At 36.0% G+C, this 72,089-nt stretch overlaps 3 protein-coding genes, 1 long non-coding RNA gene, 1 other non-coding gene and 2 pseudogenes across 10 annotated transcripts in view; 3 read left to right on the top strand and 4 right to left on the bottom strand.

The window, feature by feature from the left end:
- The first annotated feature begins 3,075 nt into the window (after window positions 1-3,075).
- Window positions 3,076-3,712, top strand: LOC120138336 (cell division cycle protein 27 homolog B-like). Of its 2 annotated transcripts, none has more exons than XM_039153894.1 (2): window positions 3,076-3,339; window positions 3,403-3,468. In XM_039153894.1, the coding sequence occupies exons 1-2, from the start codon at window positions 3,148-3,150 to the stop codon at window positions 3,451-3,453; spliced, it is 243 nt and encodes an 80-aa protein (XP_039009825.1). In that variant the 5' UTR covers window positions 3,076-3,147; the 3' UTR covers window positions 3,454-3,468. The 2 variants fall into 2 exon arrangements, with proteins under 2 accessions (XP_039009825.1, XP_039009781.1); XM_039153850.1 differs by lacking the exon at window positions 3,403-3,468 and adding an exon at window positions 3,497-3,712 and having other exon boundaries at window positions 3,083-3,339.
- Window positions 3,713-4,014: 302 nt separating this feature from the next.
- Window positions 4,015-6,027, bottom strand: LOC120137939 (annotated as a pseudogene).
- A 259-nt stretch (window positions 6,028-6,286) lies between these two features.
- LOC120141000 lies at window positions 6,287-12,284 on the bottom strand. Of its 4 annotated transcripts, none has more exons than XM_039155982.1 (14): window positions 11,784-12,284; window positions 10,837-10,892; window positions 10,549-10,723; window positions 10,200-10,301; window positions 9,937-10,008; window positions 9,647-9,763; window positions 9,427-9,504; window positions 8,003-8,065; window positions 7,824-7,920; window positions 7,635-7,713; window positions 7,354-7,565; window positions 6,907-7,070; window positions 6,700-6,822; window positions 6,287-6,619 (listed from the first exon to the last, which is right to left on the bottom strand). In XM_039155982.1, exons 1-14 carry the CDS (start codon window positions 11,868-11,870, stop codon window positions 6,467-6,469), a joined length of 1,578 nt encoding a protein of 525 aa, XP_039011913.1. In that variant the 5' UTR covers window positions 11,871-12,284; the 3' UTR covers window positions 6,287-6,466. The 4 variants fall into 4 exon arrangements, with proteins under 4 accessions (XP_039011913.1, XP_039011968.1, XP_039012085.1 ...); XM_039156037.1 differs by having other exon boundaries at window positions 6,907-7,052; window positions 11,784-12,283; XM_039156154.1 differs by lacking the exon at window positions 10,837-10,892 and having other exon boundaries at window positions 10,549-10,836.
- A 12,275-nt stretch (window positions 12,285-24,559) lies between these two features.
- On the bottom strand, window positions 24,560-32,027 carry LOC120138040 (annotated as a pseudogene).
- An 18,681-nt stretch (window positions 32,028-50,708) lies between these two features.
- On the bottom strand, window positions 50,709-51,393 carry LOC120141285. Its single transcript, XR_005517762.1, has 4 exons — window positions 51,359-51,393; window positions 51,023-51,145; window positions 50,886-50,931; window positions 50,709-50,786 (listed from the first exon to the last, which is right to left on the bottom strand). It is a non-coding gene; the product is annotated as an uncharacterized LOC120141285 (long non-coding RNA).
- A 16,539-nt stretch (window positions 51,394-67,932) lies between these two features.
- TRNAR-CCU lies at window positions 67,933-68,005 on the top strand. Its single transcript has one exon. It is a non-coding gene; the product is annotated as a tRNA-Arg (tRNA).
- Window positions 68,006-70,173: 2,168 nt separating this feature from the next.
- The window catches only part of LOC120141354 (arginine--tRNA ligase, chloroplastic/mitochondrial-like), a 15,138-nt gene continuing 13,222 nt past the window's right edge, over window positions 70,174-72,089 (top strand). The window contains exons 1-7 of one of the 2 annotated variants that reach the window (XM_039156279.1): window positions 70,174-70,362; window positions 70,646-70,716; window positions 70,803-70,942; window positions 71,106-71,181; window positions 71,284-71,385; window positions 71,538-71,753; window positions 72,048-72,089. The exon at window positions 72,048-72,089 is cut by the window's right edge and continues 39 nt beyond it. In XM_039156279.1, the coding sequence (XP_039012210.1) occupies window positions 70,245-70,362; window positions 70,646-70,716; window positions 70,803-70,942; window positions 71,106-71,181; window positions 71,284-71,385; window positions 71,538-71,753; window positions 72,048-72,089 (765 nt within the window). In that variant the 5' untranslated portion in view covers window positions 70,174-70,244. Of the gene's footprint in view, window positions 70,363-70,641; window positions 70,717-70,802; window positions 70,943-71,105; window positions 71,182-71,283; window positions 71,386-71,537; window positions 71,754-72,047 lie in introns of both variants that reach the window. The other variant, XM_039156317.1, reaches the window with a different exon arrangement.

Raw genomic sequence — 72,089 nt, forward strand, 5'->3', positions numbered from 1 at the left:
ACTTTACCATTAAAAATTTTGAAATTTCATCCTAAACCTTCTTAGGCTTTTCGAATTCAACCTCTAATCTCTACAAACTTGCAATTTGATCCAAACTTAAATAATTAAACTCAAAAATCAGCATACTAAATAAAATTTCCAGCATTACAATTTCTTGTTCAAAATAATACCAACATTTTCCCAAACTCACAAACAAGTCCCTAAATTTTGAGACTTTTCAAATTCCACCTTGAAATTTACCAAATTTGCAATATGGTTCCTAACAACTTTCCAACTTAAAATTCCAGCCTTGCATAAATAAAATTTGAAATTAAAAACCCAATTATCACATTCTTGCTATAATGTCCCTAAATTCTCAAAACTTGCAAATTAGGCTTTTTTCCAATTCAAGCTTTAAATTGTTCCAAATTGATCTCCAAATCACATAGAACACTTTCAATATCAATTCTCGATTATAGGAAAATTTTCAATATTTTCCCCTTAATTAATCCCCTATGGTCGAGTACTTCATGTTACCTAGGGTGAACTTTTAGATCACTTTCAAGCATGAATTCATCTTTCTTACATATAATTCATACTATTCTAATCATAATAACAACATATTAAATCCAACTCCATCAATCCTAAGTTTGCTCACCCTAATATAAGCATGTATAAATAATTTCAATCATCATGCATGCCTTACAATTAATCTTCAACCTAAAAAACATAATAATCTTTCATCAAATCTTCAAAATCCATAAACCCATCATAAACCCTAATCATCAAATCTCAACATCCAATCATGTTTAACATGAATTTCTTATACCAAATGATAGAGAATTTGATGTAAATCAATTCTCTATTTCACAACTTAGTCCAAAAATCAATTATAAAGCTTCAAAAATAAAAATGAAATTCTCACCTTGAAGAAAAATGGAGTTTCGGCCTAGGAGATGAGCTGAAAAATTGTGATTTTTCTCTTGATTTTTCTAGTAATAATCATCCTTAACACATGGCATAATACTAATTTAAATGAATTTAAAATTCATTTAATGAGAAATTCCCAAAATACCATTAATGAAACTTAATAATTACCAAAAGTCATTGCATTATTTTCCATTAAAATATTCTTTAGTCAAAGATGAATCAATTTGGTTTTGACTTTTTATTTTGGCCATGCAATTTTCGAAAATTGCATAAATCTTCCACTATTCAACCAAATCTGAAAAATTATATTGATCTGTTCTAAATTTCTCTGATCTAAAATATGAAAATAATATTTCCAACTCTTATCTAACATCCTTCAAATTCTCGTAAAATTTTGGTTCGATCCGACTATCCAATTTCTATACTGAACTTTATCGTTTTATACCTTTTAACACAAATATCGTACCGAAAATCTGATTACCACGAAATTTTTTGTTTTAGTCCAAACTGTTCATTTACGGGCTATAATATATAACTGTTTAAAATTATATTTGTGGTCCTTAAATTTTTCAAAGTTTATACTTTAGTTGCCAAACTTTCAAAATTTATATTTTCATCACTAACCAAATTTTGGGTATTACATCCTTACACTTGCAAAGGGACATTCATGACCCTCCTTATTTTAAAATCTAGTGCTTGTTTTGGCTTCTAGCCTTTTTATTATTAAAAAAAAGTATTATGACACGATTTTGGTGGTGAAATTGGAGGCTAAACTGGGTATCCATTGGTGTCCTTGGTCAAACCTTTGTCATTTGAAGAAAGCCAACGACCTTGATTTTAGAGATATAGCCAAGTTTAATATCGTGCTATTAGCAAAACAATGATGTCGCTTATTTGTCAACACAACATCATTAGTGAGTAGTGTCCTATATCGTGAGCTGAGGGGGAAGGTTGGCCTTGGTACTTCCATTTCTGTATGGAATGACTATTGGCTTCCTACCATACTCCTATCTTGCGTTACAACTATTAGAAATATCCAGGTGGAGCGTGTTGATGAATTGATTGATTCGGATTCTAGGACTTGGAAGGTGTCTTTGATCCGAGAGTTGTTTCGCGAGACTAATGTAGATTCGATTTTGGGGATAAAGTTACCTAATTTCGATCAAGTTGGTTGCTAAGTGTGGAGTGGCAAAAAATAAGGATTGTATAGCACTCGGAGTGGTTATAGGTTGTTAATTGCGGGGCCTGAAATATCCCCTTTGGAGAAGGCGGTGTTTGATCATATTTGCGTTTGTACTTGTTAGCGAAAAATTAAGTTACATGTTTGAAAATTTGCTCGTAATTTCATCCCCTCTCGACAAAATCTCTATAATAGACGTATTATACACAATCCTTTTTGCTTACTCTGCGACAGTGTAGTTAAAAATGGATTACATATCACAACAATAGTCTTGCACGTTCTATTTCTGCAGTAGTATTTTTTTCACATTTTATGTATGTTGATTTGAAATACTTTACCAGCTGTAGGACTTAGGTGCTTGAAAGTTGCATGCATGTGTGTGGGCAGGTATGGGAGAATCAGTACCAACTCATTCCGTAGTCTTCGCAAATTCTAAAAAAAAAAAAAATCTAATGCAGATTGGAAAAGCACATTTCGAATTGGTGGATTACTTAGAAGCTGCTCAAGCATTTAGTCTTGCCGGCCGGGTGTCTCCTTACAGTTTAGAAGGAATGGATGTTTACTCCACTGTTCTATACGTGAGTTCCCTTGATCCTTGAAAATTTGTATTGTTTGAAATGTTGTTGCCTTACCACTCAGGATGTCTTCTATCTGGTTCCACTTGTGAAGGTTCTAAATGTTGTTGCTTTAGAGGATTTTGAGAATGGAATCAAGAGCTACCAGAATGCACTTCGTATTGATAATAGGCATTACAATGCCTGATATGGTCTGGGAATGATCTATCTTCGTCAGGAGAAGTTTGAGTTTTCAGAGCATCACTTTGGAATGGCTTTCCAAATAAATCCGCGTTCTTCTGTCATAATGTCTTTTCTTGGAACTGCTTTTCACGCGTTAAAGGTCAGGGTACTTTATGTACTTTTTATTACATCTCAAGAATTTCTTTGAACTTTTATTGCAATCATTTTACAGAAAAGTGAGGATGCTATCAAGATAATGGACAGGGCAATTCTGGCAGACAGAAAAGCCCTTTTCCCATTTATCAAAAGGCTAATATACTGATGAGCTTGGAGAAATTTGATGATGCTTTAGAAGTTCTGGAAGAACTTAAAGAGTATGCCCCTCGTGAAAGCAGTGTGTATGCTTTGATGGGTAAAATCTATAAGCGGCGTAACATGCATGAAAAGGCCATGCTCCATTTTGGTATTGCTTTGGATTTGAAACCATCTGCAACCGATGTTGCTACAATTAAGGTATTCTGATCTTTTCTTTCCTTTACTTTCTAAGAAGAAAAAAAGAACATCCTCTATTCCCAGCTTCAAGTTGAGACAATATATGGACCCATTGTCACAAACGAGGTATCATAGTGAAGATATTTGCGGTGATGACCTCCTGTGCTCTTGTAAACAGGCTGCTATTGAGAAGTTACATGTACCGCATGAATTAGATGATAACCTTCAAATCCATTGATGTTTGAATAGGCAAATGTGGAAGGGGATCTGTAAAATTCCTGGCTGAGAACATGTTTGCCCAGACTGATTGGCCTTGCTTGCGCTTTCGATTGGCGCCGAACAAAATGGTAACAATTTTCAAAAGGCAAATTAGTTTGTGCAGTCAGAGCTGATAGGCAGAAATCGTGAAAGTGACTCCAGTTTTATGCGTGTCCACGTACTGACAGAAACAGTACAAGTTAACTGAAAGCTGCCACACTTGAATCCGATAGTTGTATCATCATGCTGAGAACAACGGCTTGTCCCATTACCTTTATATTCCTACTTGCATTTAATTGTAATTTGCTTTACCAATACACCGAGACAACATGAAGTTCAAGTGTTAAATAAATCTAAAGATTGTATTGTTTAATGATTACAATTCTGCCGGTCAGCAACATTCACTTTAAAACGTGAGGAGATCGAATGTCTCCAAACTTAGGTTACTTTTCCACTGTTAAGGAAACTGAACTTCTTTGAGGTTTCCCCTGGATTGCAGAATTAGATAGAAGCATGGTCATGTGAAGCTAAGTTCGTCTTAAGATTGCATACCTTCATCGTCAAACAATGATATCAAAATTGCCATACAAACGCGTACACTGATATCTTCCCCTGATAACGAACGCATATCCAGTGCCATTAAAAACCCAAAGATTGTTGAGAACAAAAATGGTAGTTCCTTTAGGAAAATGGCACATGGGGCTTACCGTTATGGCAACATACAAGAAGTGTTCTTCCTTTGGCAATATCTGATTTTGCAAAGGTAATCGCAGAAGGAAAGTTTTTAAACAAGGAAAATGGCACATGGGTTTACCATCTTTGAGTTCTGGTCAGCAAAAAAAGTAAGCATGAAATTTACAAAATTGATCATTAGAAAATTCATGTTTCAGCTTACTTGCATACATACCACAATAGGAAGAAGCAGATACACTTCAGCATCTTGATGATGGACAGAGATTGGCAATTGATCACAATTCAACACGCAATCGTTCAGCAGCACCACAAAATCAAAACAATGGATAAGGCACGTGAAAATCACGCAAATAGCTACTGCTTGATTGTCAAAAATACAAGGGATCGAAAGAGAAAGAAACAAGTAACAAAGATATGATTCTAAAACGTTCACTACGACAGAGAAGCCCCTAGCCCAAGTTTATTCATCATCTCCACCTCCCTCTTGGTAGGGCTGTAAATGAGCCGAGTCGAGCTCGGATATTATTAAACTCGACTCGATTCAAAAAATTCTAAAATGAAACTCGTCTCGACTCAAAAACTAGTGAGCCTGAAATTTTCAAACTCGAGTCGAACTCAAAAAAAAATCTTAAACTTAACTCTATTGAAGTCTCAAACTCAAACTCTAATATAAACCTTAAATACATAAAAAAATTATACTATATTTTTAACAAAAATCAGCACATAAATATTAATATTACTAATAATTTTTTTAAAATAAAATTTTAATATATTATATTTTCGAATTGCTCACGAGTTTTTCGATACGAGTATCAAGTAGCTCGTTTCGTCTCATTCAATTCGAGAGTCAAGCTCAAATTAAGTATTTATGGAACTTTGATCAATTCAATCTCGAGTAGCTCGCTATAGTCTCCGAGGTGGTGCTATGTTGAGTTACTCCGCTTGAGGAAGAGGCAGAAACAAGAATTATCGGTCGTGAAATCCAAAGAATCATAATCCGGCACTTCATTTATTCAGATGACAGTTTTCTGAGAAATCCATAGAGGACGCAAAGGCTTCTTCAAGCACGATGCAATATCAGCTCCACTTGCTTCCAAGTCTTTGGTCCATCCTTGAGATCGCTCCTCTATTGCTGCCTTCGGAAACCAAAAGGGGATGTTACAATGAACAATCCCAATCAACACAACTATGCTCTGCATCTGAGTCCTGCAGACAAAAACCGACAAGTTGAGGCAGGGGGGAGAAACTAGCAATTAATTTTGGGTAATTATGAAAATTTAAGAAACTTAAACAGAGAATATTAGCAGTAGTCACCTGCTTCACCGGTAAGGCATCATGATTAGACAATTTGTTCAAATAATTAAAGATGGAGCGATTCAAAACACACGTCCAAATGGGTATGGTTTTGGACAAAAAAAAGGAAAGAATAGAGGATTTTACCAGCGAGAAGGGCGATGTGGAAGTTGAGACGGAAGGTACCGGAAGACCAATTATTGGTATGTCCATCAGTGGATTTAAAGTAACAAGAAGAGTGGAGAATACCAGGGAGCTAGTTGAGGCCATAGCTGGGAGATTTTGCCGACCAAGATTGGATCGTCGTAAATTGATCTAAGCGCGTTGTAGGGAGTGTTGTATTTGCGCTTTATCGTCTTGCTCCTCTGTGCTTGGCTGTGTTCCATTTTCCATTTACATTTGCTATGGGGTTCGTGGGTGGCTTTCTAGGGTTTAGGGTTCTTTTTCCGGACAGGACAGGATTTCGTTTCTAGATTTACATGTATTTTGGAGAGACCTTGCTGATGCGGTAACTGAAAACTGAAAATTAGGAAACAATTGTCGTCTGGTTTGAGTTCGTTACAGATATTGCGGAGCCAAGCCTAAAACTAGTGTTGTTTTCCACTTCATAAACTGAAACATTTGCATCAGAAATTCACAGCTAAATATGGATCCAATACTGCGGTTAACATTGTAAATTCATAAAGTGTTGTTAGAGTTAGCTGTGGATATTAACCTTGTTAACTGCGTATAAGGAATTTATAAAATTACAGGGAGAAATCAATTCAAATTACAAGACCAACCCCAACGAAGGGTTGATAAATTAAGAATAAATCGATTGAATTTTGAGACAAATAATAATGATGATGAACCCTAAATTACAGGGAGAAGTCAGAGAATCGCCAAATAATCGAATCTCTAGAGTCTAGACATCATATTTTTTGGGTTGATGCCAGTGAGCAAAACTTCTCCCCAAAGAGCCGAGGAGGGAGGATTTGGGGGTGGCTACTTTCTTCCCATATAAATGCTTACCCCCAAGGTCTGTGAACTTTGGACCCTTATCTTTTTTCCTTTCAATCTGCAGAGTAGCCAAATACTTCTTCTAAGCTTTAAACAAATGGATAGAAGCTCATTACGAATGGCAACGCCTCAACATACCTTGTCTATCTTTCCATTCTTCAAGCGATACCGAATACCAGACCAATTGATAGATTGACAGAGATGCGACCGTAAAGCAGAGATCGGGTATAAAAAGTTATCAACTAGCATTGCGACAAATATCTGGCTCAATCCCAAAATAATTTTATTTTTGCCACAACATATCCAAGCTCTAACCCCTGTTAAAGAGATAATAAAAGTGCTTACCATGCTCCAGTTGTAATAATCAAGTGAGAGCTTAGGAGCCTCTGGAGATAACGTGTTGCATAGTTGAACTTCAATCCTTGTTAAGTTCCACATAGATAATAGCTCCGCAAAGGTACAAATAGCTAGCCAACTCGCCAATAACAAACCTGTGCAAACACAGTTCGCTTAATTGAAGGAGCAAAATCCAAAATTTACCAAAGTCTACTCTAACTTCCATTTTACCAAACTGAATAATCTGCCGGTTGAAATGAAACAAATTCCTATCACGTTATAAGGTTTCTGCAAATTTCTAGTTGTAGAACTTGTAAATTATCTGCATAACAAACTCCTGTTACTCGAAGCTACCAACTAGACTAGTTGATCTATCCAGATAAGGACCTGAGACATTGAATTCATCTGAACTACTAATGTTCTGACCTACCTAAAAAGGAAAAATAGTGTACTCACCACCAGTAGTACAGGTTGTTTCCCCGTATGAATAACCCTTCATATAGATTTGTAATGCTGCTGCAACATGAACCGTAGCCATGAAGTATGGAGCAACAAATCCCCATGACAAATAGCAGTGGGTAGAAAACAGTGCTCTATTCATTAACCAATTAACTGTGCTTATATATGATTCCAAAACAAATGTCTGCTTTCTCAAGTAATTCCAGTACCTACTCGAGAATAGAAAGTCAACATGGATATAAATATAATAGAAAAGCTGAATGGTAACAATCACAAACCTTGAGAAAGTAAGATCGCTTGCAAGAGGATGAGGGAAAACGGCAACTGGAGGAGATGTAATAAGCCTCTTGTGGGCTCCTGAGAAGAGACAATACATGAGCAGTAAAAAGGTTGGCACAAAGCTGTAATTTAACATCAACAGAAGTATCTAATTTCTTATCAGTGAGAGATTTAGTAGACTATATTACCAGCTATAGCAGCTAGAGTCATATCATCAGAGTATCCACCATCTCGAAGTCCTGAGGCCACACCATAGTTGTCATGTCTAAAATCATCAGCATGCATCTAAAAAACAATCTAGAAGACTCAGAAATAATCTTTCAACTTTGCAGAGGGAGCACTGGGAAGAATAAGAAGAGATACATACCATCATGCACCCTCCCCAAAGAAAAAATGTTTTCCCACCAGTAGCAAATCCCATTGAACAAGGCTGTAGAAGAGGCATATTCAACGAGACATGCAATATCAACCGCTAGAGCATAATATGCTAAGAACAAAGGTTTTTCAATTCATAATTATTTTTTTGGTTCGGGGGAGGGGGGAATGGTTGGCTGCATAATCGGAAGAGATGAGCCAATCCTGCCCCTAGGCCCTAAGCACCAAACTTACCATCAATATGTATAGTGCACAATTCCACTTGATGTGTATCTGTTTAATCTTTTAAGAGGGCCACAGGGTCGTTTACCTAGCATAATGCTTGACTAGTAATAATCAAAGCTTTCACCTTACAATCGGTATGATGTCAGATTGGTTAGTAGGACATGAATAAAACAGTAAGCCATAAACAAATGAGATATTAGAGAGCATGACTCCAGCATAAACCATATCTTATGTAACAATTTAACCATTAATATAGGGCATACAGCATAGTCACTAATATCTTTAATTCTGGTCACATTGTTGTTCTGATAACAGATTTTTCCCTGCTCTCTTGGATAAAAACAATGCTACCGCCCAAATAATAATAATAATAATAAATATATGCTCAGGTATATGCAAATAATAATAAAAACAACTTCTGGTATGTTGCTGTTAAACCAGCCATGAGCTGGAGCTTAAAACAGCTTCTAAAATTGAGGACTGAAGCGTCCTCTATTTTGTCCTCTCATACTCCGAATGTTAATACTCTCTGGAACGAGATTAGAGTTAAAAATCATAAAGTTAAATGGCACTCTTTACTTTGGTTCCCTCATCTCATTCCTAAGCATAGCCTCATTGTCTGGATGGCGTTTCTTGACCGTCTTCCTACGAAAGAAAGGCTTCATAAAATGGGGATTGTTAATGACATGAACTGTATTTTTTGTGCTGCTGCTGTGGAAACTAGAGACCATATTTTCTTTGAGTGCACTGTTGCTTCCTCCCTGTGGTCTGCTTTATTTTCTCTTAATGGTTTACAGTTTAAACATCATTCTTGGGATGCTTTTTTCGATTGGGCTGCTGCGTGTTGGGAAAGTTGCATCTAATGCCTTGATTTATACTATATGGAAGGAAAGAAACAAGAGGTTGTTTCAAAGCCAATCTTCTACTGTTGCAGAAATGTTCATAGCTATTAAGGAACTGGTCGGTCTTCATCTAAGGGGAAGAAATATTAGAAGACTAGGCTATGTTAATATTAATCTTTGTAATCAATGGGGCATTGTTTGATGGCTTAATTGCCTTTCTGTTTGTTGGATGCTTCTTGTAATTCTACCTCTATTGTTTTGTGCAGTTTACTGCCTTTGGGTAATAAAAATTTGAATTATCCAAAAAAAAATATCTCAGGAATTACAGTAATTGCAGATGGCACCATACCATATGGTATTCATAGATGCAGTAACTCCCTAAAGTTCCAGACGGTAAATCGAGAGGATATCCAGTTTGAATAAATATCTGCACATATTGCCAATAAAATGAGAACCTCAAAACATATCAATAGTTTACACTCTAGGCACCATGACCATAATAAGCACACATGTAACGGTTAAAAACCTAATCAATTTGATTGAAGGGTTATGGATGTGCACAAACATACCTCGGGATTCTTTTCCATCTCAGTAGTGAGGACCCCAATTGATCCTGGGTGGAGCCTAACATCATCATCCAAAAATAATACATACTTGGAATCTTTATGCATTTTCTCCACCCCAACCTTTCACAAAATATACCAAAAAAGCATATTGTAAGTATTTTACTGAATTCACATCTAGCAGAGGGATTTTATATCAACATTTAAGGACTAATTTCAAATAATATTAAAAAAATGATAATAAAGGCCAAGTCATTTGCAAAATCTGTTTAGCAATTGGTAAAGTTCTTATATACCAGCTGGTTATGTATCTTCTGACTACACGTTGTTGATAAACCAGCTACAATGACTTTTGCATCAACGACATCCTGCTCAAGTGACAGTGAAGAAGCTCAAATGAAGGCCTCAAATACTTGCATAAAACAAAGTGCAAGCATGTAACTTTTGTGAAGTTTTAGAATAAAGCATTACAAGGTAATTAACGTTCCTATTGGATTCTTTTGTCAGTTTATTTTCTTACTATTATCGGAATGCACAATAAAGTAAATAGGTGGAATACCTTAAAGTCTGCTAATAACTTAATTACAGCATGGTAAGCGGGATCTTCAGTACTTTCCACCACAAAAAGGAACTCCGTAGGACCACCATAAAGAGATGTGATCTGCCTCCATCAGTATTAAATAGATACTTCAGAAAATTATTTATTGTAAACATGAACCTTTTGAAATAACCAACTCCTGGTAGGGCAATTTTAAAAAAAGGGGGGTGTTTGGCCTACAACTTATTAAAGGAAATAACAATTTTCTAATAACAAAACGTGGGAAAGGAAAAGATAAATGCACAGTTCTTGCACAAACCAAAGGAGACACCACAAGAACTGGATAGAATGCCTACCATAAAATACTCACCTGACTCTTCCAATTGTGTAGATTATGTTCTCCAAAACCCTTTAAAGGCATCACAATCGAAACTCTTGGTAGATTGACTTGATTAGAGTGCTCAAGTTCATTAATATCATGGCATAGAAAAGAAAAGCTGTTGCCACCCTTCATGCCATCTTTTATTCTATTGTTCTCTCTTCTCCTGTGAAGGAAAAAATGTAGGTACATATAAATATAGCTGAGTTTTCATGGTAATTGACGACTGGAATAGGCATGGCATCCTGCTGCTTAAAATATGTCTTTAAAGCCATGTACCTGACATAGGCAGCAAAAGCCCACCCAATAGCAAGAGTCAAGCAGATTACACATCCCTACATTATATACAAAATATTCAGATTGGTAACTTTCTTTTAGTTGTAACCGACAGAGGCAGAGAGAGAGAGAGAGAGAGAGAGGTGATTGGTTTTAGATAATGAAACATTACATTCATAAATAAATAACCGAAGTGACAGCAGATTAGTAAAAGAAGGAATCCATTATTCAAAAGCAGAAGAATATCAGGTAGCCAAGCAGATGACTTCATCTGCTTTTCAATGAGACAAGGTTTGTTCAAATTAAGTGGCATACCAAGCCTTCCCTTCAACAATTGAATAAACTAAAATAAAGTTCTCATTACAGAAAAATGTTATTCAGAGAAAGAGTCTTCTATTCCATTTGATTTCAACAAAGCTCATCTCAAAGCTCAATATTAAAACCTTATAACCTCAATACCTACAAATGGAACCGAAGAAAAATTAAGGAATTTACATCTATAAACATCATAACCATTCCAATGACACTGAATATACATTACTGACTATTTTAATAACAATCATCTTTGCGACCAAATATTGAACACCTCATCTCCACTACGTCACACCACTATTCTTTCTTCATTATAAATTAAGAAAAAGACATATTTCGGTTCTGATCTTAGCTATCTAAATCCATGGCAATGAAATACATGCATTTGTTCTTTCTTTAAAAATAATCTTTAAGGTTACATGGAGCATTCAAAAGGAAAAAATAGCATGATAACTATAAAGATGGTTAAAAGTAAGACATAATCCAATATCCAGTTAATTTCTGGGAAAAGACACGGAACAAGGTTTAGGAAATTTGAAAAATGGTTCAATAAAGCAATTTAGCCTATTTCCAAACGTTAAAACCTATCCAACCAAAGAGAACCGGATCTATTTGCGGATGTGAACTACAAAACACACCTGGATCTGAATAAAAACAGCAAGAGGACTACAAAATGCTCTGCTGAGAGATAAGAGAAAAGAATCGGAAGGGTCCAATGCCGACATTCTACCGTGTATTTCTTGTCTTTTTCCCTCTTCCCTCTCTGCAATCCTCGTCGACGGAAACGAATATCCAAGTAGCCGAACAGGAGATTGATCGATGAAACAAAACACACACACACAAGAAAAGAACACCTAGAATTTAGCAATGGAAGTTTCTTCTCTTCCTCTTCTGTCTATTTGGATGAAGGGAGCCCGCTGGGTTTCTGAGAGAAAGAAACAGACAATGAAGAAGAAGGGAATGCGTAATTTTTTATTTTTTTGGTTTAGGATTTGAATTTTGGGTGAGGAAGAAAGGTGATTGACCAAACACGTACACCTGTTCTTCCCTTCCCGTTCTTAAGGAAAAATTACGAAACAGACTGACAGATTGAAAAATAAAACACAAACCAACAAAATCATAAATAAAATCCAAACAGCAGAAAGAGGGAGAGACCGTTAGATGTTTTGTTATTTAGAAGTATAATTAATATTATTATTATTATTATTATGTTGGTGAGGTCCACATGCGAGACTGAAAATATCTGATGCATACAAAACGGCAATTTTACCCGGCAAATTCTAAGCAACCGGATTACTATAAAACTAAAAAAACGATGCATTCGAAAATATGAAAAAATCCTTAACAAAATAGGTTTAGCTACACCTAAAATGTTAACTTATTTATAATATATTAAGTTGTAACTATTTTAAAATAAATTTAAATGATGTAATCGAAAAATTTATCTTACAAGTTAAAAGTAAAACTAAAAAAGTTATTAATATAGTAACATAATATGTTACACCCAGTAACAGATTTAGAAATTAAAAAATGGAGTCCAAAATTTTAATATCATATTCTAAAAAAATTTGGGTATGCAAATTTTCTTACTTTTTCTTATTCCTATTAACAAATTAAACTAAATTTAACACTTTTCTCAAAATAATGAGTGTGCAATGGCTCCCCTAGAGAGCCATGTACATCCGCCCCTGGTTATACCTAAAATGTTATAACAGTAAATAATAAGTTATAACAATAAATATTATGAATATTATTTTCTCACAATAAGAAAATAAGTTAAAAATTAAAAATGTTATGAGTATGTATAAGAAATACGGATGCGTATAAAAATATCATGGTTCACTAGAAAATAGGTTGCGATATGGAATATTAATATTTTTATTAATAAAATGGGTTGCGCCCAAAAATGTCATGGTTCACTAAGAAATATATTGCGATCTGAAATGCTAATATTTTTTGTTAATAAAATGGGTTGCACACAAGAATGTTATGGTTAATTTTTTTTACTATAAAAATTCGAAAGTATGAATATTTTTTTCAAAAGTATCGATACTTTCGAATTTAAAAGAAAAACATGGAAACTGAGAAGGCTACAAAGTATCGTTATTTCTATACTTTTGAATTTAAAGAAGAATGGAAAATGAAAAGGTTGTAAACTATCGATACTTTTAACTTTGAAAATTAAAACAATGTTTTTTTAATTCGAAAGTATCAATATTTTTCTAAAAGTATCAATACTTTTAAATTCAAAGTTAAAAATTATTTTTCATTTTTTTAATTCAAAAGTATGAATATTTTTAAAGTGTTTTTTACGTGAACCAACATAATTTAATGAATATAAAAATTAAAAAAAAAACACACACACACACAGAGGACCGTCACAACCCACATTTTTCTAAAATAATCAAAATTATAATTATAATTTAATGAATATCATCTTTTCAAGATGATCACATGAACCAACTTAACTATAAGAGCATTCATCGTCATATTCGTTGAAACTGCATTCTCACTGTAAGCTTCAATTTCATTCAGATCGTTGAAATCCTTAAACTGCAATGACGAACTTTTTTATAACACGGCCTCTGTAAATGGGAGAGAGAAAAAAACAGATTCCAGGAAATTCTGAAATGTTTAAATTGCAAAACAGATAATCCAAGTGAGAATTCAACATCTGTATACTATTGTCAAAGATACCATGACATATAATTTACAACCCTTAAAAATATCAAATCTTGTAAATAATTGTGATTCCCAACAGATCGAAGCATTTAAATTCGAAACTATCTATACTTTTTAAAACTATTAATACTTTTAAATTCCAAAATTAAAATATCATTTTTTTAATTCGAAAGTATAGATATTTTTTAAAGCTTTTACGTCAAGATTTGCTCCTCTCCCAAAATATTATTCCAACATTTTTTTTTATAATTTAATATAGATTTCTGATTACAAATATTAATATTTAAATCATTAAAAAGTATTGATCGATGAAAATAAATATTTATATTTCTTTTTTAATATTGATATTCATGAGCATTATTAATATTCAAATCAAGTCCGTCAACATTCCTTTTATGTAAAACAAAGAGCATATACTCATCATTTACAGTGTTGTGTGATATTCTAGTATTTCATCACCGACATTTCTTGTAATTAGACTTATTAAATGGGGTATGTCCGGTCTAGTTAGGTCATATTTATCCGAATTTTAAAAGTTTTAAGTTATTTGCTTGATTTATTTTAGGTTTGATTTATTATAATTTTAAACTACTTTTATATTTGGATTGTTTCAAGTTACTTTTAGATCACTTTTTAGTTTAAACCATTTTTAGGTTTATTTAGGTTAAGCCGATCTTGATTTTATTTTGTTTTTGTTATTTTAGGTGAATTATTTTGAATTTATATAATTTGAATTTAAACAATTTTAATATCAAATCATATAAAGTTGGAGTCATTATGTCTTCAATTAAATAAATAATTTCAAGTCACTTTGAGTTTTGTTATTCGTGTTTAACACTCGGTTGAAATCATTTTATGGTTACTTATTCAAATTGTTTCAGGTTTTAGAGATGAGTTTAATGTTAAGGATAACAAATTATAACAGTTGACCTCATATAATGTTAAGGTTAACAAATTATAATAGTCGATCTAGAATGTTAAAGGTTAACATTCTTCTGTGCAACTCATTTTATTAATAAAAATATTAACATTCTATATCGTAACATATTTCTTAGTGAACCATGACATTCCTGGACATAACCCATTTTATTAATAAAAATATTAACATTCCATATCACAACCTGTTTCTTAGTGAACCATGACAATTTTAGGTACAACCGTATTTCTTATATATATTTATAACATTTTTAACTTATTTTCTTATTATTGGAAAATCTAATGCTCCATAAGCTTAAATTGCACTAACATTTTAGGCGCAACCCTTTTTATTATTAAAAATATTAAGATTTTAGATTGCAACATATTTTTAATAAATTATGACATTCTTGAGCGTAACCTATTTTATTAATAAGAAATATTAACATTACAGATCATAACTTATTTCTTACTTGACCATAAAATTATTAGGCGTAATCTTATTTATTATATATGTTAATAACATTTTTTAATTTTTAATTTATTTTTTATCGTGGTTTGCGCCCAAGAGACTCCTGCAGGAAAGAAAGTCAATTTATCATGTAGTATTCATTTTTCATGGTTATACTATTTTCTATCATTTATATAAATTTGCAATTAAAATATATTCACATTACATCCGATCAACTATATCAACATAATTACATTCAACCAATTAATCTTGGATTATAAAAGAAAAGTTAAAAACTTGAGGAAGCTGGAGAATTGATATTGATGAATTTAGTTCTTCTCTCGAGAAGTTTTGGATAATCTCTATCGTCTCAAGATCATTAACAACAATTTTTTTTCGGAGAAATTTCCAATGAAGTAAAGCTATGGAGAAATCTTCTTGTTTTATGCCAGTAACAGTTTCTTCTATGGTACAATAATTGGGTTTCCTTTCTCCGTCAACTCTTTTGTTTGATCGAAACCAACTCCATGGTTCCATTCCATCAGATATTATCTTTGATTGGCCTAAGAGATTTGGAATTGCACTAGGACTCTGCTATATACACAACGACCTCTCTCCACACATTATCATCGAGATGTGCAATGTCTTCAAACTTGCTTTGTATCGTACTAGAACATTGCCTCTAGGTGGGGGTCATGATCACGATTTCCACTAGTACGACAATTAATGAGATAAATTTTTTTGAATATATCATACAGGCCCAACTTTTTGGGTCGAAAAGAACCATACATAATTAAAGGAGTTCACCCTTTAGGATATGGGCTTCATGCCTTGTTTTTCTTTGATAGATAAAGCTAAATTGGGTTTTTTTAGTTCAATGGGACAGACAGTTTAATTAATTAACCTAATACAGTATATAAAAGTTTATTTAGATATGTATGACATTTGTTATAGTGACTTAAAACTCATCACATCGAGGTGGAGTTTCAATAAAAAATATTTTTTATTTAAACTTTTTTACTTCGATGTGATAAAACTTAATAAAAAATTATATTTTATTAGAACTTTTCATCTTGACATGACGATTTTAAATAAAAAAATATTTTTATTGAAACTCATCACATCGAAGTGACGAGTTCTATGAATACTATAAAAAATATTGCAAATTACAAAATAAACTTTTACTTATTATATTTTCCTAAATAATCTACTCGTTTGCCCTTTTGGTAAAAAAAAACCCCACTAAATTGTGACATAACCGAGCCCAATGGTCAGTAGACCGATTAGATACTTTGGGTTCCCCCCCCCCCCTTTATTCTCATTTCCTTCTCATAGCTGCTAAATTTTTCATGAAAGAAGCTGCTTATTGAAGAAGTAGATTTGTATAAATATAATCAACAAATGAAACTATTATAAATTTTTATTCTAAAAATAATTTAGAGGAGTAGTGAAATTTTATATAATCAATCTCATTTTCGAATCCTTAAAAAAATCATCCAAAAAAAAAAAGAAATATGAGATTAATCACAACAATATTTTTCACTCCATTAAATCATTTGTTGAATAAGTTGTTGCATAAATTTCAAATATCACGGAAATTTAAGGATTAAGTTCTATTACTAAATTTTAATTGGTTCGATTAAACGATTCAATTATAGCATTGAGTTGCTAGCTCAAAAATGACACGTTGACACAGGCACTTTTTTCCTCACTGTGATATGGCCTTCTATGGCAAGAAACGTTAAACAAAGGAGCGCACAAGGACGGCACAGCGCAGTGCAGAAAGCCGCTAGTTCCCGTAATAGAAACAGCAAAGCCAAGGGCAGGAGGGTCCAGTGGCTTGTGTCGTACTCAGAGGGGTTGCATTGCATTGCATGTGGGTCATATTCACTACAATCTTGGCTGACTCACAAAATGACAACAGTCTATTCAACCCAACTCAACACAAAGAAGGGAAAAAATGTCACCATCTGTACTTTTCTTAGCTTGTTTTGAAATGAAAACCCGGTGATAGACATTAATTAACAGCGCCGTAAAATCCCAGATTAGTTAAGGGATGTTTTTATGTTTTAGGCGAGGGGTCCTTGAACTGCCTTCGGTGCATGCATGCATGCGCGCGGGGTCCAAAATTTTGGCAGAAAGATTTCAGTAGTCCAATCAGAAAAAAAAAATGGAAAAAAAAAAATTTCAATTCTGAGTGACTGGGAGCCTTTTACCCAACCTCATATGAGTATATGTGGAAAGCTATGCTTTATTATTTATTTTTTTCACTGTGAAGTTTAGATGCTAAGAATAAGATTTTTTTACTGAAACAGTGACGTATCCTTTTGTTAAAAGTTTCAAAGTTTGGCAACCAACTTTGGAAAATGTTTTTTTCAAAGTTTGGTAAATGTTTCTTTGAAAAATGTTTTTCAAAGTTTGGTAAAATTTTGGTAGATGTTTGTTGAAAATAGGAATGGGTAAATTCACTTTAGTCATTGCACTTTAGGGTATTTTCAAAGATTAGTCCCTAAGTTTCTACTATAAATACCCTTACCCATTTAGCTTCAAAATCATCCCAAAACATTTCTTTCTTCCTATACTAGAGAGCTTTCTTGTGAGTAGTTAGTGTTTTGTAAACACTTGTAAATTTTCTCTCTTAGTAAAAGATCTGCAGCAGTCCGGAGACGTAAGCACAATTGGCTGAACTCCGTTATCAATTTTCGGGTATTATTTTTCCGCTTTTATTTCGCATTCTCACTAATCTGGTTATAGGGAAATTACTTGTACTCGGTTTATTTTCCTAACAACTGGTAATCAGAGCTTTTGGTTGTGAATTTTGTCAATTTTTCTGCGAGGTTACTATTCATTACTATTCACGTGAATAGTGAATTTCGTGAATAGTGAAATTTCGGTCGGCGATACGAGTTTGTCGACGGTGGTGTTCTAATACACTGTGGTTCGCAAGAATTGTCAGAAACGATCCAAAAGAAGCCATATTCGAGTGGAAGCGATGGCTGCAGACGAAGGGAAGGTGAAAATTGAAAAGTTCGATGGTGCGGACTTTGGCTTTTGGAAGATGCAGATTGAAGATTTTCTGTACCAGAAAAATCTTTATCAACCTCTCTCAGGAAAGCAACCAGAGGGCATGAAGAATGAAGACTGGGCTCTTCTCGACCGACAAGCCCTCGGAGTCATCCGACTGACGTTGTCCCGAAATGTTGCTTTCAACATAGCAAAGGAAAAGACCACGGCGGGTCTTATGGCGGCTCTCTCCAGTATGTATGAGAAGCCATCGGCCTCAAACAAAGTTCATTTGATGAGGCGATTATTCAATTTACGGATGACGGAAGGGGCATCGGTGGCACAACACCTAAATGAACTCAACACAATCACAACCCAGTTGAGTTCAGTGGAAATTGAGTTCGATGATGAAGTTCGAGCTTTAATTCTCTTATCATCTCTACCAGACAGTTGGAATGCTACTGTTACAGCAGTCAGCAGTTCGTCGGGAAACAGCAAATTAAAATTCGACGATGTTCGGGATCTGGTACTGAGTGAAGAAATTCGACGGAGAGAATCGGGTGAAGCATCAACCTCCTCAGCCTTGCACACGGAGTCTAGAGGAAGAACTTCAGAAAGATATTCAAATCGTGGCAGATCAAAATCCAGACGGGAAAAATCTAGAACGGGAAAGAAAGATTTTACCTGTTATAATTGTGGCAAGAAAGGTCACTTTAAAAGAGATTGCCGAGCACTGAAGAAAGATACCGGTGCACAGGAATCTGCCAACGTGACAGAGGAGACAGGTGATGCCATGATTCTAAGCGTCAACAGTCCGATTGAATCATGGATCTTGGATTCAGGGGCATCTTTCCACTCCACCCCATGCCAAGAAATCATGGAGAACTATGTCAGTGGTGATTTTGGGAAGGTTCATCTTGCTGATGATGAAACCTTAAAGATCGTCGGAAAAGGAGACATCCGACTAAAGTTGCCAAACCAGACCACCTGGAAGCTGACAGGAGTGAGACATATTCCTGGCCTCAAAAGAAATCTGATTTCTGTTGGACAGCTTGATGGAGAAGGATATAGCACAACCTTTTCAGGCTGTGAATGGAAGATTACCAAAGGAGCACTCGTCATTGCTCGTGGTAAGAAGACTGGTACTCTCTATGTAACCTCAAATTTAGAGAATATCATTGCAGTAGCAGATGCTGATGGAAAATCAAACCTATGGCACCAAAGGCTTGGCCATATGAGCGAGAAAGGGATGAAGACACTTTTGTCAAAAGGGAAGCTGTCGGATCTAAAGAATGTAGATGTCGGACTATGCGAGGATTGCATCTTTGGCAAACAAAAGAAAGTCAGTTTTGCAAAGATTGGCAAGACACCCAAGGCAGAAAGGTTAGAATTGGTTCATACTGATGTATGGGGACCATCCCCAGTTCCATCTCTTGCAGGCTCACTATATTATGTCACCTTCATCGATGATTCAACAAGGAAGGTGTGGGTTTATTTTCTGAAGAAGAAATCAGAAGTCTTCGATATCTTCAGAAAATGGAAGGCCATGGTGGAAAATGAGACTGGTTTGAAAGTCAAGCGGTTGAGGTCTGACAATGGAGGAGAGTACAGAGACAGTAGATTCAGAGATTTCTGCGCAAACAATGGGATCAAGATGGAGACAACAGTTCCCAAGACACCGCAACATAATGGTGTAGCAGAGCGCATGAACAGAACTCTGAATGAACGTGCCAGAAGTATGAGGATACATGCCGGCTTGCCCAAATTTCTATGGGCTGAAGCAATCAACACTGCAGCTTACTTGATCAACCGTGGGCCCTCAGTTCCTTTGGATGGCAGAATACCAGAGGAAGTTTGGAGCAAGAAAGAAATAAACCTTTCACACTTAAGAGTGTTTGGTTGTATTTCTTATGTACACATAGACTCTGCTGAAAGAAGTAAGCTTGATGCTAAGTCCAACAAATGTGCTTTTGTTGGTTATGGCGGTGATGAGTTCGGTTACCGGTTTTGGGACTATGAAAATCGGAAGATCATCAGAAGCAGAGACGTCATTTTCAATGAAAATGTGATGTACAAAGATAGGTCAACCGCAGAATCAAGTAATACCGAAGCTGAAACAAAGGAATTTGCTGAGTTCGAGGAGATTTCTGGAAATGATGTTCAGATCAATCCTGAAGCAGTTCAAGAAGAACCAGGCACACCAGAACTGAGACGCTCCTCCAGAATTCCTAAACCAACCCAACGATATTCTCCTTCTTTACACTACTTGTTGCTGACTGACAATGGTGAACCAGAGTGCTATGATGAAGCAATGCAAGTGGAGGATTCAGTCAAGTGGGAGTTTTCCATGAAAGATGAGATGGACTCGCTTATGTCAAATCAGACATGGGAATTAGCTGAATTACCACCAGGCAAGAAAGCACTCCACAACAAGTGGATTTACAGGATCAAAGAAGAGCACGATGGGAGCAAACGCTACAAAGCAAGATTGGTTGTCAAAGGCTTTCAGCAAAAAGAAGGTATTGACTACAATGAAATTTTCTCTCCAGTCGTAAAATTGTCTACAATCAGACTGGTGTTGAAAATTGTAGCTGTAGAGAATTTACATCTTGAGCAGTTAGATGTAAAGACAGCTTTCCTTCATGGTGATTTGGAGGAAGAAATCTATATGAGGCAGCCAGAAGGCTTCATAGAGGCAGACAAGAAAAACCTGGTATGCAGGTTGAAGAAGAGCTTGTATGGTTTAAAACAAGCTCCTAGACAGTGGTACAAGAAGTTCGATAGCTTCATGAGTAGCAGTGGTTTTATCAGATGCCAAGCAGATCATTGTTGCTACATCAAGAGGTTCGACAACAGCTTCATTATTTTATTATTGTACGTTGATGACATGCTCGTTGCAGGCTCAGACATGCAAGAGATTATACACTTGAAGCAAAAATTGTCGAAGCAGTTTGCTATGAAGGATCTGGGCGCTGCAAAGCAGATTCTTGGGATGAGGATCAAGAGAGACACAAAGTCGGGGACTTTGATGTTATCACAGGCTGAGTACATCAACAAAGTACTCTCCAGGTTCAACATGCAAGATGCTAAACCAGTAAGTACACCTTTAGGTGTTCATTTCAGACTCTCCAAAGACCAATCACCAAAGACGGAGGAAGAACGTGCACACATGGTGAAGGTGCCGTATGCCTCAGCAATTGGAAGTCTGATGTATGCCATGGTTTGTACCAGACCAGATATTGCTCATGCAGTGGGAGCTGTTAGCAGGTACATGAATAATCCGGGCAAGGTACACTGGGAAGCAGTCAAATGGATCCTCAGATATCTTCGGGGTACCACAAACAAAGCACTTTGTTTCAAAGGTGGAGATATGATACTGACAGGCTATGTAGATGCTGACTTAGCCGGAAATGTCGACATCAGAAGGAGCACTACAGGGTATGTCTATACTCTAGGAGGAACTGCAGTGAGTTGGGTTTCTCAACTACAGAAGATAGTTGCTCTCTCCACAACTGAAGCAGAATATGTCGCTGTTACGGAAGCCAGCAAGGAGATGGTTTGGCTCCAAAGTTTCTTGGAAGAGTTAGGCAAGAAACAAGAAAACAATATCTTGTATTGCGACAGTCAAAGTGCTATCCATCTAGCAAAGAATCCGTCTTTTCATTCCAGGACAAAGCACATACAATTGAGATATCATTTTATCCGGTCTCTTCTGGAAGATGGGATTTTGAAACTTGAAAAGATTAGTGGAGCTCAAAATCCGGCAGACATGTTGACAAAGACGGTGACTACGGATAAACTGAAGTTGTGTTCAACTTCAGTTGGCATGCTAGAATAACAAGACCAGACATGCTGCTGCATTGATCAAGGTGTGAAGACATATTAAAATCAGTCTTCAAGTGGGAGATTGTTAAAAGTTTCAAAGTTTGGCAACCAACTTTGGAAAATGTTTTTTTCAAAGTTTGGTAAATGTTTCTTTGAAAAATGTTTTTCAAAGTTTGGTAAAATTTTGGTAGATGTTTGTTGAAAATAGGAATGGGTAAATTCACTTTAGTCATTGCACTTTAGGGTATTTTCAAAGATTAGTCCCTAAGTTTCTACTATAAATACCCTTACCCATTTAGCTTCAAAATCATCCCAAAACATTTCTTTCTTCCTATACTAGAGAGCTTTCTTGTGAGTAGTTAGTGTTTTGTAAACACTTGTAAATTTTCTCTCTTAGTAAAAGATCTGCAGCAGTCCGGAGACGTAAGCACAATTGGCTGAACTCCGTTATCAATTTTCGGGTATTATTTTTCCGCTTTTATTTCGCATTCTCACTAATCTGGTTATAGGGAAATTACTTGTACTCGGTTTATTTTCCTAACACCTTTGTGTTGTGAAGTTTTTACTTTTTTTAGAAAAGAGGGTCTTCTGGGTTTGAAGACAGCTCCACTAACATTTTAAGGTGGGAAATTCTTTCCCACTTAAATTTCGGGTCAGATCTAATTGTGGATATATAAATTTTGGGGTAGGTCAGGTTTGGACGTAGAATGCATATTTTTCAAGTCGTATCAAGTTGACTAAAGATTATCCTACACATAACCTGTGAAGATAAAAAATAAATAGCACAATGTTTCCAATATGTTAACCAACGCATACTTTAAATGCATTAATTTAGATTAATGTAAGCAGATATGAAGATGTCACTACTACTTAATAAATATCAAACCTTGCAAACCAAGTAGGCATCTCCATTCACTGCACAGAAAGAAATTATTCATTCTATTCGTAACAGGTTGATAAAAGACAAAATACCAAAAGATGATAGAACAAGTACTCCCATAAAGAAAGTAGAACCAGAAACCATTGCCAATAATTTTTAAGTTTAACCATCAAGAATGTCTCAAAATCCATGTAAACAAAAGCATGCTGTTCATTAGACATTAATCCAATTTAGAGGCCAAGGCATTCATACATTCACATAATATTAGATTTGTTATTTGCCTCAGAATAGAAGTAAAACACAACTTTAACCACTTCTCCTTAAGATCTGAAAGCATTTCAAATTCCAAACTTCCATGTGAATGTGTGTGTGTCTGTGTATATGCGTACCTTTCAAACTAGTCCAGGTGCCCTTGCCCTTCTCTCTGCAAGGTACTTCATCTTCAAGTCTTTTCTGATGCCGGAGGCACTTTCCATGATTCCATTCAAATGCATAAAAAAATCATTCTAAATTGGAATGATAAGAGGAAATAAAATGAGAGAGATTAAAGGGTCTGTTTCACTGAAATTTCCCTCTACTATAACTTAAAAATGATTATGGATTTAAATCCAACTAAATTAGGCAGGGGTAGGTGATGCAATTGAAAATGTAAAGAATCTGAAAACTTTCGAGTCGGGGTATGCAATGCAAGTTGAAGTTAGCACTTTTCAGAGTTTCTACAGCTGCTAGGCATTCCTCCCTTATCATCAATGGAGAACCAACATGAAATGCTCTAGATTCTAGAAAATTCAGAATTTGTCATCAAAATAAAATCAATCTCAGTATCGAGCCTTGTCTTGAGGAGCGAAAAAAACAAATTAATGAGAGACTCCCATCACAGTATTCACAAAGGGAACAGAGAATATGAGAACAGCATTTGCAATGATAAAGGTAAGTATACCAACTAATAAAAAAAATCAATGAACTCATCATCTAATCCAGCAATTAGCATGAAATAATCATAAACGCATTGCTTATCTCTTTCTGCTTGTTACATCAAGTTCTGCAAATCTAACACATTTATAAGACCGTGAACATGACTAAACCAACTCAAATAAAATTGCATTTTCTTCAATCAGTGCTACCCTCCATTCTCATTCATACTTTTCTGATCTCGTTTTTCTGGTCATCCCAAAATCTCAATATCCTCATTTCAGTCTAAGATCCTTTATAGATAGCAACTGGTAAGTGAATGACAAAAGAATGCAACGCTTGATTATGGAAGAAGTCTCATTTTTTGCTACCATACAGTCTAATTGGCATATCAAGCAAACATTAATTATTTAACTACTAACAAATTGAACTAATGCAAAAGAAATGGAGATTGGAAATCAAAAGGGTTCAGATTTAATATCAATGAACTTTGCACATAAAAGCAAGAATCATGTACGGAGGTACAAGTTTTGTTAAACAAGAATAAGAGCATGGTATTTTCCCTTTTTCATTGATAAATAAGGCATTGCGTTAATAATAATAAAGTAAAATCCCATGTAAACCTACACGCTTACAAACTGTACAAAACTACAAACCAAAGGAGGTAAGTGGTTAGGCTGTAGAATTTAAGATATGAATTTGAATGTACAATTTTACTACTGTAACTAAATATGTATATTAAAGCACTAAAACTTTTTCCAAACCTTAATAGCCCCATCTCTACTGCTTGATATCAAGAGTCTCTGGTTCAATTTCACTGAAGCCAAAGAGAGGACGGAATCATGGTGGCATCCAGCAGAATCAGTAGCAGCAGCAGCAAGAACTGCTTTTGCTGTCAACTTTGTTGTTAGAGGTCATCTTTTAGTCTCCTGTTTGCAAAAAAAACATAGATATTAAAAGCAGGAGACACCAACGCACCAGTTACAGAAGGCACATTTGCTTTCCAGAAAAGGTTAGGAGAATATGTACAAAAAAACATGGTAGAAGATGGGTGATTCAGAAATGACATGGCTGACAACTTTAGATTAGTAATTCAACTAGCAAAATGGGGAGAGAAACAAGTTTGTATCTAATGTCTAAGTTTTGACATGTCTATAACATATAATTCACACTTGAATGAACTCTATAATTGAAGAACAAAAAGACTTCAATCAGTAAGATAAAACTATATACTCGTTACTACTGGCTGTTACTAATTTGATCAAAGATAGATATTTTGAAAACCATTATACATAGTAATCCAATAAAATTTTGGCAGAGAAAACACAAGAAGGAAGTTTTAAGTAAATCTATCCTTAGAAGATACCTGTACAACTTGTGCACCAAAACTCGATCTTGCATCATAGAAATCATCATTTCCAACTCCCTTAAAATTTGGGCCACAGATACAGTAACTTCTATCAAGGCTGGAATGAAAACAATGTAAATAATGCATAAAATTTCCATAAGATCACTGAACAGGGATGAAAAAGAAATTCGACAAAAACCTGCAATGGCCCCAGCAGCGTATCCTTAAGTCGGTGCCCCCAGTCAACAGATCACCCCAAGGTAAAGGATGTAATGCACGGATACCTGGAAGACAAGGTGGTGGTTCATTAAGTTCATTCACTCGATACATTGGATTTGCATTCCTCCTTGGATCAGATTTAGAGCTTGTTTTAGTAGATGGCTTTGCCAAGGCCCATGGTAAATCAGACAGTTCTGCAGCGCTGTCATAATTTGCAGCCCTAAATACCTGGAGATAAAAGTTGGAAGGCAAAATTTTGATCACGATGAACGATAATAACAAAGACCAGTTATGGAGAGCCAAATCCAGGCTTTTTTAATATCAATTCAAATCAGTTTCCTTGTACAGAATCTCTGAATTTTTTTTTTCAAAATATATAACTAGAGCATCTCTTCCATTTCTCTTCTAATGCAATTTCAAAGGACCCTCACTTTTCTATCCTACCAAGCATGGTAAAATTATTTTGTTTCCTTTTTTTACCAACCGCCCCTTTACCTGGTGGCAGCTCCCATACTCCGCATTCCAAAGCGAGACTTCATTGCAGCCAGCAGCAACATAAATAAGCGGCCTCACAGTTGTAGAAACTGACACTCAAAGGGGGAACAAAGAGACACATTTTCTACAGGGCATACAAGAGAATACTGCCATGAGTTCACAGGAATACGGAACCTCAAATCCCAAAGGGTAAGCACACCCCTAGAAGACCCTGAAACAAACCAATTCCCGCAAGGGCCTGCTACCAGAAATGATATAAAGCCTTCCTCTGGAACTGCTTTCAAAGTCCATGCATTCGAACAGGACCTTGTATCCCAGAGATGAATACCACAAGTTTGGGTACTGTACATAAATGGCTGAATGCCACAGTTATCCACAGGGTAGTTCAAAAGGGTAAGTATTGCACCTTCCTTTACGTCCTTCTTTTTTATATCAGCGATACCTGAATACTTTTCAACATTTCCAAGACCTCTAGAGATGTGATCAACAGAAAACATATGTTATTGTTCCATTACATGCTCCAACAACAACTTGAGCAGAATTCTGTAACATTGCCGTGCACAGTGCTTGGCTTCCTTCCAAGTGATAAGTCAGCCTTGACCTAAATGATATATCCTTCTCCAACTTTCTTGAATCCCACACTTTGACAGTTGAATCATCAGACGCACTCACAAAGAAACTGTTATCATTTTTTTTAATAAGAATTTCAGGCCTCGTTAAAAACCCCTTCTTGATTGTTGGAGCTAGTAGTGTAGCTCCTTAATCAGCGGAAGGAGGAAAAGAGTGTAAGGATTTTATTGCACATAAGAGATTACAAAAGATACAACCTTACAAACACCTATAACAGAACCGATGAACAAAAACAACCTAAAACCACCCATAAATAACACCAGTCAATTCCTTCATTAGGTAAGACATCAATCTCTAAATTAGCTGTCCTATTAACCAAAGCTAACAAAACCTAATGCAAAACAAACCAACATTACAACAAAAAACTTGAAAAAAAATGCCTCTGAAAACAGATGCCGAACAATTAAGTATCAATTGGAGGATCAAGTTCTAATGAGATATCGCAATCTTCAGGGACCCAAGAGTTAGGTTTGAAGGATGGATCAACTTCATGCACCATAATCTTAAAAAAATTATCACCGACCTTCAATTCCGACAACTCATCAATTCTCACTTGATCTTTTGTGAGTATTTGGATTTTAGCCTGATCAAAAGATGATGGAAACTCACAACTGTTGTCGATTGATAATAATTTGCCCCACTTTGTTGCAATGCTTTTGAAAGTATCCCAATTCCAAGCGTGAAAAATAATACATTCGCAAACTAACCACACGCGACGACAATTCACCACTAGGCTCTCGACCAAGTTTCCACTCTGGAAAACCATTCTGCAAGAGTCTCTAGATAGTCATCCTTCACGATTCTCAACGAATCAGAGTCTTCAAAAACTATTAGAACTACATTTGCAGCAGCCCTCATTAGCGTGAAGCCAGCAAGTCCTTTGGCTTGAATTTGGTTAGCAAGATTACCAATTTTAGTGAAGTTCTTGCATCACCCCACAAGACAGTTACTCAGCACGTGTAGCTTATCCTCGTCCACAACGCCCTCAACTTCAGAGAATTTAATCCCCGAAATATCTTCCAGCCCAGACTTACGACAAACAACAGTCGAGGACTTTCTCCAGTAAGATTGTCGAGGTCTGTACTTAGCCAAAGAGACTCTAACTTTGCTGCCATAAATATGATTACCATTCATCTTTGAAATCGCTATATTGGCTTCTTTAATTGTTGCAAAGCGAATAAATCCAAAACGAACCCCTTGCGAGTTTCTTTTTTTGGAATGAAGGCATCAATAACTTTACCGTATGTGCAAAAAATAGACCGAAGTCTCTTCCAATGTATCGTCTCTGGAAGGTTTTCGATAAAAATCGTGTAACAACCATTTTTGAACTCATTCCCGAAACTTGGTTGATCTTTCTTCGACCAATTATGAAAACCACTTCTACTCCTCTCTACTTCGGGAAAATCTTCATTAGAGAACCCTTTCATAGTGCTCTCCTTGGTTCCCGAAACTGTTATCATTTGAAACTGAAATATCACAGACAGCAGATCGGTGCTCCTGCAGGTTTGCAACCAACACCCCACAAGGCCTCCAACCTGAATCTGAAACTGATGAAGACCGAGAAAATTAGGGTAGTCTTGTAAAACCAGCTGAAGCAGAAGCATCTTCCATCGGAACAGAAGTTCCTTTTACTGTACCAGATAATCTCATGTCTTGAAATTTACTATTAACATAGGCTATTTGATCATTTTCACGACTTTCTGGTTCATGCACAACTCTGTAGAACCGTTTAGAACCACCAGTGATACCAAAGCCTGAAACAAGCTTATGTTCTGGAACTGAACTAGCCATGCTAAATGATTTACTAACTGGATCCATCCAAGGCAAAGGAGTATCAGAAGTTGCTGGAGGATAAAAGAGTACAAAGGTATGTCTTGGAAGGCTTATCACACGTGAAACTGTTTGAACCATTGAGCTGTGGAGATGCTAAACCTGAAAACTATAGCTTCTCTGAGCATAATGGATCACGCATGTCGATTACGCTAGAAGCATTTCGTGTATGACTCCCCATAACTCTCAGCTTGGTATCGTCATAATCAACTTCCGTTAGCCCAGATTGCTGCAATGCACTATTGATGCAGGGGATCCGAGACAGATGATGTTGAGTTGTCAGATTGCACCTTGATGGCGTTGAGATACCATGATTTGGCAGATCAGCGCAAAGGCGGAAATTGATTGTGATATGTTCCTCGTTGGGGTCGTTTTGAGTATGTTTCAGTCTTTTGGCCATAACTTTGGCTACAGGTGTCAGAATCGCGCATAAGACCCCAATCCGGAAAGCTCTTTTCGACGCGCACGCTCTCCACATTGAGCTAAACTCCATGTGGTCTTTTTTTCAACCTCAAATTCTGTCGTTTTCCCCTCCGAATCACTAGATTTAGATATTTTTTACTATTTATGGTAATATTTCGATTATCAATTAGGAAGTCAATTTAAATTCGATTTAGGCCGGATTTTTTGGAGATTGCTTATTTTATTTCAAATTTCAATTTAAAGTGATTTTCGGGATTTTGCTATTTTTGGCAAAATTCGAATAAAGACGATTTTTGGCTATAACAGTCCGGCTTGTGGACTGATTTTGATGGTTTTGAATTTATAATATTTTATTAAATCCTAGAGACTTTTTTTTCCCTAATTTTTTTGGACGAATTTTCTCTGGTTTTTTTGGACGAATTTTCTTTTGTGAATCATTTGTTGGAGCGCTTGCAGGATAATCACTATTCTGTCTGGCGTCAACTATCAATGGGTTCATGACCTCCAATGGATTGTTGTTTCTCGAGCCAATACTTCATTGAGTCTAATTCCCCAGCTCTTCTCTTGAGTAAATCAACAATTTCCCATTGTTTCGATTGGGCTGATGAGTTGTACCATATTTTTCTGTCTCCCCAACATGTCTGAACTCCTAGCATTTTATAAGACTTCATAAAATACTTCCCTTGAGACAGATGGTTTTAAACAAGAAAGAAAAGACTTTTCAGAGTCTAGAGATACAGGTTGTCAACGCGGGAAAGGTTGTATAACTGGAGCAAGGAAAACATAAGAATCTACAGCACCCAGGCACTCACTGCAAGATGGAAGTAACAACCGACCTCCTTACCCATTGACTAGGAAAACATAGCAATGGAAAGGAATGCTCAATCATTTCAAGCAATATTCTTTTTCGTAAGAAACCACTTTGCACAGAACAGCCAAACAATCCAGTGTGTTCACAACAACAGCCTCTATTGCATCACAAGGTATAAGATATTCCTCCACACTTCGTTGTCCCACAAAGAAGCAGACAAACACAATTTTCCCATAGAACACTGCCCTTAGCTGCTCATCTCCATCATTCAAAAAAGCTGGGAGTATGGGCAACAAAAAATCATTACTCTGTCTCTGGCCAAAAAAGCAGCATAAATTGCCAATGTCCTGAAGGAGTGCTCTTCTGATGTTTGGAGTTTTCTTTTGACCCATTACAAGTTCCTGAACCACCTCAGCAATGGACTTTCCAGATGATGCTAATGACTTCGGTGGCACATTCAATTCATTAAGAACTCCAGCCTCATTGAATGAATCAAGAATCCATAAGCTGTTAGAGCTAGCTTAGCTATATTGCTTGCATAACAAATTCTCACACTTTCCTCCGGATCATCAGGAAGCATGGAAAGCATTGGAAGAATATACTCCAGAAAAAATTTTGCATCACTTGGAGGAAAATCTCTAACCAAGGGTAGAATATCACACAAAGTCTCAAGGGCAGCACACCACACAATTGCCGCGGGGTCAGAAAGCATTGCAATTACATATGGAAGTACTCGCTGCAAGCAATCTTCGTCGTCAATGCACAGTGAAGAAGTATTCAGCAAAAGTATAGCCCCTCTCCTTAAATGAGGTAACTTAACATTACGTATGCAAGAGCAAAGCATAGAGGCGATTAAAACTATCCCTTCACATTTCATACTAGCTTCGGGTAATGGCAGAAAAGGCATTCCAAAGGTGTCTGATTGACAGTCATAGTCGGACATCAATGAATTTAAATCATCCATTGTAATTTTTTTTCTGAAATGGGTGATCATTTTTCCTCAACAAATCAAAAATATTTTGATGAAGGAAGATGGGAGATTGCATGCATGTTGTTTAAATTCTTGGGGAGGTGCATATTTGGGTGTATCCCCAGCTGTTGGATTCTCCCCAAGGTAATGTGTACAATGTCCAATGTCCCCAAGTAGGGTATCAATGTTTCCAGGCAGCTTGAACCGATCCCTAACAGAACCATTATCCATATTTTCTCTTTTTATCAACAAGTGATTTGAAGAGCTCAAGTTTTGTTTTGCAGGAATCCCTTGTGACAGTTGTTTTGAAACACTCTTGCAACTGTTTTTCACTTAAGGTATGTGACTTGCCAAGACATCTTCCCATCTCATCACTTGACCTCTTGCTCGTCATTTGCTTCAATATCTCAGGGAAAACCCTCTGGCACATTGCAATCTACAGTAGAAATTACAGAGCAAGGGCATATATTAGAAGCAAGAAGGATTGATTTTCCAAGTCCTAGGTTAAAAATATGTTTATCCTCATGTCAGAATGAAGAGGACTCCAGCAACAATAAAAACCATGCAGAAATGGTGAGAGTAGCCAGGAAATACAGCAGCTACATAGTTCTGTAGATAACTTTCAGCAGAGAGGCGAGACTCTGGTTCAAGCGGGATCATATGAAGTATCATCTTTCGTACTCCAATATCTGGGATCTGCACATGCAAAGAGAATTATTAGGAAAAAATGGTTAACCATGAATCGATTTTAACTTCTTATGACTAACAAGAATAGTGTGGGTAGTAGTCTTGTGCAGGTAAGTAAATAGCAGAATTAATATCAAATAAACCTCGATATGAAGAAGAAGAAATCAGGGGAAAGGGATAGCAAGTGTGTTAAGTAGAGAGGCAGGGAAAGAAATTATCACCTTTTCAAGATGTTGACAAGGATCTTATTGCCCTCTGCAATGTGCAAGAAGCTGAGAAAGTTCAAAAAGTGGCTGGCCCTCAAGGAAAAGCTCAGCAATTACACATCTAAACAGTTGCATAAGAAGTGCATATTATTATATTGTTGGACAAGAATGATATGGAATTTAAATTTTGTTACAAACAAGTAGATTGAAACCACTATTTCCACATGAAAGATCAAACTATATCAAGAGGACTTAACAACCAAAAAGTAACAAAATTTCATAGAAATAACACCCGAGTGATTATCATTACTTCACTAGAGGACTGACATCTGGACTCTGGCAATACTACTTAAAAACATCCTGAAAATGTTCAATCCTAACAGTTAGTAAGCTAATATCTTTAAAAACAGTCCTAGATAATAGTCTACAATGTAACAATATCTCACAAATCATGTATATGAAGTACGATATGGTTCCGGATAAAAGAATGAAATGTCTTTGAAAAAGAAAAGCAATTTTAGAAGGAAGTGTAGTTTCCTGAAAGAAAAAAAAGCTACTACATTAAGAAAGCTCACCCAATAGCAAAGATGTCCATAAATGGCTTCAAAGGTGCATCTAGGGCAACTTGCATTTCACCTCCATGCTCATAAAATCTCTATACGGCAATGGAGAAAATCAGCATTAAAACAAAGACATCAGTCATTATATTTCAAAGAATTATTGACTACTACCATTAAAAAATAGAAGCATATTCCATACACATATAGAATATAATATGATCTCTCTTCAAGTGTATTGCTGAAACTTAAATAAGATATGTTTCATATATAGTTGAACAAAATATAATTAATAGATTACAACTGAAATAACAACAAGCTATACGATTTGCCAACCAACATTCCTATCATGTGCCCAAAACCAGACACTTCTGTCGTAACCGGTTTTTATCCGGGCACGAATTTTTACTTGGCGGGGATAAAAATAATTTTGATTAAAAAATGTTTTGGGAGTCGCCATTGACCTTTTGGGGTTAGGTAGGTCAAATACCTGAAAAAATAATCTTTTAAAATAGTTTTGAATAAATCATAATTTAAAAGATAAAATTGATCTGCGTATAACCAAAAATTTTAGTAAAACATGATTCGTGGTTGATTACGTTTAGGGAAGGATTAGCACCCCTATAACGCCCAAAATTGGTACTTTATTAATTATAAATTGTCTCTATTATTGGAAATTTAAAATTTCAAAGATATATTTAATTCATAATATTATTATTTAAAATTTATAATTTTATGAAAATATATTAATTTAAATATAAATAATATATTTATTTAGAAATATCATAAAAGAGCTTCTAGGTGTTTTAAGACAGCTCTTTTCTTTGATATTAAAAAATAAATAAAATGTTTCTTAAAAATTAGTATATTAAAAAATATCAGAAAACAGACTTCTAGGTGCTTTAAGACAGTCCTTTTCTTTAATATTATTAAAATAGGATTATATTTTTTATATAAAAATAATTTATATAAAAGAAAAATAAAATATATATTATTTCTTATATATATATATTTATAATAATAATATTTTAAATATATTGATAATAAACATATAAAATTAAAAAAATAACTAAAATAAATGAAATTAAAAATAATAAACTAATAATTTAAAGTTAATGACTAAATTAAAATATATTGGAATTAAGCATCCTAATTCGTAATTAATTACTTGAAATTTCAGTGGCTAAACATGTTATTCTACCCCTTTATTAATTTAGTGACTAAATTAAAATTATGTAAAATTTGAACATCAAATTAAAATAAATTAAAACATGATGTTCAGGATTAAAATATTAATTTCTAAAATTAAAGGACTAAATCTGTTATTTACTTAAAATATATATAATTACGGTTAAGGACTAAAATACATGTATGTAAAATTCGAAAACCGAATTAAAAGAATATAAAATTTGATTTAGTGATTAAAATATAAAGTTATAAAACTGATAGGATGCGGATAGGGTTTACCCATATGTGTAAATTACGCATATACCCCCACCCAAAACGACACCATTTTGGATAGGGTATATAATCCCCAAACGGCTGGCCCTACGGGCCAGCACTCTCATTTATCCTCCTCTTCTTCTCTCTCTAACTAAGAGAGAAGAAGATTCTCTAGCTTCCCTCACCGGAGAGAAGTCGGTTATCAGCCGGCAGCCGTCTACCGTCGCCTTCCTTGCCGCCGGCCACCGTTATCGGTGGTCGAAAAATTCTAAAATCTCTCAAAACATAGATCGGGACGATCTAAAACCGAATCCGACCCCCTTTTCCCACAAAGCATCTCCTATTACATAGATCTACAAAAAATACCTTCGGTATTTTGCTTCTACGGCGGCCTATGAACTCCGGTGGCGTCGCAGCTTCTTCGATAAGGCTTCTCTCAATTTTTGTTTCGATCTTTTGATGGTTTGGTTGCTGTGTTCTCTGGCTTCTCTCTCTCTATTTCGCAGGTTCGGTGGCTCTTATAGCCACCACTGAACCTCCTTCAGACTGGGTAATATGGAGTTTTTTGGTGAGTCACCAAACTATTGTGGTGACTCACCTTGTAGCTTGCGACGTGGGCGGCTGTGTTGGGATCTCTGGAGGCTTCGGTTGACGTCGTGGCAGCAGAGGTTGAGGCGGTGGCAGCGGCTGACTGATGAACGACAACCATGTGGCCCTAGAGTATCATAACCCTAGGGTTTTTTGCTGGGATCATCTGTACCGTTGGATCAGGGTTAGATCCAACGGTGGAGAAGCAAAGCGGCTAGAAGCATATGGAAACCCTACAAAGGTTAGGGTTTCTTGGGTCTGGTGGGTCTGAACTGGATTGGGCCTCCAGGTTTTGTAAAATGGGTCTTCGGGTCTGGTTGTATTTTGTAATTGGGCCAGTATGTTTGGGCCTGAAATATGAAATAATTATTTATTATTTAATAATAATAATAATAATATATAAATAATATTCAAAATGAAAAAAATAAGTATCTTCAGCTGCCCCTCTTTGCTTATTCTTGTGTTAACAAGAATAGGGCAAAGACGAAAAGATAATAAGTTTTTTTCATTTGACTTCACTTGATTATGATGGAAATGTTGAACAAATTCTTCTTTGAGATTAGTTCTTCTCATTATGAACTTTTCCACTGGGGATGACAATTTATCTCCTTCTACGATATAATCATGTAAAGGTTGAATAAGTTCTGCTCCTTCTTCTTCAGATGAGTTCTTCTCATTATGAACACTTCTGAAAATATTGATGTTGGTCTATCTCTTTCTGTGATAGAGTCATGCAAAAGGTTGAACAAGCTCTGCTCATTATGAACTTCTTCTTCCTCTTCAGATAAGTTCTTCTCATTACGAACTTTCTCTGGCAATGATGATCCATTGGGTGATGAATTAAAGCAAAAGGTTGAACAAGTTCTTCTTATTATGAACTTCTTCTTCCTTCTTCAGATGAGTTCTTCTCATTATGAACGCTTCTGGCAATGCTGATCCATCAAGTGATGGATTTGAACAAAAGGTTGAACAAGTTCTTATTATTATGAACTTCCTCTTCCTTCTTCAGATGAGTTCTTCTCATTATGAACTTTCTCTGGCAATGCTAATCCATCGGGTGATGAATTAAAGCAAAAGGTTGAACAGGTTCTTCTCATTATGAACTTCTTATTCCTTATTCAGATGAGTTCTTCTCATTATGAACTTTCTCTGGCAATGCTAATCCATCGGGTGATGAATTAAAGCAAAAGGTTGAACAAGTTCTTCTCATTATGAACTTCTTCTTCCTTCTTCAGATGAGTTCTTCTCATTATGAACGCTTCTGGAAATGTTGATCCATCAAGTGATGAATTAAAGCAAAAGGTTGAACAAGTTCTTCTCATTATGAACTTCTTCTTCCTTCTTCAGATGAGTTCTTCTCATTATGAACTTTCTCTAGCAATGGTAATCCATTGAGTGATGAATTCAAATCTTTGCTAAAATCTTGGAAGTTCCTGTCAAATATTCAACATGGATAAAATGAATGAAAATGCCCCTATTTGCAAATGTCTAGATATGATGCATGAATGTTAAGTTCATCTCAAAGTGGTGAACTGGGTCTTTCTTCAATTGTGTAGAAATTCCATAAATCTTTCTTCTTTGAAAAGAGAATCTATCATCTTTGGAGAATGTAGATATGCCTGAATGATATCACAAAACCACTTAGAGAACAAAACTCAATAGTATAGGCTCTTGAAAAGTCTGCACTCATGTAACATGTTGATTCTGATAACTGCTCATCTGATTATGAAGCGATATTTCAGGGTGATTTCACATATATTGATAGTTCTTCTAATACCGAGGAAATCCTGAATTCTAATTCTGATTCTGATGAGGAGAGTAAACTGTTATACTTGACGAAAATGGGATACTCAGATACTGAGTCTTCAATAGTCGTAGGGATGTGGTCTTGATTCATCAATTGCAGAATTGACAGATTTTATATGTGATGTTCAAATGGCTAAGGCTGCTAAAGCACTTCTTCCAGTAAAAGATAGGAAGCCATTATGCAATGATCCCATTTACAAGAAAAGGCGAAACTTGGGCTATGATTTTCTTAGAAAAAAAAGAAGTAGCTTGAAAATAAGCTTCTTAATGAAGACGATCATGCAATTCATCTTCCTATTCCAATGATTGGTTTTGGAATTCCTACTAAACCAGATCAGATAACTCAAAGAACACTTCCAGAAGATGCTATTGGGCCTCCTTATTTCTACCATGATAACGTGGTGGTTGCTCCAGTTGGTGTTTGGAACAAAACATCACAGTACTTATACGATGTAGAGCCAGAATTTGTAAATTCGAAGCATTTTTGTACTGCTGTATGGAAAAGGGCTATATTCATAATCTGCCAATTGAGAACATATTTCTTTTTGTTCCGCTTCCAAATAACTCTATGATGTAATAATTTGTTTGTTTTTCAACAATGATTGCAAACATTGATAAGACTTACTTTGTATTCCATGCACTTAAAAGTAATAACATAAAGTGATATTCAGAAATCTTTAGCTTATTTCAAAATTATGTTAATCCATTTACAAAATAAAAGAATAAATTGAATTTCAAAAATAAATTAAATCTCAAAAATAATAAATTGAATTTAGAGAAAATAAACTTAGAATTTATTAATAAATAGAGAGAATTGTATTCAAAGTTATGGCAAGCATAGGAATGATACAAATTCAAATGACTCAACAAATTATTAGCATAAGTATTTCTAAATTAATCAAATTGATACAATTTAGAGCACTGATGTAAGCTAATATCTGGAATATCTCAAACGTTGCCAGAATGCTTGTAGATGTAAAGTTCCTCCCAAAATATCAAACTCTTAAGAGGGTTCAATTACCAGATGCCTAATATCAACATACATTTGAGCCGCCCTTTCAGGTTTTCAACTCAAATCCTTCATTTGGTTGCAAGACGCCCTTTGCGAGTTTTCATCTTGACCCTCTTTTTTTTATTTTCTTCTTTTTTTCTTTTCTTTTTTTTCTTTATTTCATTTTTTTCTTCAAGCATAATATTTCTTGACAGAATCTGAGTTTATTGGGTTTCTCAGAACTTTTCCATCCATTTCTGCCAAGATCAACGCTCCTCCGGAAAAGGCCTTTTTTACAACATATGACCCTTCCTAATTGGCATCCATTTCCCACAGAAATCTTTATGTATAGGCAAGATCTTTTTTAGTACTAGATCACCCTCTTGGAATTCTCTTGGATGTACTTTCTTGTCATGAGACTTCATCATCCGTTTTTGATACATCTGTCCATGGCAAATAGCTTTTAATCTATTCTCCTCAATAAGGTTCAATTGATCAAATCGAGCTTGGATCCATTCAGATTCATCCAATTTTACTTCTCTCAAAATTCGAAGTGATGGAATCTCAACTTCAATCGGTAAGACTGCTTCCATCCCATAGACTAAAGAAAAAGGCGTTGCCCCAGTAGATGTTCGAACAGTAGTTCGGTATGTATATAAAGCAAAAGGTAACTTCTCGTGCCAATCTTTATAAGTTTCAGTGGTCTTTGTAATGATTCTCTTGATGTTCTTATTTGCCGCTTCAACTGTCCCATCTTTGGACGATATGCCACTGAGTTTGCATGTTTGATCTTAAACTGTGCGCAAAGTTCGGTCATCATTTTGTTGTTCAGGTTCAGAGCGTTATCTGTAATGATCCTTTCTGGTAGGCCATACCGGTAAATTATTTCTTTCTTTATGAATTTGCAGACTGTGGACCTCTTAATATTGGCATATGAAGCAGCTTCAACCCACTTGGTAAAATAGTCAATTGCCACAAGGATGAAACAATGTCCATTCGATGCTTTTGGTGTGATTGCCCCAATGACGTCTATTCCCCACATAGAAAATGGCCAGGGTGCTTTCATTACATGTAAAGGAGATGGGGGTACATGAATCTTATCTGCATATATCTGGCATTTATAACATTTCCTTGCATAATCAATGCAATCTGTGTGCATGGTAGCCCAATAATATCCATATCTCATTATTTTTCTAGCCATGGAAAGACCATTTGCATGTGTTCCACATATTCCACTGTGTACTTCCTCAATGATGCTTCTAGTTTCGCTGGTATTTAAACATATCAATATAATTTGTTCATTGCTTCTTCTATACATAGTCTCGCCATCAAGAAAGTATCCAACAACATTTATTCTCAAGGTTCTTTTATCAATTTCAGATGCATTTTGTGGATAGCTTTGATATTTGATATATTGCAGGATATCATAATACCATGGTTTGCCATCTACCTCTTCTTCCACACTGTAACAATGTGCAGGAATTTCATATACTTGCATTTTGATTGGCATCATATCAACTTTTTTAGTTGCCTGAAACATAGCAGCTAATGTAGCCAAAGCATCTGCCATTTGATTTTCTTCTCGAGGGAGATAATTGAAGGTGACTCTCTCAAATTCTTTCACTAATTCGAGGGTAAAATTTCGGTATCCCAACAATTTGGGATCTTTTGTTTCCCATTCACCTCGTAATTGATACACCACTAACGATGAATCTCCATATATCTTGAGATATTTAATTTTTCTTTCTATGGTTGCTTTTAATCCCATGACACAAGCTTCATATTCCGCCATGTTATTGGTGCAAAAGAATTCTAGTTTGCTTGTAAAAGGATAATAAATATTTTCTGGAGAAATTAACATTGCCCCGATTCCTCGTCCCAAGGCGTTGGATGCTCCATCAAAGTAAAGCTTCCAAGATTCATCATTTGTTCTGACTTCTTTATTCATGGATATGCATAACAAATCTTCATCTGGAAAATTAAAACTCAAAGGTGATAATCATCTGATACACGACTGGCCAGAAAATCAGCTATGACACTTCCTTTTATCGCTTTTTGGTTAACATATACAATATCAAACTCGGATAATAACATCTCCCATCTAGCCATTCTGTCTGTCAAAGCTGGTGATTCCATTAAGAATTTCAAAGGATCAAGTTTGGATATCAACCAAGTAGTATGATATAACATGTATTGTCTGAGTCTTCGAGTAGCCCACACCAAGGCACAACATAATTTTTGTATTGGTGGATATCGAATTTCACAATCAGTAAATTTCTTGCTCAGATAATAAATGACTTTTTCCTTTCTTCCAGATTCAGCATGCTGTCCTAGTACACATCCCATCGAATTTTCAAAGACTGTCAAGTAGAGAATTAACGGTCTATCAGGCATTGGTGATACTAAAATGGGGGCATTGGATAAATATTTCTTAATAATATCCAAAGTTTCTTGACATTCATCATTCCAGACTTCAGGATTGTTCTTTCGAAGTAATTTGAACACTGGATCACATTTGTCAGTTAATTTAGAAATGAACCGAGATATATAATTTAATCTTCCCAAAAAACCTCGAACTTCTTTTTTTGTATTGGATGGTGGAAGATCTTGAATTGCTTTTACTTTATCTGGATCAATCTCGATTCCTTTTTTGCTGACCACAAATCCCAAAAGCTTCCAGGAAGTTAGCCCAAAAGTGTATTTAGCGGGGTTGAGCTTTAATTGATACTTCCTCAATCTCTGGAAAAGCTTTCTCAAATTTTGAATATGTTCTTCGGTTCAGGATTTGGCAATCATGTCATCCACATACACTTCAATCTCTTTGTGTATCATGTCGTGAAACAAAGTTACCATGGCTCTTTGATACGTTGCCCCTGCATTTTTCAATCCAAATGGCATTACTTTATAGCAGAATGTGCCCCACATGGTTATAAATGTTGTTTTTTCCATGTCTTCAGGGTTCATTTTTATATGATTATATCCTGAAAAGCCATCCATGAATGAAAACCATGTATGTCCTGCAGTATTGTCCACCAAGGTATCTATGTGGGGTAATGGAAAGCTATCTTTCGGACTAGCTTTGTTGAGATCTCTGTAATCCACACACATTCAAACTTTCCCATTTTTCTTTGGTACTGGAACAATGTTGGATACCCATTCTGGGTATTTGGCTGCCTGTAGGAAACCTGCATTAATCTGCTTCATCACTTCCTCTTTGATCTGCAACAACATTTCTAGCCTCATTCGCCTGAGCTTTTGTTGGACCGGTTTATATTCTGGACTGATTGGAAGTTTGTGCATCACTATATCTGTACTCAAACCAGACATATCTTGATAAGACCAGGCGAAGATATCTTTGAACTCTTGAAGGAGATTTAACAATTCTTGTTTTATCTGGATTGTCAGAGTAGTACCAATTTTCACCTCTTTCATTTCTTCATCTGTTCCCAGATTTACAGTCTCAATCTCTTTTTTGTGAGGTAAAATTTGTTTATCTTCTTTTTCTACCAGTCTTAATAATTCAGTAGGAACATCACATTCCAATTCATCCTCACACTCATTGATTTCCTCCAGACATATGGGCTGCTATAAATTTATCTCTCGATTAAATTTAGGAATAAACATGCTATTAACATTGTGACACCTGCAAATTTAAGTCGGACATATTTTCGAAAGGATATAGTAAATAAATGAAAAATAATGAATGTAAAAAATGTAAAGAATGTAAAGAATGATTGCCATTTGAGAATTTTAAAGAAAATTTCTTATATTTGATATTAGGTGAACTTAACATAATTTCTTTTACAAGATAACAAAAAGTTTTCATATTCTTGGGCTAAACATAAAGATTAGTTCTGAATATTACTCTGTGTTAATATTAAAAACTACAGGGTGGTCTTCAGCAGTCCAATTGTTGAGTGTTTCTCCAGGAAAACAAGGGGGAATCTTAGCCAAGTATTTGCCAGTCTTGTTGTCATTCATGATCATGTTGATAAATAATCCTTCCATAGCTTCTTCAACTATGCTTTGATCTTTTGTCAATTTTTCTTCTTTAAAGGCCTCAACAAGCTGTTGTTCTACATTAATTGTTCCTCCTGATCTGAATGTGGTCTTCAACTGCAGGAAAAACATGTGTTCCCAAGGGATTTCTTCTCCTTTCAACCTTGCCTTTCTATCTTCGCATCTTCTTTTCATCTCTTTGTTCTTTTGCTGAAAAGTGGGCTTGAATCCAAGCCCAAAACGATCTTTCTTCATCTTCATACTTACAGGAACTGAACTCCCTTGAAGATTCTTTCCCAAACCTTTCCCAGTTTTATCTCCGATGCCTAAAGTCTGTCGTACAGTCATCTTGGTGCAATCAGATAGTCTGGGATGTGGAATTTTGCTTCCCTCTGCAATAAAGGTTGCATTGACAAATTCAAAAGCTCGGAAAGAGCATTCGAGAGCATCATCATTGGTTTCAATACACGGGACATCACTTGTTATAGACGCAATGATTTCTTCTTCAGCTCCTACGTATATTAGTTGTCCATCAACAACGAATTTCAATTTCTGATGTAATGAAGAAGGAACAACTCCTGCAGGATGAATCCATGGCCTCCCTAATAAACAATTATATATAGGGTGGATATCCATCACCACAAATTCAATATTGTACACGATTGGTCCGATCAAAAATGGTATTTCCATTTTCCCAAGCACCTCTTTTTGAGCGCCATCAAAAGCTCGCACTACATTCTGATAACTTTTCATGTGCGATTTATCCACAGGCATTCTTTGAAGTGTGACCAGAGGCATCAAGTTAAGAGTGGATCCATTTTCAATCAATACTCCTGGCAAAACATGACCATGACAATGTGTGGTAATATTCAAAGCTTTTACTGACCCCATTCCGCCTTCAAGTATTTCATCATCCGTGAACGTTATGTAATTGTTAGCGGCTATATGTCCCCAATTCTGTCAAGCTTGTTGAGGGATATATCTTCAGGGATAAAGGTTTGATTAAGCATTTTCATCAAGGCATTTCTGTGTGCTTCTGAATTCATCAATAGATCAAGAATAGAAATCCGCGCTTGCTGTTTATGTAGTTGTTCAACCACACTATATTCACTATGTTTCAGGATTTTCAAAAATTCTTGTGCTTGTTTTTCTGTTACAGACTCATTGAATGCTGGAGGGGATTCATCATCAAATACCTTTTGGGGTATTACCATGGCTTTTCCTTTTGTTTTCACCTGTTTTGATGCATTTGATGTTTCGGGAGAGTAACATCTCCCACTTCTTGTAAAGAATCCGACTTCACTCTTCAGACGTCAAATCCACACTCTGTATTTTCTCTTCTATTTTTTTCCAGAGAAATAGATCCTCCTACCATTGAAACATTGGTAGTATAATTCCAAGGTACCCTGCGGGTATCCTTATATGGAAATGGTAAAGGACTTGTGATAACCACTTTCGGCTTTGTTGGTGCAGAATTTACTGTAGATGATTTCATATTAATAATCACGAGATCACTTGTTCTCTGATTAGGTTTAGAATCTTCTGATGAGCAAACATCATCTTCTCTTTTCCCTGGTTCTTCTTCAAAGAATTCTATTTCTTTGTTATTCATCAATTTTTGCACCAAATCCCTAAATTCAGGACATAGTTGAATTTCATGTCCCTTCTCTTGATGATATTCACAATAATTCTTGCCTTCATTATGTTTTGGCCTGAATTATTGTGGAATCATACCGGATAAGGAAAGTCGTTGAAATATCCAACCAAAAGGAGATTTAATCTCAGAAACGTCAGTTTTTGCTTTCTTTCTATTCTCTTCCTTAATTGCGTTCACGTTTTTATCTCCATGATTTGGCAGCGGATGATTTGATGTAGATGGTGAATTGAATTCCAACTTTCCAGTGTTGATCAAATTTTGAACCACCCTTTTGAATGCCAAACAGTTTTCGATAGAATGACCCGTAATTCCTTCATGGTAAACACAGTGCACTTTTACATCATACTATGGAGGGAATGGTGGTTGCATGGGAACCAACGGATAGGGTCGTATGACATCTGCTTTTAACAGCGAATCATAGATCTCAGCATAGGGTACTAGTAAAGGTGTAAAAGATAACCTTTCACTTTCCCTTCGAGATCCTCTGGACTCTACTCAATTAGTGTTTGTTTCTTCTTTCTTAACCCTTAGCTGGGTTATTGTAACACTTTTCGAAGTATCCTTGTTGTAAGAGTTTGCATTGTTGACTTCGTTCTCTTTTTTCTGGTACATAGGTCTTTTGGAGCTAGACCCCTCATTTGATTCAATTTTGCCACTTTTCAAGACATTTTCAATGAATTCTCCAGAAATAACCAAATCTGCAAAATTTCTGGTTGCATTCCCCATTAGATGACTTAAATAAGGAGTTTTTAATGTATGGACAAACATTATTGTGGCCTCTTTTTCTGATAGAGGTGGCTGAACTTGGGCTGCTGTGTCACGCCATCTCTGAGCATATTGTCTGAATGTTTCATTATTATTTTTCTCCAAATTTTGGAGATTCCATCTATCAGAGACCATATCTGTCACGTGGCGGTACTGCTCTAGGAATGCCTTTGCCAGATCCTTCCAGGATCTAATGTTGTCTTTGGTCAGTTGAGTATACCATTTTAAGGCTGGTCATGTCAAGCTATCTTGAAAGCAGTGAATTAACAATTTCTCGTCTTTCACATATCCTGCCATTCTGCGACAAAACATAGTAATGTGGGATGAAGGGCATGTGGTACCGTCATATCTATCATATTCGGGAACTTTGAACTTGATGGGGAGGATTAGGTCTAGAACCAAACTCAACTCGCTGGCGTCAAACCCATAGAACGACTCAGTTATTTCCACGGATTTCATTTGTTCTTCTAAGCTCCTGATCTGTCTGGTCAATTCTTCATTTACTTTTTCTTTCTCATTCAGCTCATTCAAATCTGGGATTAGATGCTCAGCATTAAAATCCCCTATTTTCACATCTGATATAAGTGGATTTTTGCTTGAAGATATAGGATCCACTTGTTGATTTTCATGTGGTTTGGCCTCTTGAAGTGCTGATGTGCGAGCATTGATTTGTATAGGTGTAGTACCAAAGTGATAAATTGGTTCCGGTGGGAAACCTAGAGGATACATAGGTTCTTGGTCGAAAGATACATGATTTTCATGTATTTTTCCAATGATAGCCTGCTTTTTAAACATGTCTTCTATTTTTTGCATCATGCTGTCTTGTGAGTTTGCAATATTGGCTTCAATTTTCTCTAGCTTCATTCTCATCTCTGCTTGTTCTTTATTATGTTGTTCCTCAATACGTTGTATTTTATCCTCCATAATTTTCTTAGTAGCTTGTCTAGTACCGTAGTGATGTTGTATTTCTCGTTTGGCCAGAATAACTGCGATTGAAAATTCTTTTGATATTATTTTTTCAAATTTTAATTAATGAATGTTATCTTAATAATAAAAATTATACATAAAGAAAATAATTCAATGAATAATGAATGTATGCAAAAGGTATTGATCCCAAAAAGTTAACTTTCATAGAATAACTTTAATCGGCATACAAAAGTTTCTTTATAATAGTTCATAACTACAGATAAGGCATAGCTTTCCTATTAAGCTCTATAATTTCTTTCATCAGCCATGACATCTTCTTTCCGAACTTAGAAACTGGATCAACGTGATGCTCAATTATTTTTGCTTCAACAGCTAGCTCCCCAACATATCTGGCAACTTCGCTCATTTGTACCATGGCCTCGAATACCATATTGCTTATTTCTTCACTTCTTTTTATATAGAAATCAGTCGATTTTTGCCATTGTTCATTAGTTCCTTCTAGAGTCTGCTCTAACTCAGTGATTCTGACTTGACAATTGTGCAGAGTTTTTTCAAGATCTTTAATGCGTCTTCGCAGTGAAGCACTCTCCTCATTACTTTCTTTAAGATCACTAGGTCCTAGACGAACATTTTCTTGAAATAATGATTCTTCAAGTTGCAAAATGTAAGCATTAAACTCTGAGTTTTTGTTTCTAGACTGATCTAGATCTTCTTCAAGTTTTGTTCGTGCTTCTTGCGTCCTTTGATTAAGCTTCTGGATTTGAACATTCTTGTTTCTGCATCTTTGCATCCAATTGCTAGCCACTTATTGCTCTACCTCAAGTTTGGTGTTGAAATTCTTCCTTTCCAGCTCCCATTTTTCTTTTTCAACATCGAACTCTTCAATCCTTTGGCCCCTGACTTCAAGTTCGACAATCAGATGGTTCATTTCAGATTCAAATCCCTTGAACATGGTATTTTTCTCACCTTCAAATTTATCAAGCATGTCATTCTTCATCTCTTCTAAATCTTTGGCTCGATCCCTTTCTCTCTGCATTTCATTCATGATCTCGCGGTGTTCAGCTTTGTGTTTTATAATTCGCTCTCTTCTGTCAGCCTCAAAATCTTCCATTTTATGTTTTCCTTTCTCAAGGCTTTTGAGTAGACGGCTATTCTTTCCTTTCAAATCTTCAACTCGACTTTTCTCGATGTTCAATTCTTTGGTCATCTGTACTGTTGGCTCGGTCCTGATGCTTTATGAGATTTATATAGCTCATGGTAATTCTTCTTTAACGTTCTGAATTCACCATCAACTTTTTCTTTGCTTTCTCTCAGCATTGCACATTGTGCTGAATGAAAGTTAACGTCAACACCCAACATAGCTTTATCTCGTCTCATTTGCTCTAATTCTTTTGACCAACCTTCTCTTTCCGCTTCAAACTCAACTCTTAGGATTTCAATCTCTGATGGAACCACCTTAATGCGATCTTCCATAGAGATATCCTCATTTTGGTCTTGTAGAGGAATATTTTCATTTTTCCTGACAGATCTCCATTCCTCATAATTAGGAGTTAACATTTCTTTTGCTGCTTTAGCTCGGATACAAAAAGTTGTTTTCCAAGCTGTAAAGGCCTCCACGATATTTATTTTATAATTTTTGCTGCGGAATATGAACTCAGACGAATGTAATCCAGCAGTGACAGGAACAAATTGACGACCTTCATACTGTCTTATAACCAGAAGTGGTGCATATCCGATTCCTCCCCACAATACGAGCAGCATTACCCAGTTGTAATCACCACATTTGTAAAAGAATTCCCTTTGGATTTGCCACGGGGCTCGCCAAACAATGTCATCGCTTTACAAATTTTGAAATACATTAATCCACATATCTTTCGTAATTTCTTTCGGCCATTCTTGCTCCAGAAATTCTTTCAATGGTGAATAGTCCGTATTAAAGCGCCGGTATGAAACCTTTTTTGTCCTCCAAAAATGGCTACGGATCCAGACATATAATAATTGGGCACATCCTGAGAATCGTCCACCTCCTAACTTCCTACAAGCGTTTAACGATCTGAAAGTCTCTGCTAGAATTGCAGAAGCAAGATTAACCCTTTTTGGTAGTTACTCAAACAAATCTACTACAACTTCAATATATCCCAATACTTTCGGGAAAATGACCATACCATACATACCAGAGCAAAAAGACCGAATCGTACTTTATCATCTAGATGAATCTGAATAAGTTCTTTAATGTTGGTCCAAGCAATGCCTTCACTTTCGCCCTTTTGTTTTGTACGGGATACCACCCATTCCTCTCGTACTCCGACAATCTTTGCTAATTTAACTCGAAAAGGTTGAGTTTTAATTCACCTTGAATAAATTCGATTCTCCAAAGCCCCTTCTATATGTAGTAAAGTTGTGTACTCTTCAATAGTAGGAACCAAGTCCTGCTTATTGAGAGTGAAGCAATTATACCCTGGATTCCAGAATTGAATTAGGGCTCGAAGTAAGTCATCATCAACTTCGACATAGAGCAAATATGGGATATCCCCGTAAGTCTGATAGAATTGTAACTTTTTGTTTGAGTCCCAACTCTCCCAAATGCCTCGCAAATCTTGCATATCATTTCTTTTTAGCGAAACTAGAGCATAACTGGCTAACTCAAATACATAGTCATCTTGCAGACTGTCTCCCCCTTGTCTTTGTAAGTCCTCAGTCCACTGTCTTACTTCGAAGTTTGGAACTATTTGATTTGAACACTTTTTATCCATAGATGAAGGTTTTCCAATGAGACGATTAACACGAGGATCAATGCCTTTTATCCTGTATGATGCTATGCAAACAAAAGAAATAAAAAAACACACAAAAAGAAATGAATTAGTTCACATAATAAAGGAAAAAATTAATTTAATAATAATGTCTACCTAAATATCTTTATTTAAACATGCTTTCTTCATACGTTAAATATATTAAATTCACATGCAATTTATTCATTAAGAAAATAAATAAATAAATAAAAAGGAAAAATTAGAATTCATTTCTCCTGTGTGTACACCTATTTTGGACAAAATTTTGGCATGACTTCATATCGGAAGAGTTTCTAGGGTTTATTATATGCAGGGTTTCAGATCTAAGAATAAAGGTACCGAAATTGTCCTTGTTAGTGCCCCCTTAGGCTGCTAACCCTCAATCCTAGTCCATCACAGACTAAAGTGGATCGAGTTCAATTCGAGGGGATACACTTCTCTATGCCTGACACAGAGAATAAATTCTCACGAAGACATAGAGCATATGAACCCCGAAAGTTACTTGCTAGGTCTGACACGGAGAATAAATTCTCACGAAGACGTCGCTTTCACTCCCACTTAAAAGGGACAAGCTTGATTATAAAGCTTATGTTATGCAATGCAAGTGATGTGTGTGAGAAGAAATGTTCAAACCTCTGACAGACAATAAAATTTAATACTTGAAAAATAAAATAAAACATTAATAAAATAATATAAATATTATGAAAATAATAAATATATATAATTTTTTTAATAAAATATATGAATTTTAAATTTCTAATTAATAGAGACAATTTATAATTGATTTTAAAAGCTTGACCAGTCCCCAGTGGAGTCGCCAAGCTGTCGTAACAGGTTTTTGTTCGGGCACGAATTTTTACTTGGTGGGGATAAAAATAATTTTGATTAAAAAATGTTTTGGGAGTCGCCATTGACCTTTTAGGGTTAGGTAGGTAAAATACCTGAAAAAACAATCTTTTAAAATAGTTTTGAATAAATCATAATTTAAAAGATAAAATTGATCTGCGTATAACCCAAAATTTTAGTAAAACATGATTCGTGGTCGATTACGTTTAGGAAAGGATTAGCACCCTTATAACGCCCAAAATTGGTACTTTATTAATTATAAATTGTCTCTATTATTGGAAATTTAAAATTTCAAAGATATATTTAATTCATAATATTATTATTTAAAATTTATAATTTTATGAAAATATATTAATTTAAATATAAATAATATATTTATTTATTTAGAAATATCAGAAAAGAGCTTCTAGGTGTTTTAAGACAGCTCTTTTCTTTGATATTAAAAAATAAATAAAATGTTCCTTAAAAATTAGTATATTAAAAAATATCAGAAAACAGACTTCTAGGTGCTTTAAGACAGTCTTTTTCTTTAATATTATTAAAATAGGATTATATTTTTTTATATAAAAATAATTTATATAAAAGAAAAATAAAATATATATTATTTCTTATATATATATATTTATAATAATAATATTTTAAATATATTGATAATAAACATATAAAATTAAAACAATAACTAAAATAAATGAAATTAAAAATATTAAACTAATAATTTAAAGTTAATGACTAAATTAAAATATATTGGAATTAAGCATCCTAATTCGTAATTAATTACTTGAAATTTTAGTGGCTAAACATGTTATTTTACCCCTTTATTAATTCAGTGACTAAATTAAAATTATGTAAAATTTGAACATCAAATTAAAATAAATTAAAACATGTTGTTCAGGATTAAAATATTAATTTCTAAAATTAAAGGACTAAATATGTTATTTACTTAAAATATATATAATTACAGTTAAGGACTAAAATACATGTATGTAAAATTAGAAAAACTGAATTAAAAGAATATAAAATTTGATTTAGTGACTAAAATATAAAGTTATATAAACTGATGGGTTGCAGATGGGGTTTACCTATATGTGTAAATTACGCATATACCCCCACCCAAAACGACACCGTTTTGGATGGGGTATATAATCCCCAAACGATTGGCCCTACGGGCCAGCACTCTCATTTCTCCTCTTCTTCTTCTCTCTCTAACTGAGAGAGAATAAGATTCTCTCGTTTCTCTCTAGCTTCCCTTACCGGAGGGAAGTCGGTTATCGGCCGGCAACCGTCTGCCGCCGCCTTCCTCGCCGCCGGCCACTATTATCGGTGGTCGGAAAATTCTAAAATCTCTCAAAACATAGATCGGGACGATCTAAAACTGAATCCGACCCCCTTTTCCCACAAAGCATCTCCTATTTACATAGATCTACAAAAAGTACCTTCGGTATTTTGCTTCTACGGCGGCCTATGAACTCCGGTGGCGTCGCAGCTTCTTCGGTAAGGCTTCTCTCAATTTTTGTTTCGATCTTTTGATGGTTTGGTTGTTGTGTTCTTTTGCTTCTCTCTCTCTATTTCGCAGGTTCGATGGCTCTTATAGCCACCACTGAACCTCCTTCAGATCGGGTAATATGGAGGTTTTTAGTGAGTCACCAAACTATTGTGGTGACTCACCTTGTAGCTTGCGACGTGAGCGGCTGTGTTGGGATCTTTGGAGGCTTCGGTTGACGTCGTGGCAGCAGAGGTTGAGGCGGTGGTAGCGGCTGACTGATGAACGGCGGCCATGTGGCCCTAGGGTATCATAACCCTAGGGTTTTTTACTGGGACCACCTGTACCGTTGGATCAGGGTTAGATCCAACGGTGGAGAAGCAAGGCGGCTGGAAGCATCTGGAAACCCTACAAAGGTTAGGGTTTCTTGGGTCTAGTGGGTCTGAACTGGATTGGGCCTCCAGGTTTTGTAAAACGGGCCTTCGGGTCTGGTTGTATTTTGTAATTGGGCCAGTATGTTTGGGCCTGAAATATGAAATAATTATTTATTATTTAATAATAATAATAATAATAATAATAATAATAATAATAATAATAATAATATATAAATAATATTCAAAATGAAAAAAATGAGTATCTTCAACTTCAACATGTGATTCACATGTAGCAATTATCATATATTTCAAAGAATTTATCGACCACTACAATTAAAAAAAGCATTATGTCGGTTTTTTTTTTTTTTGAGCTCAACATAAACAGAAGGGAATCCAATCACCAATCTTTCACAATTAACAGTCAGCCCTTATCAAGCCTACCTTCCATGTACATGCAGGTTAAGAACCCAAAATTAAAAGGGTGCAAGTAAACCTATGGTACTCCAACTCTTCATTTCTCTTGATGTATCTGTGTCTAGCACATGTGTCCAACACATAGTTGAACATAGATATGGGACTATGCTACTCCGGGAACCCTCCAAATACATGGAAATCTACGAAAAAGTTAAGCATACCCATAGTAGAGACACACCCATGTCCAAGAATCACACGTAAGTCAGAGTAACATAGAAACAATTGCAAGAGTAATTGACAATGCGTATTAAGAGACTTCATAACCCATGGAGCTACCTAGTTATTTGTGAGCAATAATTTTCGGAATATAAATTTATTGTTTGAATTAGTTCCACTTCAAAAAAGAATAGATCCAAATTGCTAGTCAAAAGTGAAAGGTGTGAATATGAGAACTCGTATGTCATTGATGTAGATGGCAATTCATGCATGTATGCTACATCGAGAACATTAGACTGTTCATCCAAACATCTATCACAGGAAACATAAGCGAAACTAGAACCAACCTCCGGTACAAGATAACACAGCCTTCTTCCTCCAGTGTCAAAGAAGAAGGAAAAATCCGAAGGGTCGTCATGTAGGCGTAGGCTTGAATGAGGCAAATCAGCAAGATAAACCCAATTCCTTGAGGTAACCAACACATTCTCACACTTAGTATCACCTAAAACAATTTTGAAAGTACACAACAACTGAAAACAGCATACACATTTGAAATCAGACGATCAAACAAATAAAATCCTTTGTAACTAACTAAACTGACCATGGCATATCCCCTTCTCGTGACACTGCTTCGCTGCAAGAAGCAACTACATCACCACCAAAAAAAAAACTGACACGAGCTTTACTCATCGAAACATAAGAGAGTAAGATTCCAAAGAGGAAGTTATGTAAACAGACCTGAAACGCCAACCATTTCTTTTCAACGAGACTCAGAAAAAGCCGAGTACTCAATCGATCATGTAAGTTATTGAAAAAATAGTGCCTTAATAAATATGCTGCCTTATCTGTTTCTAGCCAAAACTGTACGAAAACCAACCATTCCAATCAGAAAAGCGCCGGATATAAATTAAAAAAAAAAAAGTAATCTCAATCTCAGGAATCAGTGCAATGTAGATGGGTCTGACAAAAAAAATATATCAATGAATTTAAGTCATGTTCAAGCTAAATCGATATTAAACAGTAGGAATCCAGATTGTTAAAAGGAAATAAAAGAAATGAGAGAGAACCGGTGACCTGGAAGGGCCAAACATAGGGATGCTCAAGGGAGCAGAATATTACCCTGATGTCTAGACGGCGCTCGTACTCGCGAAGATAGATGGAATCGCCTCGTTTGAAGTAAACCTTAACAAGAACGACGCCTTCGTCGTGCTTACACAGGATCGACTTGAAGAATCGGCCTCGACCGAGCACCTCCTTCAGCACCACATTGTACGAAGACGGCAAGTCGTGCAGGTAATACTCCGTTGCCGAGACCTGCGTCGTTCGCGCGATCTTGTTCCCCATTGAGCATTTGAGTTTTCGCTGCCACTTTAAGAAATTTTTATATTTATTTTCTATCGGAGCATCGTCTCAAAGAGAAGTTTTGCTTCGGGTTTCGGGTTATGGGTTATTAAGACTGAGACAATGAGCAGGATCAGGAGTTCGCAGCAAAATGCCTAAGGGACTTGGAAATAGTTTTTTAAAATTATTATTTTAGCGTTCCAATTACATTTAGGAAATTTTGTGTTTTTTTGTGTGTTTGGCTAATTTATTTATTTTTATTAATATAAGATAACATAACGATCTTAAATAATAAGAATAATTGTTTTATTATTGAAGACACTCAATTTCGTCTTTTATTATTAATATTATTATATTATATAATATTACATATTATATTGTATAATTATATATAATATTAATAACTGTATTTACATTTGCAGGCCCAAATATATGGCTCAAAATCACTACACAACTCCAACAGCTCACCATGCGAAACCCTAACTCTCCCTCAATCTCCACCAACGCCGCATCCATCCCAACCATCCCAACGTCGAATCCGAGTTTCACGACAGCACGCCCCCATCTCCGAAGCATTCGACGCAAGCAAGACCATCACCAGCAAACAAAGTGTCAGAGTTCTACTAGGACTCAAACTAGTCTAGAAATAGCATTATTTGTACTATAAATAAATCGACACACACACAAGAGGAGGACGAGTTTACACTAGGTTACACTAGAAAGCACGAGTTGATATAAACATATATTACACCAAAATACCAGAGAAACTACAAGGAAATTAAGAGAAAAAATATGTAAAATTTCGAAAGTTTATTCGAAATAAAAGGTACTTTTTTCCTTTTTCGCGTGTTATTCGATCTGCATGGGGCCTTTTTTATTTTGTTTCGTTGTTCCGATTTGAAAAACACCAAAAATCATATTTGTTTTGGCATGTGAACACAAGGGAACCGAGGTTATTTTCTTAGATCTGCGATTCCCTGAGGTCGATTTGTACAAACTGGTTAGATTTTTAAAACGAGGGGTTGAAAGCTTTCAGAAAAAGGGGTTTTTTTTAACTTTTACCGCCGATGATCGGCGACCGGCGCACACAGCCAAATTCTGGAAATTTGGGATGTGTTCTTCATGTGTGAAGAACAGACGAGAGAACGAAGGATTTGGGGATAGGGCTCTCAGCTTTCGAACAAGGAGAATGAAAAATAAAAGAAATTTAACTTATATACTCGGCCCGTGAACACCCGCGCAACCCGACCCGTCAGCGGCTAGATCCACGTATTTTCGTTATAAATGGGGTAAACCCACGATTTGGTCCTCCTGATTTTCAAACTTTTAATTTTCCCCCTAATCCGGCTTTAATCTTCAATGTTCTTTGACATTTGCCCATTGATTTAGCTTTTATTTCAATTTAATCCCCTACTAATATTATATATGTTTAGTTATATGTCCATTATTAGTATTTTTATATTTATTTCATTGATACTTTTTTTTTGTATATATATATATATATATATATAGTTTTTTACTTATGTATTTATATTCTTTATAATTTCTTTTATTTTTACTTCTTTTTATTATTTACTATTTTTTCATTTTTATACTTATTATACTATCATTTTTGTTTATACCTTATTTATAAGTTATTATGTATATATACATATTTTTATATAACTAGTATTATTACTATTTATTTTGGCTATTAACGTATATATTTATATTTTTATAATTATCATTATAATGGTTATTACTATTTTCCTTTTAACATATATTTTACTTTTTTTTCTTTATTTTATTTAATTGTTTTTCTCCCTTCATTTATTTTCTATCTCATTTGTATTTTTTCTTATTTATTTTTATTATCGTTTTATTTATTTGTTACATTATTATTATATTCTTTACTTCATTCGTTTTTCTTGTTCATTTTTACTTTTACTTCTTTTATTTTCTTATTTTTTATCTCATTTTGTTTATTCACGTTATTTATGTGTTTTCTTTGTTTTATTTATTTTCATTGTCTTTTACCTCTAACGTGTGTCTCGACCTTTTTTTAAAGGATATTTTCAAATTAATCTAAGGTAAGTAATTTTGGATCATAATTTTACCTTTTAAGTTAAACTTACATTTTTCTTACTTAATGACAACTGGAAATTACGTAGTGCCAAAAGGGCAGTTCAATGGTGTTAATCCTTCCTTTACTGTAACCAACTCCCGAATCCGACACATCACTGACAAAAAGCAGATCAGGTAAGAAATAAGGTATCCGGTCAACCAATTTACTTTTAAATAAATGATCGATGACGACTCTAATCTATTTTCCTAAGTCGAAGCCCAATTCCGGTGCCCAACCGAAAGACGGTTCCGACAGCTTGGCGACTCCGCTGGGGACACAGGTAAGTGAGTTAGGCTAAGGTAATTTCCAGTTGTATTTTTATCGAAAAGGGTAAGTTTAAATTTTAAGGTAACATTTCGATCCTTATTGCTTACTTTTGATTATATTTTTCAAATTTATAGTTGTACTAACCGTTTTCTAATGATTTCAGCCTTCTAAACTCATTTTTTCCTCTAAGGCTCTATACTCGAGCTCCAAACCTTATTTTAAGTAGGGGTGAAAGTGACGCCTTCGTGTGAATTTATTCACCGTGAAGGCCTAGCAAGTAGCCTTCGGGATTCATATACCTTATGTCTTCATGTGAATTTATTCACCGTGCGGGTATAAGGGACTGTGTCCTCTCGAGTTTAACTTAGTCCACACAAGCCTGTGATGGGTTTAGGACTAAGGGTCTGGCAAGCCCAAAGGGGCACCGGTAAGGAGAACTCGAGTACCGTTTTTTAGAACCTAAACCGGGAGACCATGGAGAATTAGAGCCTACCCCGAAACCACATTCAAAAACCTAGGATATTTTTCCCTAACCATTTTTTATGGTTTTTTCCTTCGTCATTATTTATTTATTTTTATTTTACTAACTTTTTTGCCTTTGTGTTTGTTTTCTAGCATTTTCATCATAACAAGAGGCTATTGATCCCTAAAAAGCATTTGTTAAACACAAAATAATTCGAATTAATGGACAAAGGTGTTGTAATACAAGAGATTAAAAACGCCGAGGCACGACTATGGTCCGGGAAGACTCCGAAAGATAATGGAGACAGTTTTCAGGGGAACTATGTGTCAGAGCTGGTTAGTTACGCCTCTGTCAGCCTGAAACAGAACGATGTCCAAGAGCTGCGAAACATTTGGGACAGTTGGAAGAATGACAAAAAGTAGAAGTTCAACCAACGATATGGTGATATAGCCCTCTTACTCCATGTCAAGACTGATATGCCTCTTCTCCAAACATTGATTCAATTCCAGAACTCGGGATATAGTTGCTTCACCTTTAACCGGGAGGACATGATGCCCACTATCGAAGAGTATACTACACTATTACACTGCGAAAACATCAGATTAGAGAGGACATATATCAAACACATCAAGGGTCAGCCTTTCAAGAACGGACTGGCAAAGATTGCAGGGGTTGATGAAAAATGGGTGACTGATCGACTCCGACACAAAGGTAACGGGGAAGGAATCGAGTAGATTCACATAAGGCAACTAATGAAGAACCACCCTGATGAATGGAAAACTATAGACCTTTTTGCACTAGGTTTGTACGATTTGGTTATCTTTCCGAAGACTTTGGGGTACATCGACGCAGCCGTGGTAGAGCTATTTGAGCAACTTCCAATGCGATTCAACCCAGCACCGGCCATCTTAGCCGAGACCTTTCGGTCTCTTAATCATTGCAGAAGAGCTGGTAGAGGCAGGTTCGTTGGCTGTGTTCAGCTCTTTCAAGTCTGGATTCACAGCCACTTCTGGAAGACTAACGGGGTTGCTTACCGCCGATTTAGCACCACCTATTCACCTTTGGGAGAGTTCATTACTATGAAGTGGCATGAAGGTGTTACAAAGGAAAAATGGATGAAGGTCATTTCACATCTTCAGGATCGGGACATTACCTGGAGAGCCCCCTGGTTGTTCCTCGGTGACGTTCTTTTCCGGTGTGGGGATTCTGATACTATGACCTTACTCAGACTTTGGGGTGCAGTTGGGTATGCTCCGTTGTTAGCACTTAGGCAGTATGGGGTACGTCAGTTTATCCCAGCAACAAGTGGACTAGCTAGATCAGAGTTTGTGTATCACGGTGACAGCTACAAGAAAATGATCAAGGAAGCAACCGATTCATGGAAGAAAGTATTTCGGATGGATGTTGTAGCTACCAGAGACATGTTTACTCCGAATTATGAGGAGTGGCGAAGATTGAGAAAGAATGATAATGTCCCGGTACCAGACTGTGAAGACACCCGGACTATGGAGGAACATCTCTAGCATGTCCCTTCTGGACTTGAGATAGCCAAGGTAGAATTTGAAGCTGTGAATAACGAGCTGAAGCATAAGGTTAAGGAACTTGAAGCTGAATGTTATCAATGGAAGCTAGATGCCGACTCTCAGAAAGACAGAGCAGACAAACTGGAAAGAGAACAGAAAAGAGTCTGTTTTGAGCTTGAAGATTTGAGAAAGGGGTATCAAGATAAAGTCAAGGATAACTCCAAGTTGAAAGTAACCTCTGAATACTGGAAAGACAAAGCTCACAGTCTGAAAAGGAAGTTCGAGGGGCCTGATAAAAGAACTTGAAAGGAACAGCTGAAGACTGCTCAAAGGCGCTTGGCAGACAGTCAATATCAGAACCAACGCTTGAGAATCCGGGTGGCTGACTTAGAGAAACAACATGAGAATGATAACAAGACAATAACTGAGTAAGGATTATTTATAATAATGAACACTTTTCTGGATCAATGCCTCCAAATTGCATACATCATACATTGCATATTTTGCATTTTATATTTCATGTTTGTTTTCTTTATTTTCCATGTTTTTACATTTGTATTAACTAACAAAACATGTCTCAGACACCAAGCTTACCACCGCAAGGATTAAATACGCATCACCCGTACAATACTCGAGCAAAAAAGAGACAAATGGAGGCCAGAATGAAGAAGGTCGAAGAGAACATGGCAAGACTGCAGAAAAAATTGGAGGACAAAATGGCTCAGAATAGTCAAAGCACCATGGAGTCCATCAAGAAAAGCCATGAATCCTTAGTCGACCAAATCGTGGCTAAGTTATCTGGTTTACAACAACAGACAAGGGCATCTGGAGTAGGTGCATCTGAGGGGATAACCATACCATCGACCCCACAGGTGGTTATCTCATCCGGGATCTTACCGGGACTGCAAGGTGACTCATCTGCCGCCAAAGGGAAAGCTGTATCGGTGGCAAATTTACAGACTTCTACGGCAAATCCTAACAATCATCCGGACGACTGCCCTGTCTTGGATTTTGACGACGAGGATAAGAAAAATAAGATGGAAGAAAAGATCCGGATGTTAGAAGACCAAATGAAGATGGTCCAAGGAGACCATGATTATCATGGGGTGGATGCAATGAAACTAAGCTTGGTTCCCGATTTGGCGCTTCCACCAAAATTCAAAGTCCTAGAGTTCGAGAAGTTCGATGAGAATAGCCGCCCTTCAGCCCATATCACTATGTTTTGTCGGAAGATGACAGGATATGGGGAAAATGACCAACTCCTGATCCACTGCTTCCAGGAGAGCCTGTCCGGTTCAGCTATCCGGTGGTACAACTAGCTTAGCCGAACTCATATCAAGACGTGGAAAGACTTAGCCAAGTCTTTCTTAGAACAGTACAAACATATCAATGATATGAGACCATACCGAGTTATGCTACAGAGCCTGGAAAAGAAGCATAACGAAAGTTTCCGACAGTACGCACAGAGATGGAGGGATTTATCTGTGCAAGTTCATCCCCCATTGGATGAAAAGAAAACTAGAAAGCTATTTGTACAGACCCTGAAGACACCTTACTTCGGGCACCTGGTGGCAATCACACCGGGAAGTTTCTTAGATCTGGTTATGGCTGGTGAGATGGTTGAACTGTCCATAAAGCAAGGAAAGATTGAAGGAGGTGACTCCAATAGAAAGTCTCCCATGAAGAACAAGGACCGCGAGATCAACAATGTCAACACCTACAACGCTAGCAAAGGTGTTACGATCTCAAGTTCAAAAACAACTGCAGTGTTACCATCCGGTACTTCTAACCAAACTCATAGAGAACCAAGAAGAGAAACAGAAAGGGAACAATTTGATCCCATTCCCATGACATATAAAGAGTTATATCAACAACTCTTCGACACTCACGCGGTGTCACCCTATCCTATGGATCCGATAAAGCCCCCTATCCAAAATGGTTTGACTAGAACGCCCACTGTGAATATCACGGAGGTGTGCAGGGGGATTCAATTGAAAACTGTCTCGCATTCAAGAGATTGGTACAACGAATGTGGAACAAAAATTGGATCTATTTCAACTCCGGAGCATCGAACGTTGCCCAGAATCCCTTGCTTAATCATCAGGAGAAAGAAATCAACGCAACCACCACCGAGAATGGCAAGAGAATCAAAACTTGTGTTTTGGAAGTTAAAGCTCATTTGGCTTGGATATGGAGCCAAATAATAAAAGCGGGGCTTCTTGCACCCAATCACGTACAACAAGGATTGAAAATGGTAACCATTGCTGTTACCACAATGAAGAGGGGCGTAATGTGCAAGATTGCCCCGAATTCAAGTCATTGGTCCAGCTCATGATGGACCGAAAAAAGCTGGAATTTTACGAAGAGATTCAAGATTCTTTGGAAGCAGATGTTTGTGCTACCGGAGAATCATCTGACAAGAAGTATGGTAGGGGTAGTCCTCTGATAATTACCCCTAAAGCGATGACAACAACAACACCAACCAAGGTGGTGATCACAATACCTCGGCCTTTTCAATATAAGGACAATCGACAAGTGTCATGGAAGTACGAATGCCAGGTGAGTACTTCTAAAAGATGTGATAGCAAAGTGGGGCAAATACTACTTGAGCTATTCAAAGAAGATGTGCTAGTTTTCAATGAACCTATAAAGGAGGAAGAAGCTAAAGAGTTCCTTAAGATCTTGAAACACAGCGAGTACAACATTGTAGAACAACTCCACAACTTATCTATACGTACTTCAATGCTAGCACTATTTTTAAACTCAGAGGCACACTGAGAAGCACTGTTGAATGTCCTTAATCAAACGTTCGTGCCACAAGACATACCAGTCAACAAGATGGATTGACTGGTGAACAATATTCAAGCTGATAATCTCATCTCGTTTTTAGATGATGAGATTCCATCCGGAGGAAGAGGTCGAACAAAGGCATTGCATATTACTACATATTGTAAGGGGCACGCTTTACCAAGTGTATTAATTGACAATGGCTTGGCCCTGAACGTGATGCCTTTGGTGACATTGAAGAGGCTGCCAATAGATACCTCTCATATGAGAGCTTGTCAGAACGTGGTCCGAGCATTTGACGGGACCAAACGAGAGGTAGTCGGTAAGATCGAAGTACCTTTGACCATCGGACCAGCCACCTATGATGTTGAGTTCCTTGTGATGGATATCATGTCATCTTATAGTTGTCTTTTGGAAAGTCCATGGATTCATCAAGCAGGTGCAGTACCCTTCACGCTGTATAAAAAAAGTTAAATTTGTTATTGACGGGGCCTTAGTAATTATCAATGCTGAGGAAGACATCGTGGCAAGTATGACCACAGAGGCCCCATACATCGAAGTAGACGAGGAAGTGGTAGAATGCTCGTTCTGCTCCTTAGAATTCGTGAATGCCACATTCGTGGCAGAAGGAAGAAGAATTCCCAAATCCCGACTCTCCCAGTACACCAAGATAGAGATCAAGTAAACTTTGGGATGAGACGTTAAGATCGGAAGAGGGTTTGGGAAGCTGCTACAAGGAATGATCAATCCAGTCCTTCCTGTTTTGAATTTAGATAAGTTTGGGCTCAGTTTTCAACCCAGTTACCATGAAAAGATGAAGGAAGTCTAGAAGAACCGAGAAAGAAGACTAGCCAGGTTAACTGGAGGTGAACTTCGACGGGAACCCGTGGTATTCCCGCCTCTCTATAATATATTCAAGTCGGGTTGTTATGTGTTCGAGACCACCTCATCCGATCTAGAAGCGGCTCTGGAAGATCTGAGCATCGATGTCGTGACCATAGAAGATGTTGACAACGGAGATAGATCCGGGATATACCCTCTGCCACCTGGGTTCGTGCCTAGCAGTTGGTCGGTGGAAGAACTACATGTGGTTTACAAGAGTCTTTCAGAGTAATATTCGAAATATCCCTATTTGCCTATACTCGAGGCAATAGGTGATCTTTTGTAAGGGTGAATAAACATTTTATTTAATTTCAATAAAAAATGCATTTTTTATGTCCATGGCAAACAAATTTTATTTCTTTTTGGATTCATTGTCTATTTTTTACATTTCAACACTTCATTTATATTTTTCTTTCGAATTTGATTCTTGACTGTTCCGTGTGGGATATTTCCTCTCATACACACATATCTTCTTTGTTCCTTCAGGACCCTAGATAACGATAATGTAGGCACTAATGATCCTGATCCGAAAGTGGATTTTGAATCAGTCATTTGTCTCGGGGAATTTAATGAATGCGACACTGAAGAAGAGTGTAACTTGTCTATCGAATTGTTAAGAATGGTAGAAAGAGAAGAGAAGCAAATACTACCACATGAGGAGGCAATCAAAATCTTGAATCTGGGCACTGAGGATGACAGAAAGGAGGTTAAAATCGGCACAACTCTCTCAGTTGAAGCAAGATAAAACCTGATTGTCTTACTTCAGGAGTATATAGATGTGTTCGCCTGGTCATATCAAGACATGTCGGGACTAGACACAGATATGGTAGTTCATAAGCTGCCAATTAAGCCAGAGTGCAAACCTGTGCAACAGAAACTGAGACGGATGTGACCTGAAATGCTCCTTAAAATTAAAGAAGAAGTCAAGAAACAATTCGATGCCGGTTTCCTACAAATGCCCAAGTATTCAGAGTGGGTGGCCAACATAGTGCCAGTTCCGAAGAAAGACGGGAAGGTTCGCATGTGCGTCGATTACTAGGATCTTAACAAGGCGAGCCCTAAAGATAACTTTCCTCTACCTCACATTGACACGTTAGTAGACAATATATCCGAGAACGTTTTCTTTTCATTCATGGATGGATTCTCGGGATATAACCAGATCAAGATGCATCCTGAAGACATGGAGAATACCACGTTCGTTACGATATTGGGAACTTTTTTTATAAAGTGGTGCCTTTCGGTCTGAAGAATGATGGGGCAACATATCAGAGAGCTATGGTCACCCTGTTTCATGACATGATACACAAAGAAATTGAGGTTTATATTGACGACATGATTGTCAAGGCACAAACCGAAAATGAACATGTCGAGAACTTGAGAAAACTCTTCCAGAGGTTGAGGAAGTTCCAGCTAAGATTGAACCCTAGCAAGTGCACCTTTGGGGTAATATCCGGAAAACTACTAGGCTTCGTGGTCATCAGAAAAGGCATTGAGGTCGATCCCAATAAAGTTAAAGCTATTCAAAGTCTACATCCACCACGAACATAAAAAGAGGTCAGAGGTTTTCTGGGCAGATTGAACTACATAGCACAATTTATATCTCAGTTAACCGACAAATGTGACCAAATCTTCCGTCTTCTCCAAAAGAACAATCTAGGAGCGTGGGATGAAAAATGCCAGATTGAATTCGAGAAAGTAAATGAGTATTTATCTCACTCTCCTGTCCTGATGTCCCCTATCCCGGGCAAACCTCTGTTCTTGTATCTTTCCATATTCAAGAACTCCATGGGGTGTGTCCTGGGTCAACATGACGAGTCCGGGAAGAAGGAAAGAGCCATCTACTATTTAAGCAAGAAGTTCACCGATTTCGAGGTCCGATATCCTCATATCGAGAAGGTTTGTTGTGCTTTAGTCTGGACCACAAAGAGACTCCGACAATACATGTTATACCACACTACTTGGCTGATTTCCAAGTTAGATCCCCTGAAGTACATGATGGATGTACCTGCTCTATCTGGAAAGTTGGCCCGATGGCAGATGTTATTGTCTGAATTTAACATCGAGTACGTAAGCCAAAAAGCAATAAAAGGAAGTACCATATCAGAGTTCTTGGCCAGTAGAACCGATGAGAATTACGAGTCATTAGACTTTGATTTTCCAGATGAAGACTTGATGGTTATATCCTTAGAAGAAACAAGCACTTCAATTGACAGTTCCTGGAGAATGCACTTCGATGGTGCATCAAATACATTAGGACATGGCAATCCTGATCTCTCCAGAAGGGAATCACTACCCATTTACCAGCAGACTGAACTTCGATTGCACTAATAACATAGCAGAGTATGAAGCCTGTGTCTTGGGAATCCGAGCTACACTGGGGCAAAGCATAAATACCTTGCGGATATACGGAGACTCAGCCTTAGTAATCTATCAGCTCCGAGGAGAATGAGAAACCAAGGATACAAAGCTGATGGAATATCGGAGACTAATACTAGATCTGCTCGAAGAGTTCGATGAAATCACCTTCCACTACGTGCCTAGAGAAGAAAATCAAATGGCTAACGCTTTAGCTACCTTGGCAGCCGCATTCAAGGTTGTCGGGGAGTCTGAAATGATGCCAATTAACATGCAGTCGTATGAGTACTCGGCTCATTGTTACCAAATTGAAGAAGTGAAAGACACTAAGCCTTGGTACTACGACATTCTACAGTATATCAAGCATCATAGTTATCCAGAAGAAGCCACCGAAACTGATAAGAGAACCCTTAAAAGGATGACAGTTAGATACGTCCTTGACGGAGAGGTTTTATACAAGAAAAGCCATAATCAAGTCCTGTTAAGGTGTGTCGATACTGAAGAGGCAAAAATGATAGTAGAAGAAGTACATGAAGGAGTTTGTGGAGCACATGCAAATGGGCATATGATGTCAAGACAAATAATGAGATGCGGATACTTTTGGTCCATACTGGAAAGTGATTGCATCAACTATGCTAGAAGATGTCATAAATGTCAGATCTACGGAGATAAAATCAATGTTCCACATCATCCACTTCATGTAATGACGTCGCCCTGGCCTTTTTCAGTGTGGGGCTTGGACGTTATCGAGCAAATTTATTCGAAGGCTTCGAATGGTCACCATTTCAATCTCGTAGCGATTGACTATTTCACGAAATGGGTAGAGGCTGCATCATATGCCAGTGTCACACAGTCCACTATTTGTAAGTTCCTGAAGAAAGAAATCATATGTCGGTATGGTCTACCTAAAAAGATCATCACCGATAACGCTACAAACTTGAACAACAAAATGATGAATGCTGTCTGTGAGCAGTTCAACATAAAGCATCACAATTTTACTGCTTACAGACCAAAGATGAACGGAGCAATAGAAGCAGCAAACAAAAACATTAAGAAGATAGTGGAGAAAACGACTGAAACTTACAAATACTGTCATGAGAAGTTGCCTTTTGCGTTGTTTGCTTATCGAATCTAGGTACGAACCTCGACTGGGGCAACTCCATTTTCAGTAGCTTATGGAATGAAAGCGGCACTACCCATTGAAGTAGAGATTTCGTCACTCCGGGTCTTGACAGAGGTCAAACTGGATTATGCAGAATGGGTACAATCCAGATATGATCAGCTTAACCTGATAGATGAAAAGAGACTGAAAGCCATTCATCATGGTCAAATCTATCAGAAACGAATGATCCGAGCACATGACAAAAAGGTGCGCCTGAGAATATTCCGCGAAGGAGATCTGGTACTAAAAAGAATTTGGCCAGTCCAGAAAGATTTTCGAGGAAAACGGACGCCAAATTGGGAATGACCTTATGTTGTGAAAAAGACCTTATCCGGAGGAGCCCTTGTCCTGGATGAAATAGACGGACCTGAACTGCCACATCCCATCAACTTGGATGCAGTCAAAAAGTACTTCGCTTAGGATGAAAACCCGAGAGGGCGTCCTAAGTTGAAAAAAGAAAAAAGAGAAAAACGTTTAGGGTGAAAACCCGAAAGGGCGCCCTAAATTTAAAAAAGAAAATGACAAAAAGAACAAAAGAACAAAAGAAAAAAGTAAAGAAAAATAAGGTAGGTTCAAGATGAAAACCCGAAAAGGGCGTTTTGCAACCAAGGATGGGTCGAAGTTGAAAACCCGAAAGGGCGATTTGGATATCAGTTCAAGAAATCCAGACACTGGAAGCATCCCGACATCTGAATCTCCTACAAACTAAACAAGTCAGAGAAAAGTTGCACTCTCCAGAAAGTTGTCGCATTTTCAAAGATCCCTTGGCAAAGGCTGTGTTCAAAGTCACCTGACGGCTTTTCAGCTCAGAAGTGCCCAAATTATCGAGATCTCATACTTTATCATGTATTCATTTTCCAAAATGTTTGTCATGTATTATTTATTCTTTTTCTCCCTTATGAATAAAGACGATCTTTTCTCTAAATCAATTTATTTTGAGCATTTTGAATTGAACTTAAACTCAATGATTTATCTACTTATGCAAAAGATAATCGCATATTAATGTACAAAGATTCATTGAAAAGTACAGGTATCCGAAAGCCGATCAAGGCTCATGCACATACTTGAGATGGTCAAGAAGCATTTCCCAAATCAATAAACAAATAGAATGTGCACATCAGATTTGAACATTTGAAGAATTCAAGATCAGGAGTCAGAACTTCCAGATTCCAAAATCAAGAGTCAACACGACAAACAACCGGAGATCAAGATTTCTCTCCAGAGCCCAGAATAACATATGTTTCATATGCATTTTAGGAATACCTAAGAGCATTGCATTCATAACATCGCGTATATGCATATCTTTTCAGGTTTAATCTAGAGCCAATTTCAACTTCGCAACGAAGGAGATTGGACTCAAAGCGACACAATTTACTTGAGAGTAGATTTTAACTTCACGACGAAGGATATCTAGCTCTAAGCTAAACTTCACAATAAATGGGTCATTCACGGTTTCAACTTCACGGCGAAGGGAATCTTGTCCACCCACAACATATAATATTTGGATTTCAACTTCACGACGAAGGATATTCAAGTCAAGACTCAACTTCACGATGAAGGGGACATCCGCGATTTCAACTTCACGACGGATGATATCGTACCCATACATCCACGATTTCAACTCCACGATGGAGGATATCGTGCCATTCGGGGCTCAACTTCACGACAAAAGGGCTTCCCAATTTCAGAGCCAATTTCAACTTCACAACGAAGGATATTGGACCCAAGACAACACAAGCTCAACTTCACGACGAAGGGGCGGCTGATTGTCAAATTCATTCAAAGTCAATTTCAACTTCACGGTAAAGGATATTATACTCAAGAAAACACAAGCTCAACTTCACAGCGAAGAGGCGACTGACTGTCAACAAAAAATTTCCCAGTTCCATAACCAATTTCAACTTCACGGCAGAGGATATTGGACTCGGAACAATACTTGGATTTCAACTTCACGACGAAGGATATCCAATTTTAGGCTCAACTTCACGATGAAGGGGCCACCAACGGTTTCAACTTTACGACGAAGGGAATCGTGCACACAAACAACATCCATCTCTAGATTGGATTTCAACTTCACGACGAAGGATATCCAACTCAAAGAAGGAGTGTCTGTTAGTAAACTTTCCAGTTTCAAAGTCAATTTCAACTTCACAACGAATGATATTGGCCTTGAAACAACGCAACTTACCTTAGATTTTCAACTTCACAACGAAGGATATTCAATTCCAAGGCTCAACTTCACGACGAAAGGGTCATATGAAATTTTGACTCCACAAACAGATTGACCCAACTTCACGACGAATGAGTCATCTGTAACACAGTAACGCCAAAGTCTCCATGTCAAGTTTCATCTTCACAACGAAGTATCTTGACCTAGAAGACGGTTCAGAGGCCACTTGCCAAGGGTTTTTTTAGTACGATTTCAACTTCACGACGAAGGATATCGCGCTCAGAAGTTTCGAGTTCAACTCAACCTCGCAACGAGGGAGTTATTTCTTAATTCAATCCATATTGACAAACCAGTCTTAATATCGGATTCCAACTCCACGACGGAAGATATTCGATATGACTGAAATTCGTGTCTTTTAATTTTTGCTCTATTTTTGTTACACGATAATGAGCAAATAGAGGCAGCTGAAGACACTCAATTCTGTCTTTTATTATTAATATTATTATATTATATAATATTATATATTATATTGTATAATTATATATAATATTAATAACTGTATTTACATTTGCAGGCCCAAATATGTGGCCCAAAATCACTACACAACTCCAGCAGCCCACCATGGGAAACCCTAGCTCTCCCTCAATCTCCACTAGCATCGCATCCATCCCAATGCCTAATCCGAGTTTCACGGCAACACGCCCCCATCTTCAAAGCATTCGGCGCAAGCAAGACCATCACCAACAAACAAAGTGTCAGAGTTCTACTATGACTCAAACTAGTCTAGAAATAACATTATTTGTACTACAAATAAATCGACACACACACACAAGAGGAGGACGAGTTTACACTAGGCTATACTAGAAAGCACGAGTTGATACAAACAGAGATTACACCAAAATACCAGAGAAACTACAAGGAAATTAAGAGCAAAAATCTGTAAAATTTCAAAAGTTTATTCGAAATAAAAGGTACATTTTCACCTTTTTCACGTGTTATTCGATCTGCATGGGGCTCTTTTTGATTTTTTTTCGTTGTTCTGGATTGAAAAACACCAAAGATCAGATTTGTTTTGGCCGATGAACACAAGGGAATCGAGGTTATTTTCTTAGATCTGCGATTCCCTAAGGCCGATTTGTACAAACTGGTTGGATTTTTAAAACGAGGGGGTTGAAAGCTTTCGGAAAAAGGGTTTTTTTTTTTACTTTTACCGTCGATGATCGGCGGTCGACGCACACTGCTAGATTCTGGAAATTTGGGACGTGTTCTCAAGTGTGAAGAATAGGCGAGAGACGAAGGATTTGGGGATGCGGCTCTCGGTTTTCGAACGAGAAGAATGAAAAATAAAAGAAATTTAACTTATATACTAGGCCTGTGAACACCCGCGCAACCCGACCCGTCAGCGGCTAGATCCGCGTGTTTTCGTTATAAATGGGGTAAACCCACGATTTGGTCCTCCTGATTTTCAAACTTTTAATTTTCCCCCTGATCCGGCTTTAATCTTCAATGTTCTTTGACATTTGCCCATTGATTTAGCTTTTATTTCAATTTAATCCCCTACTAATATTATATACGTTTAGTTATATGTCCATTATTAGTATTTTTATATTTATTTCATTGATACTTTATTTTTATTTTTTGTATATATATATATATAATTTTTTACTTATGTATTTATATTCTTTATAATTCCTTTTATTTTTATTATTTACTATTTTTTTTCATTTTTATACTTATTATACTATCATTTTTGTTTATACCTTGTTTATAAGTTATTATGTATATATACATATTTTTTATATAACTAGTATTATTACTATTTATTTTTGCTATTAACGTATATATCTATATTTTATAATTATCATTATAATGGTTATTACTATTTTACTTTTAACATATATTTTACATTTTTTCTTTATTTTATTTAATTGTTTTTTCTCCCTTCATTTATTTTCTATCTCCTTTGTATTTTTTCTTATTTATTTTTATTGTCGTTTTATTTATTTGTTACATTATTATTATATTCTTTACTTCATTCGTTTTTCTTGTTCATTTTTACTTTTACTTATTTTATTTTCTTATTTTTATCTCATTTTGTTTATTCACGTTTTTTATGTGTTTTCTTTGTTTTATTTATTTTCATTGTCTTTTACCTATAACGTGTGTCTCGACCTTTTTTTAAAGGATATTTTCAAACTAATCTAAGGTAAGTAATTTTGGATCGTAATTTTACCTTTTAAGTTAAACTTACATTTTTCTTACTTAATGACAACTGGAAATTACGTAGTACCGAGAGGGCAGTTCAAGGGTGCTAATCCTTCCTTGACTATAACCGACTCTCGAATCCGACACATCGCTGGCAAAAAATAGATAAGGTAAGAAATAAGGTATCCGATCAACCAATTTACTTTTAAATAAATGATCGGTGGCGACTCCAATCCATTTTCCTAAGTCGAAGCCCAATTTCGGGGCCCAACCGAAAGACGATTCTGACAATTATCAGATCGTTTAATTCGTACATGTTTAACTAATTTATAAATATCAAATAGGGCTACTATTGTATAATTTGACCTTTATAGAATATAGGATGAATTGCCTGTCCAGCTCAATTGGTAGAGCGCAATGCTCCTAACCTTGTGGTCGTGGGATCGAGTCCCACGGGGGGCAATTCATAATTCGGAGGTCTCCCACAGAAGTTGCTCTCAACCTGGTGTTGGGGACAACTTACTATCCTACCTCCCCCTTACCCCATTACATATGGGATATATGATATTCAAGTGATATTTGTTATTATATGATTAAGAAATTTGTTTTATCTTTTATGATTTTGAGTTTGGGTTAGAAATAAAGTTAAGAAATTTAAATTATGATATCATAATTTTAAATTATTGATATGTTGTGAGAATTTTTTTTATAAAATACTTTTTAAAAAATGAGGTCAACTTTTAAGATAAATTACATATTTAGTATTTAAATTATTCTCTAGTTTGTACCTAAAATTTATTATTTTTTAAATTATATCTAATGTTTACTTTATGTTTCACTTGTAACATGCTGATAAAATTTTAATGGAATTATTATATGTAGCATTTTATGGGTAAATTATATCATTCGTCACTCAACTATTTCATCACTCTTATTTTGGTCACTAAAATTTAAATTTTTTAAATTTTACTACTAAACTTTTAAATTATTTATGTTTTAAGCACTATGATTTATTTTATTAATAATTATTGTGAAATGAATTTTTTTATTATTGTTTTTATTAATATATAACTAAAATAAGAGTGATTAAATTAGAAATAATTTGAAAGTTATTTAATTAATTTTTTTTAAAAAAACTTCGATGACAAAAAAGTTGTGTGAAAAGATAATTAAGTGAATGATGCAATTTATCCATAAAAAGTGTCAAGCACAATAATACTATTAAATTTTATTGGAGAAATATCAAATCGAAACAAAAGGTAAAAAAATTGATATTTATTCAAAATATCAAAGTACGACTCCCTTTAAAATATTTATTCAAATTTGAAATCTTTTACCCTAAGTGTTCAAATGCTTAATCATTATATCGAAGTAAGAATTTGTTTATATTTAATTAACATTGATATTTAAATTATATAATTGTTAAATTAGAGATAAAATTAATTCTTTATCTCATTTGAAAATAAATAAATATTTACATATTTTTATAAAATTAATAAAAATTAATTTAACCTTAAAAAAAAGTAAAAAAATATACAATATACAAAGGATTAATACACTTTTTAGTGCCTAAACTATACCTCAAAATACAATTTGGTGTCTAAAGATTTTTTTTGCTAACAATAAGTACTTAATGTTTCCAACGTTACTCTTTTAAGTTCATAGACCGTAACGATCATTAAATTTGATCGTTATTTGATATGTGTCACGAGTATAAAATTATAAAAATATTTTATTTTAAAAAAATCAATATTATAATTTTTAAAAATGCCAAAATTTACATCTTCAGCCACCTATCGATCACTATCGGTCCGTGGCCGTCATTGTTAACACCATCAAAACTATCTCGCAGCCGCAACCAAAGCTCAGTCCTCCATCCACCGTGAAACTGAGCTGATCATCGTAAAAAATGATGCGAAGGGTCGCCAGATTTGTAGGTTTTTCGTTGTTGTTGTTTTTTATTTGGCAATTTTGACTACTATAACAGTCCGTACGTTACACGGTCGCCACCATTGAGTATCTCGTCCTGGTCTAAACAAAACTTGACATGTGGTGACCCTTCGTCGTCAACTGTGGGGAGGAGAGAGAGAGAGATAACACGGGTGGAGATTTGATTTTTTTCTATTTTTTAAATAATATTTTTATTATTAAAAAAATAAAATATATGACAGTAAACATCTAAAAGAGTAACAGAAAAATTGTAGGTATTTAAAAATATAATAGAGAAAACGTTAGGTACCTATTATTAGAAAAAAACATTTTAAACATTAAATTATATTTTAAAATATAACTTAGGTATGTATTAAGCCATATATAAATAACAGAGCAACACACACCTTGAAATATAAAATTGTAAAAGGTTCTGACGCTTAAGGAAAATGACAAGTATCAAATAATAAGGAGATATCAAGTTAAGGGGCCAAATAAGAATTTAAGCCTCAAGTTTATCAATTTTTATTTTTCTTTAAAAATATATTTATCGCTGGGTCCCATCTTCAAACAGATGACGTGGCACGATGTCATTGGTAAAAAATTGTTGGGGAAATAAATATCGCGTGAAAATAGCTAACGAAGGAAAACCCTAAAACAGAAAAGCATTGAAGGAAGCAGAAAAAGAAATCAAGTATCGAAATCGAAGGCTTTTTCGGGTTGGTTAAGCTAAAAAAATATATTGAAAATATAAAAGGAGAAAAGAAAAGATATGTTGACATCCTTAACCCTTTTAGTCCCGCCGGCACCTTCGTCTCCATTGCTTTCCGTCAATTGCCTCTCTCATTTCCCTTTCTCCCCTTCCATCTCAGCTGCCGCCTCCGCCTCTGGTTAGCCATCTTTCTCTTCCATTCTCTTGTTTTTAAGATCGTTTCACTTCTTTCAACTTTGTTCTGAGTGGTTCTGCTTATTCTCACACTCCATGCACAGAATTCTACGACCTGCTTTCCTTTTTTAGTATTGGGACTTTAGTTGACTGCATTTTGCACTTTCTTTTAGTGAATAGTTTCTATTTTTAGCTATTTTCTTTGGTGTATTGGGGTTGTTTTTTCAAGTTTGATATTCATTGTTAATTGGTAATGATTTTCTTTATATAAACACATAACTAGACAGATTTTTTGAGATTGGTGTCTAGAAGACTTGCTTTAGCAACCAAGACGCAGTCAGTAACGACAATGACAACTGTAAGTTCTTTCAACTGAATATTCATCCATTAATTGTATTTTCCGGTGAAAAGGGCATTGATTAGTTTATTCTAATATTTGTGTAGCAAGAGGAAGAATGCATGGGGAGTGTGAAGGCCCAGTTAGCAAAATTATTTGAAGCTTCACTTAAAGTAACAGTTCCGAATGAGCCATACGTAGAGCCATTGATAGCTGCCTGCACTGGCAATTTTGGTGATTACCAATGGTATGACATAAGTTCTTTTATTGCTAAAAACATACTATTTTCTTTAGAAGGTGTTTTGATGGTATGAAACGGAAATCATTTGTATTTCGAAGTTTGATCTAATTTAAACCTTCTGTATAGAATAGTCTTTATTGCCTAATTCCTCGGAATTCTTTTGGTGCAGTAACAATGCCATGGGCCTTTGGTCTAAAATAAAAGGGAAGGGTACTCAATTTCGTGGCCCTCCAGCGGTTGGAGAGGTGGAATGATTTGATTCCATAGCATCATGTTTCCAGTATCATGCTTTGAATCTAAAGATAATCATTGTTTTATTTATTTCCTTTCCTTGTTTCTTTTGTTAGGCAATCAAGAATAATCTTCCGACCTCTGAAATGATAGAATCATGCTCTGTAGCTGGTCCTGGGTTTGTAAATGTAGTACTATCAAAGAATTGGATGGCTAAGGTGGTTCACATGTTTCTCTATTTAGCTTTTATGTCATTCATTTTCTTCCACGAGTAGTTTTAATTTTTCTTTTATTCAACTTTATTTTTCTTGATTATTGTAGCAATTGCGTCAATCTTATACGAGAGCTTGGTTATTTTTTTGTTTGACAGAGCATTCAAAAGATGCTAATTGAAGGTATTGATTCATGGGCACCTATGCCGCCAGTCAAAACAGCAGTTGTTGACTTTTCGTCCCCGAATATCGCAAAAGAAATGCATGTTGGTCACTTGAGATCTACAATTATTGGTGACACGCTTGCTCGTATGCTTGAGTTTTCCAAAGTTAAAGTCCTTCGACGAAACCATGTTGGTGACTGGGGTACACAGGTTGGTTTTTTTTCCGATTTGTGCATAGATGCATGCATTCTTCCTTGTGTTCAGAAAAGGTTGAAGCATCAATCTTATTGTGAAGTTTGTATTCATCTAGGTTGCTGTTCATCATTGAAATGCGCTGTAGTCTTTTATCTTATTGTAGTTTTCTGCCATATATATGTTGGCTCTTATTTTGTCTTCCTTTTCCATTTGAACTCTGCTACATATTAAAGCAGAAGATTATATAACTTTTCAGCATGTCCCCAGATTTACCAATTTTATTTTTTTAATTTCCTATTTGTCTTGCAGTTCGGCATGCTGATTGAGTTCCTGTTTGAAAAGTTTCCAAAC

The sequence above is a fragment of the Hibiscus syriacus genome, unplaced genomic scaffold (assembly GCF_006381635.1).
Source record: "Hibiscus syriacus cultivar Baekdansim isolate YM2019G1 unplaced genomic scaffold, ASM638163v2 tig00000170_pilon, whole genome shotgun sequence".
Classification (NCBI taxonomy): domain Eukaryota; kingdom Viridiplantae; phylum Streptophyta; class Magnoliopsida; order Malvales; family Malvaceae; genus Hibiscus; species Hibiscus syriacus.

Coding starts and splice junctions, on each gene's coding strand:
- LOC120138336 (XM_039153850.1), top strand. CDS start 3,148: ATGAGCTTGGAGAAATTTGATGATGCTTTAGAAGTTCTGGAAGAACTT. Junction 3,340..3,496: donor CCGATGTTGCTACAATTAAG/GTATTCTGATCT, acceptor TCTTGTAAACAG/GCTGCTATTGAGAAGTTACA.
- LOC120141000 (XM_039155982.1), bottom strand. CDS start 11,870: ATGTCGGCATTGGACCCTTCCGATTCTTTTCTCTTATCTCTCAGCAGA. Junction 8,066..9,426: donor GCATCTATGAATACCATATG/GTATGGTGCCAT, acceptor CCTCTTCTACAG/CCTTGTTCAATGGGATTTGC. Junction 7,071..7,353: donor AACAACCTGTACTACTGGTG/GTGAGTACACTA, acceptor CCTTCAATTAAG/CGAACTGTGTTTGCACAGGT.